A 72,089-nucleotide genomic window follows, 5' to 3' on the forward strand; every position below is an offset into this window, starting at 1 on the left:
AACATCAAGGCTGAAAAGGTTGTAAGTTTCTTCTACTTCAAAGTTAGTACAAATAAGTTTGTTTTTCTCAATAAACTGTGTTTTATGGTTTATTTTATAGATTCCTTAATCACCATAATGAACATGATTTATGATATTAGCTATGCAGGTGTTATTTTATGTTTGCTTGTTTGTGGTTGCAAGTTCTCAAAAGGAAACTCTTTCGGATGGTTGAAGGATGGCTACTACAAAATAGCGTTGGACTTAAGGTAGGGTCTAAACACCTCTATAGTTTTAATTTATGAATCACATATGTTTAGAGAAAGATAGATTTATTTGTCTACTTGTTGCTAGATATATTTTGATACTAGGGAGATTGACCTTATCCGCAAGATCAATTTATCCCGCCAACACTGTCCACGACCGTGATGTCAAATTCCTGCAGCAACAATAGCCACCTAGTAATCCTGCCATTAGTAACAGGTTTGTTCATAAAATAATGAATGGACGAATAATCTATATGCACAAAGACTTTATAACCAATGATGTAGTGTCTAAATTTATTAATAGCGTAAGCTACAGCAAGAAATTCTTTCTTAGTTACCGTGTAATTCAGTTCTGCCGGAGTTAAGTTTTTTACTGATAAAATAAATAGCATGGGTTACAGGATCCTCTTTTTAACCCAAAACTGCTCCTATGGCTGAATTAGAGGCATCAGTGGAAATGTGGAAAGGAAATTTCCAATCTGGGCCTCTCAAGACAAATGATGAAGAAAGATTTTCTTTGAGCTTATCGAATGCGACTTGACACTCATCATTCCAATGAAATTTAGATTCTTTTGTTAGAAATTTAAATAATGGAGAGGATACTTTTGTAAAATTTTCAACAAACCTTCTGTAGTAGCTTGCATGCCCAAGAAAACTACGGACCCCTTTTTGATTTGTTGGTGGGGGTAGTTTCACAATAACCTCTATTTTTTATGGATCAACCTTGATTCCTACAGCAGAAACATGATGGCCTAAAACAATACCTTCAGTCATAATCGTAAAGCATTTCTCATTGCTCAATGAGAGGTTAGTCTCTCTACATCTCTGTAAAACTTTCTCAAGATGTGTAAAGCTTCTTCAAACGTATCACCCATAACTGTAAAATCGCCCATATACACTTCTACGCAATCATGCAAAAGCTCAGAAAAATACCTAGGACAGCCCTTTGAAATGTGGCTAGTGCATTACATAGACCAAATGGTAAAACTTTATATGCATAGGTGCCCCAGGGACATGCGAACATAGTCTTATCTTGGTCTTCTGGAGCTATCCTAATCTGATTATACTCACTGAACCCATCCAGGAAGGAAAAATACTTTTTCCTTGCTAAAGTGTCCAGTACATGGTCTATAAAAGGTAAAGGGAAATGGTCTTTTAATGTAGCTTTGTTTAGTTTCCTATAATCTACACATACTTGCCATTTTCCATTCTTCTTAGGGACAATAACTAGTGGGGACACCCACTAACTATCAGAATTAGGATAGATAAACTCTACATTCAACAATTTCTGCAATTCTTCTTTTACAAGTTCTCTTAATGTGGGGTTCATTCTTCTTTGTGGTTGTCTTACTGGCCTAGAATTTTGTTCTACGTAAATGTGATGAATGCATGTGTTAGGGTGAATGCCTCTCATATCAATGTATTCCCATGCAAATGTGTCTGTAAAATTTCTTAATGTCCAAATTAGCTATTTTTCCTGTTCAGGAGTTAAGGCAGAATTGATGTTCAGGGATTTTGCAGGAAAAATTTCTACCACCTTACTCCCCCATTCAGTCATTGAATATGCAGGAAATGCGTATAAGAGGGATGAATGTAATTCTGAAGCTGAACTATGTTCATAGCAATTTTGCATATCATTAATGACATCTAAATTATGATTAGGCTGATTGTCTAACTGCTGCAGGAAATCAGGATTAGAGATACAACAATTTATCAAATTTTCTTCTGAATTTTCTTTGAGGCTCATAGATTGGGCTATTGTTAAAACTAGTAAAGAGCCTTCTGAATCATGTTCTTCCTCTTCAACCCATTGTGTATTTTCTATTTTCGAGAGACGTTTAGCAGGGGGATATAAGTTAATATGTTTTGTCTCAACCCCATGGGTGATAGTCATGTTTCCAGACCTACACCCTATGTAGGCATTGGCTGTGGCTAACCAAGGCCTCCCCAAAATCAATGGACGCCCTCCCAAGCTGACTTTTTGTTGAAGAACGTAAAAGTTTACAGGATATTCCCAGGAATCCAAGGAAATGACATTGTCTTGTAAGACACCCTTTGGTTTTACCTTAGACCTATCTATTAATTCTAACATGGTAAGGGTAGGTAGTAAATCAAAGGATCCTATATGGGAAAAGGTCTCCATGGTTATAACATTGATGGATGCACCTAAATCAATTAAAGTGTTTTTGATAGGATAACAGTTAATAAAGGTGGTCACTACAAGGATTCTTGGATCTACATACTTTTCTGTAGCAAATCCGGCAAACATTAAGCTTAACAATTTTCCTCCCACTTGAATAGTTGAAGGTCCTTTTCTGGGTCTTCCTAGTTTCTTGGTGCATAAACCCCTTACTGTTTTGGAATAAATTGGGATGTCTTTGATTGCCTAAAGCAGTGGAATTTTAATGCATACATTTCTTAATTCAGCTGCTAGATCAAATTCTGGCTATTTTATTTTAATTTCTGTTTCCATCCTTTCTGGAAAAGGGGGTTGGACTATATGAGATGAGGAGGTTTCTTTTAGTTGGATTGGTTCAGGTGTATTTTCCTCTTTTGATCTATCTAGGGTATCTTCCCCTACAATTTCCTCAATTCTGTTAGGCTGATTCACCATTCTTCCTGACCTGAGATTAATTTCCTGCAGCTGCGCAGGTAGTTCCTATAACTATACAAGTTGCTCCTGTAACACAGGAACAGAAATTTCCTGCAGAGATGTAGGAAATCCCTGTAGAACAGGAACAGAAACTTCCTGCAGTGGCTGGGGTGTAATACAATAGGTAGGGAAGATGGGATAATTGACCAGTCCGATGTTGTGAGTGGATCGAACGGTTTTATTGTTGGGGTTAGACACTAGCTAGGCAGGAATTTGTGTAGGGCAAGGTTGGTTTGGTGGGGCAGGTAATTGGAGTGGTTGTTGTGGTTGTACAACTTGTTGATGTGTGGGTTGTGAATAAAAGTTTTGGTTTGGGAAATTTTGTGTTACAGGATAAGAAAAATTTCCTTGCCAAGGCTGTTGAGGGGGCCAAGTCTGCCAAGGCATTGGAATATTCCACGTCTGATTTTGAGCATAAGGAAATTGAAAATTGGATTGTGACATACCTGGAGGACGTGGCTGCCAAGGTCTTTGAGGGCTCATTGCGTAAAGTGCATTGAAAGCTCCTTGATCTACCATGTATGCTACTTTGAGTTGAGGTAAGGATGGACATTGATCAGTGGAATGCTCAGCTTCGCAAAGTTGACAGATTTCAATGCTATCAGCAGGGCATTCTTGCAGCGCATGTTTCTTCCTACATTTGGGGTAGAATACTGCCATGGATTTCTGTACTGCCTCATGCTTTTCCTGTTTACTATTAGTTTCAAAAACATCTAAACGTGAAGACAAAGTACTAAGAATATCAGTTTTAATATTTTCAAATAAGTTACTCATTTCAGACCTGGTCAAACTCGTTCCTACAACCAGTTTAACAAGTTTAGAAGGAATGTCTCTTGGTCCTCCTCCCACCTTGGAAGTTCTTCTCGAATATCTCTTGCAAATTTCACACACATCATCGTAACTCAACTTTGATATGTCTCCTGTACCCATCAAGTTTAAAACCTCCAGGTATTCATTTCTAATTTCCTTGAGCAAGATGGTCCTCTTGGTTTCTTTATCCAGCTGATTCATATTATTTCTTTGCAGATTATATTGAAACCTTTCTACCAAGTCCTCAAGACTCTTCCCTTCCTTCTGAGTCATCCCAAAGATTTCTTCCCTAAGATCTCTAGTCTTGTAGTAGTCTTGATATTTTCTCAAGAACACCTTCTTCATTTCATCCCAGGTCGTGATAGAATTTGACCTTAGTCCCATGAACCATCTAAGAGCTGCATCCTTCAATGTAGCAGGGAAAAACTTCAGTTTTTGGGCATTTGAGGAGTAGTCATAGCTTCTACACAACACATTGAACTTGAATAAAAAGGTGTCTGGATCTTCACTTGAAGCACCTTGAAAATTAAGCAAGGCTGAAGGAGGGATGTTTTTCATCTAGGTTACTCCACTTGTCTCTATGATGGGGAACTCAAATGTGACCAGCTTCTCCTCCTTCTCATCAAAGCCTCCATTGGTATTACCAGTTCCTTCTTCGTGAGCCATCTTAGTCCAAGAAAAGGTGGGACCGTTGAAGACTACAGATCCTGCAGAGTCGAGGTTATGGAGTTCTGGTTCTTTGACAGGGTTCTTAAGGAATTCCTCTTCTGGCTGACCGCTGAGCAAAGATGTGGTTTTCCTTGAAAGGGGGAAGTCTAGATGGGCAGCAACAGAAGATTCTCCAACCAAAGGTTCTGTTGTAGATGTATCAGCTTGCTCAGGATTGCAGACCTCTGGTTCAGATTCTTCCTCCTTTACTGCCTTGTTTCTTACAGACTTATTTTTCCTTGCCAGTGTATTAGTAAGTGGAGTGGTGCTCACACCACCACAAAAAAATATGAAAGATGTTGGGCCCTATTCATCTATTATTCAAACAAAACAAAACTAAAAAAAAGCTTACCAACAATCAGGACACAGCTTTGGCGAGTGGTTGACCTCTTGGGTGCGTAGGCTTTGCCTTGTGTCTTTGCACTTCGACTCCCCCAGTCCTGAAAAACCAAACTGTCAAAAAAAAAATGACTTAAATCACTTTCAGTATTATCCCTTAGCACCTCCCCGGCAACAACGCCAAAATGTTGAGTCAAATTATACTTGTAAAATTTGTCAATATGAATTGTCAACCCAAGGAGGTAAACTGGTGAGGTGCCATGCAAAGTATATGCACATTGACTACCTTGAGTGTAGTATCACTACAGGAAAACAGCTAATGTCCCTTTCTGAATCAACAACATTGTAGCAAAGCCATTGAGCAGTATATAACACTCCTCTTTATAGCACTCTTGACTTGTTGGTTATTGATCAGAAAGAAGGTGAAGGATCACTCAACAACTAATCATGCATGCTTTTGTTCTTGCAAAAGTGTTGTTACAGAAATGGTCATGAAGGGTATATAACAGCCCTTGACAACTTATTTTGCTGACAATCATGCAAGAAAGAGATAAATAAAAACAATCATATAGTAATCGTGAAATCAGAACAGTGTTGGCCAACAAATGAAATCATCAATCTACATTATCATGATCCAACACAGAGTAATGGCTGCACGAAATACATAAAGGTTACATTATGTTTTGTAGCAAATCTACTACACATTGAAATCGGAAATCATTAACTATATTACAAGAAATGGTTTGTTATATAAACAAAAAAAAAATTGTGTCATTCACACACTGTTATTACAAAGAAAAGTAAACGCAGATAGAAATGATACATACATTTAATATACACCAGAGCTATGAGTGGAGGGGTCCCTCCTTCACTCACAACCCTTTCAAACATGAAAGAGTTGCTTACAGCAGAATGCCAAACATCAACGATATACGTTATTATAAAATAAAATTCGATACATAAAGAGACTGAGTGATGGGACAGTCACACTTCGTCTCCTCATAGAGTCTGATACTGTCTAACCTTTCAAATGCAAATGAGACTGTGTTTATACAATTTCCCACGGCCATATTAGGCTGGAAATAACAAATGTAATCTCAGCCTCTAACTGATTAATCTCGCAGAGCGAATCTACAGCAAAACAAAATAGTAATTTTTAGGCATACAACCATCATCATAACAGAATGTTCTTTGTTTAGTCTAATTCATGACTGCAAGCATGAATTTAGACTATTTGGTTATATGGTTGTAGCTATAGTCTGAAATTAGCGGAGGCTCTGTGGGAATTAGAGTATCTGCTGGATCTCGGAATTCCTGCAGGATTCTTGGAGGTAGACACCGTTTGCAGGATTTGCAGACATCGTCTGTAGGATTTGCGGCTATTGAAATCTGCAAGAAATTCCGAGTCATGTTAGAACAAAAAGAAAAAATATAAAAGCACAAACAATTAGGAGGAGACTCGAATGCAGATAAAAATGACATTTAAAGATGTTTCATCATACCTTTAAGCATCGATACCTTGTTTAGCCAAAAAATGGAAAATATGAAGGGCTATGTATAATAAGATGGCAAAAAGGTGTCAAAATGGGGAAATAGAGTAGGATATTATCAGCAAAAAGATGGTAATCTCTAAACTCAACAGCAACTTTACACCTTAAGGTGATGCTTTTGAAACAACAATAGTTAATTTAGAAAAAGTGTTGGAACGTTGTATATAGACTAATATTTCTTTGAGCACTGAAAAATTTCACATGATGATGAATGAAGGGATCGTGGTCAGACACTTCATTTTTGTTGACGGGATCAAGGTAGACCCTGCTAAAATAAAGGTAATCCTAAATATTCCAACTCCCAAGACACAAAAAGAGTTATGTAGTTTCTCGGGGCATGCAGGGTATTAAAAAAGATTTATAGAGAATTTTTCAAAAAATCCATCAGCTCTATTCTCCTTACTTATGAAAGATGTGGAATTTGTGTGGACATGAAACTGTGAGCATGCCTTTTTGAAGCTGAAATGTTGTGTATCAGTAGCTCCTATTTTACATGGACCCAATTGGGAACTGTCGTTTCACATAGCTACAGATGCATCTGACATTGTCGTAGGTGTTGTTTTGGGCCAGCTAGAGGATAGGAAACCCTATACTATTTATTACATAAGCAAGAATTTGACTCTAACTAAGCTCAACTACACAGTGACCGAGAAAGAATTCCTAGCAGTAGTGCATGCCATCAACAAGTTTCGACATTATATTACCGGGTATCAAGTATTTGTACACACTGACCACTCTGCCATTCGTTTTTTAATGAATAAGCCAATTACCAATGGTAGAATTACACGCTGGTTATTGCTGTTACAAGAATTTGATATCACAATCTTAGATAAACTTAGAAAAGATAATGTAGTAGTTGACTTTCTTTCTAGGTTAACTATTGATGACAATTGCATTCCTACTGAGGATTATTTTCCTGATGAGTATCACTTTGCTATTTCTACTCACTCGCCTTGTTATGTAGACATCACCAATTATGTTGCTGCAAGAAAGTTTCCACAATACTTATCCTCCAAGGAAAAGAGAAAAATCATACAGAAGAGTGCTACTTATTCTTGGATAGAGGGGAATCTCTATCACACTAGACCATACTTTTAGATCAGACGTTGTGTTAGGGAAGATGAGATCTTTGACATCCTTAATGCTTGTCATGATGAACCTTGCACAAGGCATTTTGCAGACAAGCGAATAGGATACAAAGTATTCTCGGCATGATATTATTGGCAAACAATATTTCAGGATACTGAGAAGTTTGTGAAAGGGTGCGATAGCTACCAAAGGATGGACCAACCGTTTCAATCATATGAGATGTTGTTACAACCTCAAATAGTCTTAGAACCATTTGAGAAATGGACCTTGGATTTTGTGGGACCAAAAAATACTTTATCAAGATAGAAGTCCTACATCTTGGTGTACATCGAATATGTCACAAAATGGGTCGAGGAAAAAGCACTAACCAGAGCCACAGAGCGGGTTGTTTTAGACTTCTTGTTTGAAGACATCTTTGTCCGTTTTGGGATACCCAGGGAGATAGTGATGGATGGAGGGCCCAAATTTACATCTCACTTGATCCAAAAGTTGGCTGAAAAATATAAAATCCATCTTAGAATCACGTCACCTTATCACCCACAAGAAAATGGCCAAGTGGAAAGCACCAACAATGTCATTGGGTGGATTCTTACTAAGACTGTGGTTAGTCACTGAAGGAATTGGGTTGATAAACTTCCCAAAGTGTTGTGGGCATATAGAACTACATGGAGGAATACTACGGTATTCTCACCATACCAACTTGTGTATGGTAAAAATCCATTATTCCCTATAGAATTCGAAATCAAGACATTGAGAACAGCATTGCAGGTAAATCTGGATCTGGCTACAGCACAAAAGCAAAGGTTGAGCCAACTCAATGAATTGGAGGAGAAATGGTTGGCTTCTATCCAACAAACATAGATTATCCAACAGCAGAGAGCTAAGTGGCATGACAGGTTTATCAAAAAGAAGAAATTTCAGAAAGGAGATTGGGCTCTCTTATATGATTCGAGATTCAAGACTTTAAGGGTAAGATTTGCACCAGATGGCTAGGTCCCCATGAGGTAGATGCAGTCTTTGACAATGGGGCTGTGAATTTGGTTATCATTGATAGTGCGAGGACACCATTGCTTGCTAATGGGCATCGTCTTCGATTATATCATAAACCTGATTCAAGGGATTCATTTGTTAACATTGTCATGAATTCAGACCTTCAAATTACATGAGCAGGGGAAAACCCCCCCTATGCTACAAAAATTATATTTTTTCAATAAGTGTAACAACTGAAAATCAACCTCTATTGGCGGTTGTTACACCTGCTAAAAAAATACAAAAAAAAAAAAGTAAATAAATAATGAAAATAACTTGTCTGTGAAACCCTCTTTTTCGGGGCACATATAGACAATTTTTGTGACAGTTGAAAACTACTCTGTGGCGGCTGTTACACTCTTTCATTGGAAGAACATTTTTCATTTTAGTCATATCTTACAATAATGTTGTTACATATGTTTTTTGTTCTTTGTTTTTATCTCTTGTGGAAAATAATAATACATTTCTGAAAAGAAATATGTGAGTCGACTTGGCTATTACATCTGTAACAGCGGGCGACTTCTAAAAAATGATCCAAGTGAATTATCGATCGCAATATACAACATGCATCACTATGATTTAGGAGCAATTACCATGACCATAGGAATTAATTTTGAGCACCTTGTCACCAATGTATTCTCTCCATGTCATACTAGGTATGTCATGAAACAGTAATATCATTGTCCTCTTTTATTTAGCAATTATGGCAATTTAATGTGATATCCCTTTTACGGCCGAGGACGACCGTCACACTTAAGTGGGGCAAAGGACGAATTACATCATGACATGACTTTTGCATGACCTGTGAGCATTAAATCCAGAATTAAAGTATGATGATCCCGTAATAATTATCATTTATAACCACCTTTTGTAATTTTTTTATGATTAATCATGCTAAAAAGGGAATTGTACCTCATACCAAACCTTCCATAACTTAGCATTAATGAGGAAGTGATATTGCGCAGTATGAACCCTTATTTGAAATCCTTGCCTTTAACCTCACCGCGTCACCCTACCATTACCCACTGCTGAAGCATTGTATCCTCATTCATAACTCTCAGATAGAAGTGAAGGAAAACAATTTACAGAGCCAGAACAACTGAGCATTGTGTCGTTACCTCGAAATTTCGCAAAGAAGAGAATAGCGTGTTGTAACAACATAGCAATGGGTGGGGCGGAAATTCGACATGAACTAGAATCAACCGAGCCATTGGAAAATTGTCCTGAAGCATGCCGAATTTTCAAGGAGGTGGGTTGGTTTGGGTTTTTCCAAAGGCTAGAGGGATCAAACGGAGCAATTGCTATGGAATTCACTAAGAATTTGAAGGAGTATCAAACGGAGGTTAGGGGATGACAACTGGAAGTTACGGAGGAGGTAATTGCTCATGTGATGACATTGCCAACAGAGGGAAAGAGGTGGTTCAAGAAAAAAATCAATGACCCCTCCAAGGGGAAGAAGGACTAGAAAAGAAAGGTAGAGGAATTAACAGGTTGTCGCTTCCTCAGCCATGGGCAGATGTCACCCTTTACGTCATTAAGTATATCACCTGTGAGGGAAGGGAAACAATTTCATTTAATTATCACTTCCCATTGTTAAATCACCTCCGACATCAACAGATGATAAACCTCCCATATTTTTTTCTGGAGAATGTCAGGCATATGGCTTTGGCAATGAAGACAACTACACACCCAAAGAACTGCATCACAAACCATGGTCTCATCAAGCTAATTGTGTTAGACACCCTAAGTCACCAGGGCAAGAGCTAGGATGAATTCATGAGGAAGAAGGTTAGGAATTCCTGAAGGAAGTGAGCTAGGACTTCTAGGAAGCTTCGGCGGAAACCAGGGAGCAGCCCCAACCCTCGAAAGTAAGGGCTGGAAAGAGACCAGTTGACAAGCTGATAGGTGATAAGTGGTCGAAGCAGAGAGTAAGGGTTAATGGGAACCCAAATTCCCCATCCACATCTGAGAAGAAAAAGGAGGCAGAAAGGAAGGAAGAATAAGAGTAGGCTTGGTCGAAGGGACCCCCCTCACAAGGTAAGAACGTGACCCAATCCTTGCTGCTTAAAATTGAAAATTTAGAAAGAGAAAATGAAACGTTAAGACAACAGTTAGTAGAGGACAAGGTAGAAGCAAGGATCACGAGGTTATATACCTTGGCTGAGGTTGTAAATAGGGTCAGGGAGCACAATGTTCCGAGTTCTATGTGAATAGCATGTGCTAAAGAACTAGCAATAACAAGGTATAGAGTCTGTGTGGTGAGCACCTTTTCGAGGGAAACACAAATTGAGTCCTAGGAAGCTAATGCATAAGAACCCGTTGAAGACGTTGCTAATACACAAGAACCAATAGTTGAAACAGAGCATCCCACAGAGAGTAACTTGGAAGCTGATACACAGGAACCTTTGGATGACACTACTATTACACAAGAACCAGCAGTGGAAGCAGAAGCTAACCAAGGGGAAAAAGAAGAAGATGATACACAAGAACCTTTGGATGACACTGTTGTTACACAAGAACCAATAGTGGAAGTAGAAGCTAACCAAGGGGAAAATGAAGAAGTTGATACACAAGAACCTGTGGATGACACTATTGTTACACAAGAACCAACAGTGGAAGCAGAAGCTAACCAAGGAGAAAAAGAAGTTGTTACACAAGAACCCATTGATGACGTTGTTGTTACACAAGAACCAGTAGCCGAAATGGAGTAGCTCCACCCTCAGGAGGCTGTTACACCTTTATTTGTTAGTGCATGTGAGAGAACACAAAGTCCTGATGAAGGATGGTGTTCGAAAAGAATTTTGTTGATACAAGAATTACAAAAATAGAAACAATAGGCACTCTCTCTGTAAGAGGGAGCGATCTCACTCAAGGCACATCAGAAAATGATGGATTCACTCCGAGAGAAGTATTTAAAGAAAAAGTTGGCGAAAGAATGGGAAGAGCATAGGAGTAAAGAATCTATGAAGAAGAAAGATGAACAACTGCAGTTGTTACAACGGCAAGTTATGGACCTAACAAACGATAGGAAAAAACTTTATGAGCTTGCCTTGAACCTGTTAGGCTGCAGGAGGTTTTCCGCATCATATTCAGTTTTCCTAGGGGAACGATATTATTTGTTTCAATTAAAAGTAGTTTTTGAAAACAGACCATATCTGGGTACTTCTACCCACACTTTCCTAGAAGTTTTCTGTGCTTGTGACTTTGATGAACAAGGCTTACTTTGTGAGTTGTTTTTACATAATATGATATGTGAATATGTTAGTGTGGTGCAAGTAAATTCTCAGTGCAGATACAAACAATTCCTCTAGCTCGAGAGAGCAGGTCTAGCCACAAACAAACAAATTATGGAAAATCTCCTTAATCTAGAATCAATTAAGAGGGCCTACCTCTTAGAACTCTATTCCACTTGGTGATGATCCTGCTTCCTCACTCCAACTATATTTCGTTTCCTTCCTTCGAATACTTGAAACAAGAAAACAATAACAACAACAAACGTGATAGCATACAATATTTTATTTAGACTACTTAATAGGTCAAGGAAAATTAAGCCATAAGGATGTAAAATGACACTTCATGTAGGAAATCAATCAATAGTTGCATTTATATAAATCAGAAATAGATTACAACCGGTGCCTTGACGTTGTTGGTCTCCTCCAGCGTATCTGGGTTTCCACACTTCTGCTACGACTTCATGGATAGCACCAACAATGGAAGTTTTAAGGCCTCTTCCCCTCTAGTCTCAAACCAACCCAAAATCACACTAGTCTCCCTCAAACCTACACTAGAAAGCTACAAGCTATATATGACTTGCTGGTTATTCAAACTTGCTCCAAAACTCCAACTAGCTTTTGCTTGGGAAAAAGAGAGGTTTATATAGCTTAGATAGATGGGAGATGGTTCCTCTCATCATGGGATAAGGTCTTATCTCTTGAGGTTGTTCCATCCTAATAGGGGAAAGGATCCCAAACTGATTTCCTCGGCTCTATCCGGCCCAACCATATACCATACTTTCGTTATGAATTTTTTAGACATGGAAGCTTCGGCTCCTTATTTAAAAAACCTTCCAAAAGAGGATTAGTGCGATTGGAAAAGGTCTCAGTCGATACGAATGGTGTGAGGGTTAGTTTTAACCTCTAGTTTTAACCTCTATAAATCAGCACAATGAGAAAACTGGTCAGTAGCGTCGGTCTTGTAAACTGAGATAAAAGGAAGATTCTTGGGAAATGATGCAAAGGGGAATTATTCTACTCATGAAGAGGGACGTACTAGGAGTTTCTTCATGATGGGAAAGCATGTCAGGTCCACTGTAGAGGTCCTCCGGGATCGTAGACGGGGAGTACAGGGACAGTGACAAAATGTTGTGTAACAAATGGCCCCTAAAGCGTGAAAGTCGAACTAGAGTGAAGGGTGAAATGATTTACAAGTGGAAGCGGGGAACTTGAGTCTGTCATCAAAAGACCTGCAAGCAAGCATAGATACATATAAATCACTAAAAACTATGAATAATGATACATGAATCGTGGTATGGATGCAGCCATCCAGAGAATGATCATATAAATGGATCCAAGGCATGGGCACAGCCATCCAGTAGAAAGGATCATAACGAAACCAAGGTATGGTCGCAACCATCCAATAATGAGAAGGATCACATATAACAACTCATGGTATGGTCGAATCCATCCATCTAAAAGAGACATGTATATCAACATGACCATGTCACATCACCTCGCAACCTGGACTTGTGTAATCTTAGCCCAAGGTCTTGTGCTCCAAATTACCCGATCAAAGTACAAATCCTAACATGTGAATGAATGCATTGAAGTCGAACATTTTAGGAAGTCACTTGATTACTGGTCAATGATGTGAACCATTAACAAGCACGAGAGAAACCACCAATAATGACAATGGCTCTCAAGGTATTGGCAGCACAGTTCATGGAATGTGAATAAAGGAACTGATGTCGAACACCCGTGAAATCACCCGATCGAAATCCAATGATGTGAACTTGTCGTCGAGTGCGAAGAACTTTCCATTAGGGCATGCAAGCTCCAAGGTATTGGAAGGGAGTCTCTCGGCCAGCGTCCTAGATAATGAGCTGAAGTCAACAGGAAGCGACCATGTCGAAGGAGGGCCATGATGTATCCCACATCATCGACACGAGACAAAGGGATGCGAATGATTTTAGATGATATAGAGAATCAGGAGTAAGTGTAACTGCAGAGGGACTGACTCTTGAACATATCAGTGACATGATTCCGGAGTTTGGAAACTATTGGATCCATAGGATCGGTGGTCATGATGACGTGGCAAAGATCAAATGGAAGGAAAAAATGAGTGGCCCAACCCAGGAAGGTCAAATGAAAATGAGGATATCCCAACCCGACACGAAGCAGAAAGTGTCATGTTCAAGAGTGAGCTGCTGACACGACTAATAGAATTTCCAAATTTCCCCCACCATTTCTGGCAGGTACCCCAATTATTTTTTATCGCAAGCTTGAAGGGGATAGCATATGCTTGCACTGTAAGTTCATCCTTTGGATGAATCCAACCTAGTAAGTTTAATGAGCCCTAGGAAGGAGAAGCTCACGTTCGTCATGATGATGAATCCAATGTCATTTAATTTTTTAACGAGTCCGACAAAGGGGTAACTCGGTATCTTTTTCATGTTTAGAGAGTTTGAAAAAGAAATGGAAAAGAAAACTCCACATGGTCCCTTTTCATACATTTGTGTCTCTCGAGCCCAAAAAGGTAGAAAATGATACTTGAGATAACTGCTTGACCATTTTAGTCAAGGAGTACATTTTTCATAAATAGTACATCCCGGTGTGGAAAAGGGGTAAATGTATAATGGGTGCACGACATTTTGTAGCCTTTAACGAGTTCAAAACAACAAGAGATCGACAATATTTTCGTGTTTAAAGAGATAGAAAAGAGATTGAAAGCAATCTCTTTTACGAGTCAAAAAGGGAAAAATATTCGGCGATCTTTTCATTTGAGTTTTACAAGTCGAGAAAATAGTTGAAACGCAACTCTAATACCATCATCGACAATCTATCACCTATCATTGCACAAGAAAAGTAAATGCATTATCCAGTTCTGAGGAAAAATAGGTCAAAAAATACTCAAAACCTTAATATTTCATGAAAAAATGAATAAAATGGGGCAAAAGTAATTTTTTTTACCATTTATCATTTTACCTTTTTGTGAAGAGCTTTTTACCCACTTGTGCCCTAATTTTTTCAGAGCAGATTGCAGGAGATTCAGGAGGTCATTCGCCAATTCGTTAGTTGCAGGTAAGAACCAAGACCTTAAGCTCCATTTTCATACCGATTTTACTTGTTTTTATCCATTTTTTGGATTTCATGGGGAGATTTTGGCAAAAAAAAATTGCCCTTGGTCAATGTGATTTCTGGGCACGAAATTGCGTTGATCGGGGGTTGCTAAGACTACCAACCATGCTTTCGCCGCCACTATTTTTTAAACAGTTGAGCTGATGTCGTGAACAAAAAAATTTCATGTTTTTTTCTCAATTTGACCATTTGAATCCAATTTTTTCCGGCCGAAGATGATCATTGACTTGATTATATGTTTTTGCAGGGAAAAAATCATGAAAAATGGTGGATTGGAAAGAATGCGAGCATGAGGATATTGACACTCAAGCAATAGCTGACCCAAATTGCTTGGAGGCTTTGAGGAACTGTGGGCTCCTCAAATTATTTCTTACACTAGGTCTACAGGCTCAACCCAAGTTGCTACGGTACCTAATCAGTCTCTGGGACGTGAATCGGGAAATTTTCATCATTGGTGACCAAGAGCTGGAGTTGGAAACTTTAGACATTTATTTCATCACAGGACTGTCCCGGAGAGGGGAACCAGTCAATCTATATGGGTCGAGGCCGATTGGGGCAAGTGTGACCATGCTACTTGTCGAACATTGACTAGAAGCCCTCAAATCCAAAAGGCAAGATCAAGATTATGATTTTTTGGGATCTTGTGTTGAGAGTGTTACTATTGACCATCAATAGAGTGGCTGGGTCCCAAGTGTCGCATGAGACCAACAAGTCAAAGTTTCAGTATGCTATCGACTACATGGTGCCCACTATTTTTAACTGGGCGGAAGCTATGAAAATCAACATGAAGCGTCAGCTATCAAAAGCTAAGGTGGGAAACCTGAAGTATTTTTGCTTCGGATCTGTGCTAGTGACCTTCTTCTTGGAGTGGGTTCCGTTGTTCCAATACTAGCTGACTGAGGTGGATCTGTCGATGCCACAAGACCCACGGATGGTCCGTTGGAGTGAGTTGATGCCCAGGGTTACCGGGGGCCAACATATGTCCTATAAGCTTGCCTTTTTCTCGTGGCTACAATGACATCTGATCATAGTGGAGGATTGGCCTTACAATGGTACCGACTTCCGTGAAGATCCAGATATGTCGCTCCCAAAGGGGGAGGATTTTGATGATGGAGGTAAAAAAAAACAATTTTTAATTTTTTGATGTTTTTTATTGTTTTTGAGATATGTGTATTCATGACACTTGTATTTTATGAATTCAGATGTTTGACCAGAATGCCCTGCCGGGAAGTGCTCGATCGCCAGGCACGTCGCTTGGCAGTTTGATGTCGCTCCTTATCATGAGGGAAGCGACAACGAAGAGAAGATTGCGCAGAATCTCGAGGGTTTGACCCATGGGATCCCAAAGTATGCCTGGATAGGTGATGTCCCACACCAATACTAAAGGCATATGGTGGTGGTGTCAGATTAGATCCGCTAAGTGCTGACTCACATAGTTTGAGCAGTTACATAGTATCATGAGCATCATGTTGTTTAGTGCATAGGTATATCATTCCACATTTTTTAGGCCTGCGAGCCACCAATGTATTTTGAACACACATATTATTTTTTGAGGTTTTGATGTATGACAAACATTACTGGCACACACACACATATATATATGTTTTACTTCCTTGCTTACTATGGTACAATTTTTTTTTTTTGAGTTTTTACATGTTTCGCAAATGTCTATCCAACACATAATTAGCTAATGCATTTGTTAATGTATTCATGTGTCTAGGAATATGATGATATGTAATGTAATCAAAATTTGTCTCTAGTAGATGAATACATAGATACATTCTCAATATCTAAGGGTTTATGACAAAATATTTCCCGTTAAGTTGAAGAACAACAAGCTGTGAATCAAGGTTGACAACCAATTCCTGGATGCCAAGAGCGATAGCTTCTGACAACAATTTGATAACCGCACTATACTCAACGATGTTATTAGTTGTTCAACCTAGACATATACCTTGAAGATCAATCAACTCACCATGGGGGTCATAAATGGCCCATGCCACAAATGATAGATTCTGGGTACTACGGCAAGCACCATCAATGAAACAGATGTGAGGAGACACCGACATCTATAGAGCAGGAAAAAACATAATAAGCAGGAAAGTTGCTTTCAAAATAACACACCAAACCACTCTGTACAAAAATGAATAACACACTATTATACGAAAGTAACCATGCAAGATGACCTAAGCATAGTACTTTTTGAGATAAAGCCCATTACGGGGCTTGTCTAAGGGATTTCCCTTGTAGTCAATGAGCTCATAGGCCCCTTTCTGTAACACACGTTTAACAGTGTAGGGCCCATGCCACATGAGTTCGAACTTGCCTACCCCTAGCTTATCATTAGATTGATCATACAGAAGAACCAAATCGCCTTCAGAAAAATCTCAAGGAGAGACAAACTGATCAAAATGGGATTTGACTCGCTTTTTCTATGCTTCAATGACCAAAGCAACAAGACGGCGAGTCTCATCAAGTTGTTCTAGGTACAAGAGACGCTCTTCCCGGGGTGAGGTCTCTGGGAGAAGTTCGAAAGCCAACTTGAGGGATAGAATTTTGTACTCAATCGATAAAGTTGCTTCTAGACCATAGACTAGCTGGAATAGTGTGAATCCAGTTGCGTCCTTGGTCAAGGTTCGGTAAGCCAAAAGAGCTTAAAAGAGCATGAGATGCCAATTTGACTTGTGCATTCCAATGGTGTGTTAAAGCATCATGACCAAAACTTTGTTCACAGCTTTAACTTGGCAATTGGCCTGAGAGTAGTACGAGGTTGAGCCATCGTGGCACAAGCCCAACGTAGAAGTCAGCTCAGCCATCATGTAATCTCGAAAATGGGATCCATGGTCAGTGATAACGGCTTGAGGCTCTCCAAACCTGGAAATAACATGATTGAATAGAAATTGAGCCGTCGTTTTATTGTCTGCAGAGTATGTAGGCATCACTTCGGCCCATTTGGTGAAATAGTCCACAGCAACGATAATATACCCATGTCCCCCGGTCGAGCGAGGGTTACAGGTCATATAGTCAATGCCCCATTTCGAAAAAGGACCAACAGTAATAATGGGGTGTAGGTGAGCGGGTGGGGCATGCATCTTACGCTAATAAATTTGGCACTCATGGCACTTGTGAACGACACAGATGCAATCATTGAAGATAGAGGGCCAAAATAAACCAGCGTGAAAGATTTTTTGAGCAGTAGCATATCCAGACAGGTGACAATCTATGGAAAATCTCCTTAAGCTAGAATCAATTAAGAGGGCCTACCTCTTAGAACGTTATTCCGCTTGGTGATGATCCTGCTTCCTCACTCCAGCTATCTTCCATTTCCTTCCTTCGAATACCTGAAACAAGCAAACAACAACAACAACAAACGTGATAGCATACAATATTGTATTCAACCTACTTAATAGGTCAAGGAACATTAAGCCATAAATATGTAAAATGACACTTCATGTAGGAAATCAATCAATAGTTGCATTTATATAAATCAGAAAGAGATTACAACCGGTGCCTTGACGTTGCTGGTCTCCTCCGACGTATCTGAGTTCCCACACTTCTGCTAGCACTTCATGGATAGCCCCAAAAATGGAAGTTTTAAGGCCTCCTCCCTCTAGTCTCAAACCAAACCAAAAGCACACTATTCTCCCTCAAACATACACTAGAAAGCTACAAGATATAGATGACTTGCTGGTTATTCAAACTTGCTCCAAAACTCCAACTAGCTTTTGCTTAGGAAAAAGAGAGGTTTATATAGCTTGTATGGATGGGAGATGGTTCCTCTCATCATGGGAGAAGGTCTTATCTCTTGAGGTTGTTCCATCCTAATAGGGGAAAGGAGCCCTCTCAGCTCTATCTGGCCCAACCATCTATTAGACTTCTGTTATGAAGCTTCTAGATATGGAAGCTTCGGCTCCTTATTTAAAAATCCTTCCAAAAGAGGATCAGTGAAACTAGAAAAGGGCTCAGTCAATCCGAACGACGTGAGGGTTAACTTTAACCTCTGTAAATAGCTGCGAGGAGAAAACTAGTCAATAGATTCGGTCTTGTAAATGTCGAAAAATTGTGATAGGTTAACCCAATAATGCAATATAAATCAAAGCAGAATACTATAACCTACTTCTACTATCAATTTTTGGAAGCTTAAAGATCGAGCTAAACAATATAACCAAAAGAAGAAGAATCAATGGTACAATACACATGAAAATACTTTGGGGAAAGTCTTAGATAAAAACCCCACACTATTGTATTATCATACATGGTGGAAATACATAGGAATTATACAAAGCCTTAGCTCTCACAGCTAGCCAACTCTCAGTACAATCCTCATAGATGCACATAGGAAATATTGGCTTCTCTCCAGCCTTCCTCTCTACCCTCCAATCTCCTATTTCCTTGCGTTGTTCCTTGTGGATGATTAGCCTATTACCAAGTGGAAAATCAAACCTTCAAAACTGCACAATCCTCAAGGATGAATCCTTGACTGCATGCATGAGTTTTCTCCATGAGAAAAAAATGCAACTGATAGTACACTGTCCTTGAACATTAATCTCAACTGGGTCTTTCTCAGAATAGACATGCATGAGTTTCTAATGAGGCAATCTTCAGTTAATTGGAGTAGCACTAGTTGAGTGCATTAATCATCAATTGACTGTTAACTCACTATTAGTTCCTCAAATAGTTTGGAACTAATTTAACTAGACTTAACTCAGTAAACTGAGTTAACTAATTAAAACTAAAATATAACTCAATCTTATCTCCTTAATTTAAGGGATTACTCTTGCATGACTTCAGAAAGACTTCTAACTTGAATTTCTCCAACCAATTAATTTAAAATAAATTAATTTATTATTTCCAAGTAGTTGTTAAGACTAAATTCGATTTTAATTCACAATTTAATTCAAGGAAAAATTAAATTGGAATATTCTTGTTTCCATATTTCAACACTCCCTCTCAACAAGAAAGGGATTATCTGCCACCCCGATCTTGTCTCTATGGAACTCGAGTTTACACTTTGACAATGCCTTTATCAAAATGTAGCATCTTGCTCCTTTGTCGAAATATATTACAACAACATGATCCTCCTTGCTACACAATCTTTGAGATGATGATACCAGATGTCGATCCCCTCGACCTATGAAAAGCCACAGGCAACAAATCTTTCCTTATGCTTCTCCACACTACCATCAGCAGCTTGCTTTACCTTGCAAAGCCAACGGGAACTCACAACTGACTTTTTCTTCGGTCTCGAAACCACGTCCCAAACACTGTTACAAACTATGGAGTCATACTCCTCCACCATAGCATCAACCCAAATTGGTTGCTGCACTTCTTCCTCAAAGGAAGATGGCTCGGTCTCGACACATTCCCTTGCAAGGGCCATGTATCCAGTGTACCTCTCAGGTGACCTCCTCAGTCTGCGCTGAGAAGATGGTGCTCCCACATTCTCTCTCGCATCCTCCAAAAATCTGTCAGCTTCTCTTGTGCACTTTCGTCCATCTATAGAAGACTCTGCTTGAGTGGATGTCTCCACTCCTGGAACCTCTACATGCGTGTACTCTGCATCAGTCTGACACTCCTCCTCCTTAGGAACCAACAGTTCCTCCATAGCCTATAGTTGGAGCTCCCTCTCAAGGGAAACTCGCATGGCCTTCTGCTCATCAAACTTGAGATCTCTGCGAACCACTGTCCTCTGACTGGTAGGCAAGTACACCCGATAGTTGTGAGGTGTATCAGTGTACCCCACAAATATCCCCAACTCTGTTGTCGGCTCAAGCTTCTTCCATGCATCCTTTGTCACATGGAAATATACCGATGAGCCAAAGATCCTGAAGTGACCCACATCTGGTCTCTTACGGGAGAAAGCTTCCTCTGGTGTCTTCATCCCAAGTATGCGATGCAGGCTTCTATTCTGCAAATAGACTGTTGTGTTTCATGCCTCAGCCCACAAGTGAAGTGGTAGGCCTTGGTCATGCAACATTGCCCATGCTGCCCCTACAATAGTTCTGTTCTTCCTCTCAGCCACCCCATTCTGTTGTGGGTTATGAGGTTCCGTCAACTCTCGTTTAATTCCTTCCACTGCATAGAAGTCCTTAAACTCTTGAGAGACATATTCTCCACCATTGTCACTTCTCAAGGCCTTGATCTTCTTCCCTAACTCTTTCTCGACCAAAGCTTTGAACTCACAAAACTTTGTGAAGGTTTGGTCCTTCTTCTGCATGAAATAAATCTAGCATTTATGAGAATAGTCATCAATGAAAATCACATAATACCTTTGCTTCATTGTGGATGCCGTCGAGAATGGTCCATAGAAATTAGTATGAACTCGCTTTAAGATAGCCTCTTCTCGACTATCTCGATCATGAAAGGAATACTTGGTGTACTTTCCCAAGGTACAACCTTTACATGTGTCAACTTGCTCAAGTTTACCTTTGGGAAGTCTTGTAGATATTTGTTGCATTATCTTCAAATCCCCATGATGCAAATGGCCCAACCGTCTGTGCCACAACTCATCAATGTCTTGGCTTTGCACCAATTCTGCTTTCGTACTCAATGCTGGACAATCATCTACCTCTAGTTTATAGAGATTCTTCGCCTGAATCCCTATCCTCTTGGTCTGACCTATGGCTATGTGTCTTAGGAATGCCTTTCCTTTCCTGAAGACAACATCGTAGCCTTTGTCCTCCAACATCACGACTGATACCAAGTTCTTCTTCAGTCCAGGCACATACATCACATTTGTCAAGGTGAGAGGATCTCCATGCTCCCTTTGAAAAGAAACTGTGCCCAACCCTGAAACACTATACCTTCCATCGTCACCCATCTCTATGCGCATCTTGAGGTCTTTCTCCTCCAAGGCACTGAATAAATTTTTATCACTGGTCATGTGGAATGAGGCTCCACTGTCAAGATACCAGACACAACCCATCATTGATGACACCATGCATGCGATGAGGGTAAAGTCCATTTTGAACTAAGAGGCTAATGCCTCACATTCCGATCCTTCCGAGGATCTCTTCTTGGACTTCTTCAATGGGAAATTAGTCGCATAATGTTCCATCTTGTGACAATTAAAGCATCTTACTTTAGACATGTCACCCTTCTTCCCTCCATGAGAAGAATTTGATTTGAAATGGGAAGTCTTCCCCTTCCCTTTCCTTGCCTTACTTACTAAGGCCAGATTTTCTTCATCATAATTCTTGGATGAAAAACCATCTCGTGTGCTCCTCCTGATCTCCTCTTGCATAAAATCTAACCACAATCGTTCGCAATCTGACAGTTTGTCCCTTCCATTCACAAATTCCTGGTAGCTATTCTAACTCTTTGGAAGGCCAAGGAGAGAGAGGCTCACCATATCATCATCGGTAGTAGTTATTCCCACACTTCCAAGCTCATCTCTGTAGGTGGTGAGCTTGTTCAGATATGTGGAAATAGTATCGCCCTTCTCCATCTTGATTCTTCAAAGCTTATCCTTGAGTGCCAATTTCCTCTGGTCGCTACTATTCTAGTAGAGGTCCTTCAATGTCTTCCACATTGAAAATGGAGTATCCTTCCCATGGAGACTCGAGACAATATGGTCTCGAACTCCCTCAAGGATGATCCATCTCACCTTCGCCACACACTTCTTCCACTTAGCCAAGTCTTGTGCATTAGTTGAGGTTGGTTTTGGGATTTCTTGATCAATGAATTCCTTCAAGCCATTGTCTTCTAATACAACCTCCATTCTATCTTTCCATGCTATATAATTTGAGCTACCTTCCAAGGCATACTCGAGTCTCAAGCCATAGAATGCCATTGGCCAACCTTGAAGGATGATATGAATTCGATTTTCGATTGCAACCTCAAACTTCAAACTTTGAATTCTCTTCTCAGTATATTTTTCACAGCTCTGATACCATGTAGAAAATCTGTGATAGGTTAACCTGATAATGCAATATAAATCAAAGCAGAATACTATAACCTACTTCTACTATCAATTTGTGGAAGCTTAAAGATCGAGATGAACAATATAACCAGAAGAAGAAGAATCAATGGCACAATACACATGAAAATACTTTGGGGAAAGTCTCAGATAAAAACCCCACACTATTGTATTATCATACATGGTGGAAATACATAGGAATTATACAAAGCCTTAGCTCTCACAGCTAGCCAGCTCTTAGTACAATCCTCACAGATGCTCACAGGAAATCTTGGCTTCTCTCTAGCCTTCCTCTCTGCCCTCCAAGCTCCTATTTCCTTGCGTTGTTCCTTGTGGATGATTAACCTATTACTAAGTGGAAAACCAAACCTTCAAAACTGCGCAATCCTCAAGGATGAATCCTTGACTGCATGCATGAGTTTTCTCCATGAGAAAACACATGCAACTGACAGTCCATTGTCCTTGAACATTAATCTCAATTGGGTCTTTCTTAGAATAGACATGCATGAGTTTCTGATGAGGGAATCTTCAGTTAACTGGAGTAGCAGTAGTTGAGTGCATTAATGCATCAACTGACTGTTAACTGACTATTAGTTCCTCGAAAAATTTGGAACTAATTTAACTGGACTTAACTCATTAAACTGAGTTAACAAATTACAACTCAAATATAACTCAATCTTATCTCCTTAATTTAAGGGATAACTCTTGCATGACTTCAAAATGACTTCTAACTTGAATTTCTCTAGCTAATTAATTTAAAATAAATTAATTAACTATTTCCAAGTAGCTATTAAGACTAAATTCGATTTTAATTCACAATTTAATTCAAGGACAAATTAAATTGGAATATTCTTGTTGCCATATTTCAACAGTAAACTGGGATAGAAGGAATATTCTTGGGAAATGATGCAAAGGGGAATTATTCTGCTCATGAAGAGGGACATACTTGGAGTTTCTTCATGATGGGAAAGCATGTTAGGTACACTATAGAGGTCCTCCATGATCGTAGACGGCGAGTACAGGGACAATGACAAAATGTTGTGTAACAATTAGTACAAAGATCATGACAACTATTTTCTCTTATATGGCGGATTTGCAGTTGCGAGCCTTCATTTATTTTATGAGGAATCAAATCGAATGGCACTTGGCCATGAAGTCGGTTGAAACTAATGAGGAAAAAACAACATTGTGGATTAGGGAAGAACCGGGAATGGTTGCTGAATTGAGACGTGAGTTCAAATTGTTCTTAAGTACCCCGGAAGTTAGGGAACAGTTAGCCACTTACAAAAAGAGGATTGTGGGATTTTTCCTTAATCTTTATGCACAAATGAAAATTCGAGCACTAACAGGGTGCCTCAAGTGCATAGAAGCCAGTAGTGTTGGATTACAAGAAGGGGATCCTTTCGAGTTCCAAAATTTTGTGACTGTTGTTACACAAGTACCAAAATATGCTCGGGTGGTGAAAACACTGGGAGCCTTCTAGATTGGGCTTAGGTTCAGATATCCTCTGATTTGGTTACCAGTGGAGGAGTACCAGTCACATTACCACTTGTGTGATTATGAAGAAGATTCCTAGCCACGACAGCTGATGGCTACTCAGGGATACATGTCTACTGATGAAGACACTGTTGGTGCTTATAATTTTACGAAATTGCATCGGAGATATAGAAGTGACAACCGAGGTTTTGCATGAGGACATGCAATTTATTCAGTTGGGGGGAGATGTTGGGTGTAGTTTTTGTACCTATATTCTATACTTTCTTTCCCCATTTTTGACCATTTTCCCTCTGGACCAACAAAACTTTACATGTTAACCGCCTTTTTCCTTATTATGAACATCATATTTTGCCATCATGTTATTTTTCCATTTTTGCTAGATATAATGATGCAATATTCCTTTTTATGGCTAACTGGGGTAAGCGTTGGAGAAGTCTTTTGGATCCTTTCCTCTTTTTCAGGTGTTGCCTGCAAGAATGAGGTTATGGAATGAACAGCTGCGCTAATCGATCTAAGATCAAGATGAAACAAATTGTTGTTACACTCTGTGTGTTGTTACAAACCTTGCTATTACACCACGATGTTGTTACAGACCTTGTTGTTACACCACGTTGTTGTTACAGATTACTGTTGTTACACCCCAGGTGCAATTACAAGGTTGTTGTTATCCATTGTTGCTTTTACATCCCAAACTGTTACTTTATCACAGGGTGTAGTTACATTGTAGCTATTAAAGCAGTGGGTAGTATTCCACGCAACACCTATTGGAAGTTACGAATTGTCTATTTAGAAAGTGATAGATCCAAGAGGTTATGATTTTAACTGATGTATTTGAATAGAACTTGTATTTAGGAACTGGTTATAAAAATTTCTATTTTATGATCAGCATGAGAATCGTGAGATTCTCATGACTGATTTGTTCCTAATTTTTGGGTATGTAATTTCTATAAGAGAAACTTAATCCCTGAGGCACAGGGGAAGACATAAAGAGTATTGTTATTTTGATCTTGTAACTTTTAATTATTCTTAATATCAAAGACACTGTGGTGATGTTGTTGTTGTTTCCAAGTTGAATTCTTAACTAATCTCGTGTTCATTCTTGTGCCCCTACTAGGGAGGAAGGGCCCTCCTCTTTAGCAGGGATTGCAGTGGTAGAGTAGTTGTATATTATTGTTCCTTTCTTTTAGTATTTGTATGGTTTTCTGTTGTCGCTGTATAATTTGTAGAATATATCTGCTTCAATTCCAAATTTATGATATGTTGTTACACAGATTTGGTTAGCAGTATGGTAGTTGACCAGCTGGTGTAGTTATCAGTATAGTGTGTGGCATGCCTTTGTTTTGGTAAATGTGAAGTATGATTCCATTCCTGTAGAGTGTTTTTTATTTCTACATGAATGTTAGTTTCTGCAATTGATTCAATGACATTCTTTACTATTTTCTATTTTCACTCTTGGTTGTCGTGTATCGGCACAGATAGTGCAGACTCCATTGAAATAACAAACCTACTATGTGTTGACAATTAAATGGTTGCAGTCTTGGTCAATTAGGATTGATTAATACAACACTACAATATGAATGCTTAAACTTGTTGCTCACTTTATTTATGAATGAATTCTTTCATAAGTAACAATCAATAGAGAAAAAAAAAACATATTCACTAAAAAGTATTAAGAATCTCACTATTACTAATTCAAACCTCTCTCAGTAATTCATTATTCCAACAATTGGCATTAGAGCTACATTCCTTTAGGAACTGTCTAACCACTGGAAGGTAGATCTATAAGGAATTATGTTTAGGAAAGAGAGTCAAGAGGCTTAATCAAGAAAAATACCAATCTTTGATGGGACAAACTATGTCTTTTGGAAAGTAAGGATGGAAGCGTATCTTATGTCCCTGGGAGTAGATGTTTGGACTTCAATGCTAGTAGACTACAATGTCCCTGATATTCCTCCCACTGATGCAGATGGTAAAATTGTATGGAAATAATGCTAAAGCCAAGAATGTCATTCTCTTTGGTCTTAGTCAATAAGAACTTGTAAAGGTTATGCACTATAAGTTTGTTAAGGATGTGTGGGTAAATCTTAATCAGAGTCATGAAGGAGATGAAAAATTCAAGCAGGCGAAACTTCAAACCTTTAGAATGAGGTTTGAGAGCTTGAGAATGAGTGAAGATGAAAGCATAGCAGAATACTTCCTTAGAGTTGATGAAGTAACCAATATGATTAGAGGACTTGGTGAAGAGGTCAAGGAAGAGATGATTGTTCATAAAAACTTAAGATCTCTGCCCATGAGATTTAATGCCAAAGTCTTAGTTATTGAAGAAATGGCTAATTTAAAGGATCTCAAGATGGACCAGTTGCTTGGTACTCTCACAACCTATGAGATGAGAGTAGGAAGAGAAAAGTATGAACCTAAGGAAGCAACATTCAAAGTATCCAAAAAGGCCAAGGAGTACAAAGATCATCAAGACTACTCTAGCTATGAATCTAATTAGGATTTGGCTCAATTAGCCAGGAAACTGAAGCATGGCTCAGGAAAATATAAAGGGAAGTTTCCCTTTAAATGTTTTGACTGTAGAAGAGTTGTAATTTTTTCATCCAAATGCCCTTACAAAGAAAAGGCTAAAAAAGAAGATGATCACAATTTGGAAAAAAATCTCAAAAGCATCAAAAGAAAAATTTCTATAAGGAAAAGGGGTTCTACTCCAAAGAGGATAGCTCAACACCAGAGTCAGACAGTGAAAAATCTTCAAAGGATGATTCAAATAAGTATTTACTTATGGATTTTGGAACATACCCCAATAAACAAAGTATTATTGACTCTGAAAAGGAAGAAGAAGAAGGAGTAGTGGACCTTGAAGGGCAACTCACCAGTGCTCTTGATGAGTTAAATAAAGCAAGGAAAAATAATAAGAAGTTGAAGGAACAACTATAACGTGCTAAAGAAGGTATGCATAATTCTGATAATGAGGATTTTGTTTATAAAAAATAAAAACTTGAAGAAGCTATTAAGAGAAAATATAGTTTAGTTCTTCTACTAGAAGAAAAACAAGGAACATGTGAGAAACTAGAAGAAGATAACAAACAATTAAAATGTGAACTGCTCAAGATAAGGAAGGAAATGATCTCAGAATCATGCAAAGATGAAAATTTGTCCTTGAATGGTAAACAAGAAGAAGCTAAACAAAAGGAAGAGGTTCTTCAAGATTTGATCCATGAATGGGAAGAGAATTGTCAGAGTCTTGAGGTAGAGATTGTCTCTCTAAGAACGTATTTTGAGGGAAGGAAGATAAAGAAAGGTTTAAATGAAAAATTTGCAGAAGGCACAAGGAAACTAGATCAAATTCTAAATAGCCAAAGGCCCTCAGGAATCAAAACAGGTCTAGGATACTCAAAGACACAGGAATCCTCTATGGAGAAGATAAAATTCAGGTCCACGGGATTTGAAGAACCACAAAGCTATGCAAAGAAGCATCAAGAAAGAATCAATGAAGACAAAAGAGTAGCAGGGAAAAGAGGAGATCATCAATGGAGAATGAATCAACTATCCAAACAACCAAGGTACCTTCATGCACAAACTCATAAGATTTCCAAAAATAGGTATGCCTATTTATTTTATGGTAATTGTTATAAGTGTCATATATTTGGACATAAAGTTGTTGATTGTAGAAGGATCAAAGTTGAAAGAGATGAAAATCCTAGATATAATAAGTATCAGAATTTTAGATCTCAAAAATCTTCTCTCAGAGATTGAAATGTCTTCTCTCCCCTGTTAAGCGAAGTAGAATGCTTCAAATGTAATAATTTTGGGCACAAAGAAAGTGAGTGTAGAAGCAGGTTTGAATACCTATCTAAGTTCCAAAATATTAGATAGTTAGTTATCCAAAAGGATAAGGGGATTTGGAAACAAAAGACTAAAAAGAGAATGCAGTGTGGACTCACTCTATCAACCCACAATCAAGAGAACAAATGGTATGTGGATAGTGGTTGTTCCAAGCATATGACTGGGGATAAATGAAAATTTCTGTTGCTAAAAGAAAAGGACAGAGGAAACAATGCTCCAACAAGAATTAAGGGTAAAGGCATAGTCAGTCTTGATCAAAACACAAAGGCAAAAAATGTGTTGCATGTGGAAGTTCTCAAGTACAACTTGCGTAGTGTGAGCCAGATGTGTCATAATGGCTATGATGTGACCTTTCAATCCAAGGTCTATGAGATCTGAAATATGAAGGATGGAAAGCTAGTAGGAAAAGCAATCAAAACTCATAGTAATGTATATGTATTTGATAATTCCAGAGTAAGACGTTATTTAAGAAAGACAAATGAAGCACGATTACGGAACATGAGGCTTGTCCATATGCATTTTGATAGTTTGGTAAACGCTAGCAAGCTAGGAGCTGTGAGAGGACTACCAAGACTGTTAAGGCATGATAACTCAATCTACAAGTCATTCCAATTTGGAAAGAAGACTAGGACTCATTTCAAGTCAAAAGGGTTTTCATCTAGATCACTAGAGCTCATTCACACAGATATTTGTGGCCCAACTAGAGAAAAAACCCCAAAAGGAGAAAGGTATTTCATGTTTCTCATTGATGATTTTACCAGGGCCACTTGGATTGTGCTCTTAAAAGAAAAGTCGAAAGCATTTAAGCATTTTAAAAAATTTAAAGCTCAAGTAGAAAATGAGAAAGACTTAAAGATAAAATGCTTAAGATCAGACAAAGGAGGAGAGTACACTTCAAGAGAGTTCAAAGAATTTTCTAAAAAACATGGCTTTAGAAGGCAATATTCAATGGTTATAACTCCACAAAAAAATGGTGTAGTGGAGGGAAATAACATAACAGTCTAGGAAATGACCTGAGAAATGTTGGATGAAGCAGATGTGTCTCACATCTTCTAGGGAGAAGCAACATAGGCAATAGTGTATCTGTCGAATAGAACTCAACTCAGGCCTAATAGTAATAAAACTCCCTATGAGTTGTGGAAGGGAAGACCTGCATCAGTTAAACAACTTAAGATTTTTGGGAGAAAGTGATTTATCAAAAGGAATGATAGGAATCTTGGAAATTTTGACTCTCACGGTGACGAAAGATTATTATTCGGGTACTCTAATCGAAGTAAAGGATATAAGTGTTACAACAAGTGAATAAAGAAAAATGAGGATTGCATTGATGTGATAGTGGATGAAATGGATTCACAACCTGAGTCCTCTAAAAGAAACATGAACTCAGATGGTGAAGTAAATCTAGATATGAGTTCCTCATGTCAAGAAGAAATAAATTCAAATAGTGAAGGTGAGGAAACAATCACAACTCCAAGGCCAAAAACACCTTCCAGGAATTTACAGAAAGAACATCCTAAGATTTAGATACTTGGAGATCAAAGACATGGCCTTCAGACCAGGATAAAACTTGTTGGAAGTTCAAGTTATGAAAATATGGCTTTGCTGATGTAGATTGAACCCAAGAATCTCAGCCAAGGAAGTGAGGAGAAGTTATAGGTGAAAGCTATGAACGAAGCACTTGACCAAATTGAAAATAATGACACTTGGGAGCTGGTTCCAAGACCTAAAGAGAAAAATGTCATTGGAACCAAATGGGTTTTCAAAAAAAAATTGAATGAGCAAGGTCAAGTAATAAAAAACAAGGCTCGATTGGTCTGCAAAGGGTATGCCCAAATAGAAGGGGTAGATTTCGAGGAAACCTTTGCACCAGTAGCAAGACTAGAAGCTATCAGAATTTTTCTTGCCCTTTCCAGTCATAAAAACATCAAGGTATATCATATGGATGTGAAGTATGCATTTATCAATGAATATCTAGAAGAAGAAGTTTACATTGAGGAACCAGAAGGATTTATGCTCACCACAGATGAAGGGTTTGTATGCAAACTTAAAAAGGCCCTATATGGACTCAAACAAGCTCATAGAGCTTGGTACGAAAGGCTAGATAAATACCTTCAACAACAAGGCTTTAAGAAAGGTACTATTAACAATGATTTATACATAAAATATGAACTATCTACTAATTGTAGTAGTATATGTGAATGACATAATCTTTGGCAGTGACATGGAACAACTAGGACATAAATTTGCAAAATGTATGTAGTAAGAGTTAAAATTCCCATGATCGATGAGCTTTCCTTCTTCCTGGGATTGCAAATCTCTCAGTCTCCACAAGGAGTATTTATCTCCCAATCCAAACATTTCAAAGAAACCATGAAGAAGTTAGGGCTCGAAAATTTCATGCCAGTGAGCACACCTATGATTACAGGCTGAAATTGGGTAAAGAATATGAGATATCACTAGTAAATTAGACTGAATACAGATCCATGATAGGAATCTTGTTGTATCTTACAACTTTGAGGCCAAAAATCATGCAAGATGTGGGTCTTTTGGCCAGATTTTAGGCCTTCCCTTGTGAAAGTCATGTTGTTTCTGTCAAAAGGATTTTCAAATATCTTCAAGGAATAGCAAAATATGGATTGTGGTATGCTAAGAGAAAATAATTTAAGTTGAAGGCCTACAATGATGTGAATTGGGCTAGCAGTCTTGATGATAGGAAGATCAACTGAGGTGCAACCTTCTTCTTGGGAAATGATTGGTGTCATGGGTCAACAAGAAACAAGCCTCCATTTCTTTATCGATTGTTGAAGCAGAGTATATTGCTACTACTACCTGTTTCACACAAATTATATGGATGAAGCATACTTTAAAAGATATCCAAGTAGAGTTGACTGATCCTATTCCAATTATGTGTGATAATACAAGTGTCATCAACATCATTAAAAATCTAGTCATGCATTCAAAGACTAAACATATTCTTATCAAGTTCCATTTCTTAAGAGAATAAGTTGCAGCCAATGTTGTTAGACTTGAATAAGTGGCCACTAAAGACCATCTTGTAGATATATTTACTAAGCCACTGGAAAGAGAACCCTTTGAATATCTCAAGCAACAGATAGGAGTTATGGCTCCTCCTTCCAAATGACTTCATTTTGGTAGGTGTCAGCAACTACTCAACATGTGGGATCAATGGAAGAGTAGGTTGCAGTGGTGTAGGGGGAGTATTCAAGAAGTATTCATTGTCATTGATGCCAAAGGAGGAAAAGGTTACTGGGGAATTAGAGAGGACCATGCCTAGCTTCAGGGGGAGCTTATGGTGTTTCCATCAATGCCAAAGGGGGAGATTGTTAGATAGTTGGAATTGTCTGGATGGCTAGTGGTTGTGAGTGTGTTGGAATTGATGTCAATCAAATTAGCATGATCATTGGGAATCCAGGAGGAATATTATGGTAGCTGCAGGCTTCTGGTAGAGAATCATCATAGTAGCAGGCTTATTGGAAAATCCATAAAATGATGACTATGGTGATTGGGAGTCCAGGAGGAATCCCATGGTTGTTGCAGTGCTTTATAGAGAATCATCATAGTAACAGGCTTACTAGAGAAGCCATAAAATGATGGCTATGGTGATTGGGAGTCCAAGAGGAATCCCATGGTTGCTGCAGTACTAGATAGAGAATCATCATAGTAGCAGGATTATAGGAGAAGCCATAAAATTATGACTATAGTGGTTGGGAATTCAGGATTCTAGGCATAAGAAGAAGAGTTAAGGAGCAAAGAATGACATAGCTTTTTCAGCCATTTTATAGGTATAATATGGGATCAAAGCCTACATCAGACCCTCTCCATTGGAAAGTGCTCTGAAAGAGCTTTCCAATGGTGCATGGAAGTCTGAAAATGGCCTCTTGGATCAAAAGTTATGGTTTTCTGAAGTTAGGGTCTTGAAGTTCTAAGCAGGACGAAATATCAGAGGGCAGCAGAGTGGAAGAATGAATATTGGAGGTCATAAAATATCGTAACCTTGGAGAAGGATACATCAGAGATCAGAATATCGAAACCCCGGAGCATAAGGCCATAAGAACACCGAAATGCTAATATCGGAGCAGGTCATATCAGGATATCAGACACTGGAAGCCATCAATACCTCAGAGTAGGCAGATATCAGAATATCAGAAGATCGAAGCCATCGAAACCTCGAAACTCCTTAACATTTGAATTTTTAGAAGTTACGATAGATGTAGTTTCTAATATTGTTTAAAGCTCCAAGGGATGCAAAGCAAGATTAACAAAGGTTTTCGTTGCAAAATCATGGCTTGATAGGACTCCTTCTCTCTCCTATGGAAGGACACATGGTGACATGTGATTGACCCTAAAGAGTTGAAGTGGCAATTGACGTCATAATGATGTGGCAGTACAGTGGACTCGTGGTAGCTTGTTTTGGCATTTTCAATAACCCAATGGGGCAAATTAAGGTGGCACATGTCACCACTAAGGAGGAGCCACGTGGAGAAATGACGAGAGTATGATGTCATGTCAAAGGTCAGCATATCGGAGGTTGAGGACCTCGTAACCCCTATGCAAATGGCACTTGAAAAGGTTACAATAAAAGGGGCTCTAATATTATTTGGCACATTGTCATGTGGAGACTAAAGGAACTAAGGGCTAAGCAGAGGGAGCTAAAATGCAAATAGGACTTTGCAAAAGTTATGATATGCATGGGCTCCGATATAACGCTATAGTGGTATGCTAAGTTGACAGTCACAGGCCTGATCATATGAGAAAGAAAATGAACAGGGAGCTAAGCGCCAAGGGGCTAAAGGTATCAGAACTGTGTGATATCATAACATTCCTTTTTATATATGAGTTAAGATATGTTGTGGCTCCGATGTAACAATACAATGAATTAAAAGCATGAATGGTCGGCAACTAGAGATTAAATGCAAATCAATGGAGTTGGTTTATGGAGTCAGTGGGACCAGTAGTAAGCGTTGCGACAAGACAACGAGGACAACAGTCATGGGGGATTCACTGAAAAAGCAATACCATATCACATGCGTTCATATTGGGGGATAAAAAATGAGGAAAAAATGAAATAATATATTGAGCATATAATAAGGGGGTAAAGGGCTTTTATATGTTGTATAGCAATATGTGTATTATAAGGTATTGTTTATACAATACATTTGCCACACAGAGGTAAAAAACAAGTGGGCTGGAGAAATAGAGGTTCAAGAGTATTGCAGGAGGGAGAAAGAAAAAACTATGGTAATATTAGGTCTACAATAGCCTAATATTCAAACCTATGGCACTAGTATTGACATGCAATTCATGGTAATTTTAAATTCTTAAAGTAAAAGTGACATTCTCCTTTATCTTTAATTTTCATCCTTTTACTTAAATTTTTAACATTACCATGAAATGACTCAGGATGTTTGAGAGTGGTTCTGACCTCATTAGATTTCATATGGAGAAAGTAGAATTTTAGATCTCACTTAAAATCCAGCAGACTTATTAGTTTTTCAGGATTTCAAGATTGGGGGGATCACAATGTTTCCATTGGATTTTTTCATGTACTACGGTATGGAACTCGTATTTAATCAAGAGAACCAAGCCCTCTATGTGCCTTGATGATAGTGACATTGGTTGTCAAACTCCTCTATCATGACCCTACTAAAAATGTACCTGTCACTCAAACGAAATCTTGACTTAACATGCTACATTTTTTCTATCTTATGTTAATGCTTAGAGAGTGATATTAATGACAAAGATCCCAAGATAGGCAATGATTTTGATGATATGTAAGTATTTATTGTAGCATGAGTTTTTTGGATGCTAGAGGTCATCCAAAGCCTATTTGTTGATGTATTTTTGGTTAAGAGATGGATTGCACTTGATGTTATTTTGGTTATGTGCACCCTTACATGCTATATAAATGAGAGCTTGTAATTTGTGGACCTATGGTTGATGAAGGTTATATATACTAGATGAATGATGTTATATGGTTTAATCCATGCTTTTATGTTTTTATCACAAATTCATCATTCTACAAGCTTTTGTTGACATATATATATCAAAAAATATAAAAATATATATTATATAAAATTCACTCCCAAAATCGCTCCCAACCTGGGAGATTTTGAAAATGTCACTCCTCGCTCTTGCTTCCACTCCCACTTCCTGCTTCTACTCTCGCTTCCTGCTTCTTCCCCTGCTCCCAAGCAGCCTTGCTCTAGAACATACATGCATCACATTACTAATACCTCTATAATCTATTTCTAATGTGTGCACAAATAGTTTTTTACCTATTGCTATGCTAGTGATCCTCCCAATGATGGGGCAGTAGAGAAGACAACAGATATGGAACCTTCACCCTTTCCTTACATTAGTGATGAATAGGTTGAATGAAAGTGAAGGAGACAGTGATACAAACTATTGATTGGTAAAGGGAACATGCATGCCATAGGAGATAGTGAAATATAATATTGTTTGGAAAAGAGTGCATGCATGCTAAGGGCATGCATGTCACACCTTCAATTAATTCTAGTTTAGATGTTGTTTCAAATTTAGCAATTTCAATTTTGGATAGAGTTTTTCTATTATTAGAGCTTTTATCTTGTTATTTTTAGTATGCATGATATATTCTTACTAAGAGGTTGTAGATTCTTAGTCAATTAGAATACTTATGCATGATAAATTCCCATATTAGGTAGAGGACACAGATCTCAAGGAAGGGATGCATGATTGCATGCTCCGGTTCATTTTTGATGGAGACACACTTACTTGGTACTCCTAGCATGAAACTATGGTGCACTAGGTGATCAGATTAGGGCTATGATTTGATAAAGTCCAACCAAATAAGATGTCTCATGTGTCCATACTCATTGTACTTTCTCTCCTCTTCCTATTCTATAAGCAAGATGAAAGGCACGCCTTTGTTTTGGTTATCAAGGTTCTATTTTGAATTGTTGTAGTGTATATTTTTTAGTATTCAATAGAAGATAGATGCAATTGAGAGTTCAAATCTATGTATTTTCCATTCAAATTTTCCACAATATGTATTTGTAAATAAACCAACTTATATCTCCCTCCTTTTTATTAAAACTTTCAAGTTTTCAGCTACTTAGTATTTAGGTTATTCTTTCTAGGTGCAGAAACTACTTACCACTATTAATGAAAATAAAGGGATATAAATATAAAGGGGTATAAAAATTTTTTATGAAAAAATGAATACCTACAATATCTAGTGAAAGTAAGGGCTTTTCAAATTGGGAAGGTGTATTGGGTTAGTATTTGTAGGGGGTTAAATAAAGTGATTTTTAGAGGTATTTTATAATATGTAGTCAAATTAAGGGTATTGTTTAGTATGCCACAAACGCACGTGCTATGTTAGAGGTTCATTGATTGAAGCCCCCGTGACAACAGTCCACATAGAAGAACTGATGAGATGAAGAAAGCCATCTTCTACTTCCCCTGCACGTCTTGTAGATTTAAATAAGAATTATAGTGGTCATTCTTGAGTACTTTCAAGATGTCTGGAGCAATGAATAAGCATGGGAAGTTATGGTAGAGTGTGCGGACTGATTGAGATTAAATTCTCAATATGGAGAATTACATAGGGAGTTAATGAAAAACTCGGAAGCCCATTCTCATGTTTAATGTAATGATAGAGTTCAAGTAGCAGAAGTAACAACATCAAGAGGAGCCATACTAAGCTACACTCAGGCAATGTGGAAGCAAGCAACAGAGAGAAAATCGTGTAGTTTGCATCAGAGGATCAAAACCATCGATTTCCATCGAGCAAAGTAGAGGGGACGAGTGTATGGTTGTAGAGCTGAGCAGCGAGGGCAGAGAGTGTGTTGTGAAATGAGTGCAAGAGCAGAACTGAAAGGTGTGTAGCAGAGAGTCTATGTGAGAGAAGGCATAGGGTTGAGGATATGTTGTTTTGAGCAGAGGATAGAGTGTTGTTGTATGAGACCAAGGGAGTCTGTGGAATAGTAGAGAATCGAGAGTAGAAGTTGTTTCTGCAACCAACCAGATTAGTATTTTTCCATAATTATATATGCCTTTGTTTGAAAATTGTATGAAATAGTAGAACATTGGCAAGAGCATGTTGTAGCTTGCATTTAGGATAGGTTGGTGCCTCTTGGCAAGTCGGTGCTTGCTAACCTAAGGGGGTTGGTGCCTTCTGTGACTGGGTGCTCACAAACAAACTGATGTAATTAAGTAGGTGCTTAATTTATATCATAAACAACAACAAATTGATGGTTTTTTCCCTTTGGATTTCCACGTGAAAACACCGATGTCAATATGTGTGTGTTTCTCATGTGATAGATTGTATGAACATATGAATGCTTAATTTTTCTGCTCACTTTCTTTATGAATGAATGCTCTCATAAGTAACAGTCAATAGAAAAAAAAACATATTTAGTAAAAAGTATTAAGAATCTCACTATTACTAATTCACCCTCTTCTCAGTAATTCCTTATTCCAAGACATGTGTTATTGTGCATGATTTAATTTCTAGTTTTAAAGTTTCCATTGTGTAAAAGTTAGACACGTTAGTGTGTTTCAATTTATTAGCTAAGTAAAGTTAAGTGGAAACTTTTATCAAATCTAGTGTGTGTGTGTACGTGCACACATTGAGTCTAGTGTCCAAAATCCAACATGTTAATGTAAACTAGTGCACCTAAGTTAGGGGGACTTGAACCAAGTCCAAGTCCCCACCAACATAAAACTAGTTAAATGCCCAACACTTTGATGACCATTGGTTGAGTTAGCCCCTTTGTTTACTCACAAACACAAATATTTTCAAGGAATGTTGCATAAGGAAACCCAAATGATGCTTACCCACATTCATGGATGATATCTCTAATAAACCTATTGGCATCGACTATTGCACCTACTTAGGGGCAATCAATCCAAGCACCTGTTAGCATAGAAATATCCAAATGTCCAATAACAACAGTGACAACCAAATAAGCTAAAACCTTAAATTATACATAATAAATTTATCTAAATATGAAAATTTTTAAATACCAAAAAAATGTATCCCTTTTAATAGTTAATAAATCTAAAATTAGAATGAATCTACTATAACTTAGATAAGAATAAACACATTAATCTTATTAGTATTTACATAAGAACATAACTTTTCGATAATTTAGAATTTGAAATCTACTCAAAGCATATAAATGCTACAATGTATTACTCACTTTTTCTTGGTCTCTAATATTAGGAGGAGCTACACTTTCTCTAATATAAAGAAATACATGTTTCACATCTTTTCTCATAGGCTTATGATTGAGGTTAATTTTATGTCTCTTGTTTGGTCATTTTTCACTAGTTATTTTTAGAACCAAGTATAAAAATACTCTCTTTTTTTCTATTTCAAAATGTTGTGGTCTAAACATTTTACTAATTAGTACATTTTTTTGTTATTCAGAATAATAAAAAGTAAAGATAAAGTGATATTTTACTAAATTACAGTTTACAAATTCTTGATTCCTTAAATTATAACAATAGCTCCAACTATATTCAAAGCTTTTTTACTTCTCCAAGTGTATTATCACTAACAAAAAAAATACAATTAGTATAAATTGTGAGAACAACAAATACACAACATGCTATAAAACATTAAATTTAAATAATAAACCTATACAACCCCACTCATTTAATGTTATAATATCTTATAACATAAATGAGTATTGTAAGGGTCTTTCGCTTAATTATGTACCAAGCTCAAAGTTTTGATTGTTTTAAAAAAACCACGGAATGCGAAAGACAACTATGCTCAAAATAAGTGATTTTGAACGGAAGTTTGGGTATAAATATTTTTCCTTGAGAAATTGTTCATATGAATTTAATTTTTTAAATATTATTTGCATTATGATGACGATAATATTAGGTGAGAAATTGTTCATATGAATTTAATTTTGTAAATATTATTTGCATTATGATGACGATAATATTAGGTAATCTATTTTTTTAATAAGTAGAAATAATTTTTATTTTATTTTTAATTTCGGAATTTAACCATTTAAATCTATAATATTTTAAATAAATTTCATCAAAAAAGTCAAACCGTATCTTTCTTTAAACTGTAAGATTTTTTTGTTGTAACAATACCCAATTTTGATGATGAATATTGAAAAAAATTAATATTTAATTAAAATTTGGAAAAAATTAAATTATTTTTAATAAATTATTAAATTAATAAATATAACATTATTGGTGTGAAAAACACATTTTGGATTTAGATTTATAAACATATTAATTTAACAAAGTACAATTATTTTTATAACTAAGAATATCTTTTTTATACTATTATTCATAATTATTGAAAAGATTAATATTTATTATATTATTATTCATAATTAATAAAATATTAATTTTTTTATTAGATTAATAAAAAACTATTTTTCTAATTTTATTAATAATTTATACATTACTTTTTTCAAATTTTTTAATTAATTAATTAAACGTTTTTTTAATTCCCATAATTAACATATATTCAAAATAATAATAATAATAATAATTATTATTATTATTATCATTATCATTATTATTATTTTAATATTGTTTGATTTTGAAATAAAGATTTTGCTACTTTCAAATTTCTTAATACCATTAGAAATTATCTTAGATGTGTTAAAGATTCTGTAAATCCTAAAGACATGAAAGGGGTCTATTCCATTCTATACATTGGGGACACTGGTCACTCCATTAACCAAAGAATCCAAGAACATGAAACATCTATTAAGCGATTGTTCCCATTACTCAACTTTCACTAAACATGTGATGAAATCCAAACATCATGTCTGCATTGAGGATTATCGAGCCATCGCTAGAGTTGATCACTTCCATCATATGAAGCTTAGAAAGGTCATTGAAATTGAAAAGCAGGGTATTAATCTTAACAAGGACCATGGTGCATTGAGGATTCTGAGTCATCCCTAGGGTTGATCACTTTCATCACAGGAAGCTTAGATAGACCATTGAAATTGAAAAGAACACTATTAATGACAATGGTTGGAAGTTAAGTAGAAGCTAGATCTCTCTCTATATATTTTTTAATTTCCTATTAAAATATTCTCTAATATTTTAATATAATAACATTTAAAATAAATTGTTGAATATTATTAATCTTATTTAAAAATTGTTTGATAAAAATACATTAAACTTATTTTTAATTATAAATATTCATTTAAAAATATACATTCCTTATTCTATTATTATCAATTTAATTTAATTGATTTGAATTCAATATTATTTTAATTAAAAATAAAAATAAAACAAAACAAAATAACAATAACTATATAAATTTATTAATTCAATAACTAATTTTTAACTACTAATTCTTAACAGCTAATTCATAATTATTAACTTGGAACCATATGTATCTATGCTATTTAAACATTTTTTCAGCTTTGTCTTAAGGATGAACCACATTAGATGATTCTAAAAATCGAGCAACAACTTATTATACGATTCAACAACTTATTATACGATTAAACCGAAAAACATTATCAAAATTAACAATATTTTTTAATTATTATTTATTAATTTAAATTCATATTTTCATAGTAAAAGTTACAAAACTTTTTAAAATAATTAATTTTTTTTCTCATTTTAATAAATTGCAAATATCTAAATCAATTATTTTAATACATATTAATTAAATATTTATTTGTAAATTTAAATATTTTAATTTCTAATATTATTAAAATTATTTATATTAAATATAATATTATTTTATCTTAAAAGGATTGTCATCAAATTGGTAACAAGAGCTATGTGGTGCTAATGTGTCTGTTTTTGTGTTTTTTTTGTATAGATGTATTTTGTGCATGTAAACTACATGCAAAAAATACAAAGAGAGTACACTGACATCAAAAAAAATAAGTGACATTACAATAAATTGTTATAAAGTCTGGTCCAATTTAACAAACAATCTTTATCATTTGAAATAGGATAACCATAACCTTAAAATCAAAGCCAAGGTTACCTTTTTTTTTTTTTTTTTAAGAATAGTTCATTAAAAGCTATTAAGATTGTATACTAAATAAATCAATATGAATTTGATGGTATTGAAACCAAATTAAGGTTCAGAAGATAGCTTAAATCGTTAGTGAAAATATAAATTGTCAAACTTTGTCATATAAATATGAATACAATTGTGCTTTGTAAAACAATTTCATAGAATAACCATTTATTTGTAAAATATTTTCATAAAATAACCATTTTCATGAAAAATATATATTAATCTTCTCCATGCTATATTAATACCAATTTAAATATTTCATAGTATGCTTTAGATGTGTCATGCTAGGAGCTTTTATATGTAAAATTCGTAGCAACATAATCATTAATTTCAATGGTAGGGACTACACTACCTTGCAACACTTGTTTAAAGTGATATTATCTTTCTCAATAATTCATTCAAAAATAGTATTTCATCATTTATGAAGTCGTTTTTTTAACCTTCTTATTCAATGATAACCTATAGAGAATGTTAAGGAGAAGAACTGAATTTTAAAGAATTAAAAAATAGAGATTTAGTTTGTAAAGAAGAGAAAATTATTTTATTGTACGTAATGATTTTCATATTTAAAGCAATGGTTTGAGAGTTCATCTAAATTCTATAAAATTTAATTACTATGGTTAGAAGGTCATTTATATCTTTAATTTGATTGCCATTTTTATTAGATAGATAGTGGTTTATAAATTTGTTAGGACTTTAGTAAGTTTAATTTTAGTTAGATAATCATAAGTATTTTATAGACTTATTTCAAGTTTAAGGGTAGTTTCATTTTGATTTTTTTCTTGGAATTCTCTACTTTTTTTTAACTAGTTCATTGTTACTACATTCTAGATTTGGATCACTTGTTGATTCCATCTAACCAAGTTCATTATGGTAAATATCAACAAGACATTTAATCCTTATTGTAACTGATGTCAAGGTCTTCAAAAGCTGATGAAGTTTTTGAATTTGAATAATTTCTTTTTCAATGTACGTAAAATCATACAATATTTAGGGCTATTATCCTAGTATTTATTGATGTAATCTCAAGACCCCAACATATAGCTATATCATTAAGTGTAGAGATAATATGGTCACCTAAAATAACCTACTGATGGCCTATAGTGGGGTAGGCTTCAACCCCTATTAGATGCCCTTGAGGATTAAGCCATTAACTTGTTTCTTTATGTTAAAATAATACTAGCTTATAGCCAATTAAAAGTAGTTTTAGGTCATACTTTAGTAATAAAAAAGTGGTTGCAATGCATTAACAATGTCCTTGACATATTCGTGTCCCTATTTGGTCATTGTTGGGCTACCAAAAGACGGGTAATGTGGTATTTACAATAGCTAGATATCAACCCATAGATGAAATCCATATTATCACACACCAGTTGTGATCAACCTCTTACCCATACAAGATTGTATTAATTGGATATTGATAAAATCATATACATATTCTTGAAGGTAGTAAAACTTGTCATAACTCAATTGCCAATATATAGTGAGGGTAGCTATAATTGGCTACTATCTACAAATGTGTATTGACTCATCTTTATTATTTAAAAAAAATATTACACCTAAAATAATTTAATAATGTATTGTAAAATAATGATAAAATCTTCTAAATTTTAGATTGTTGAATTATTTCCTTATACTCAACAAAGATCAACTCTTAACCAATTAAAATAAATTTTCAATTTCAAAAATTAAAAAATAATTTCGCTATACAAATCCTTATCCCTTAGTATCATCACTAAAATTATATACTTTCATCACTAAAATATTATACACATCTAATTAATATTTATAATTTTTTATTATTAATTTAAACTCTTATAATAATCTTTTTACAATTACCACTTCACAATCCTGCCGGTTAAAATATTATAATAAACTCAGTACAAGTGAAACTAATGCACGCCCAAACCTATAAACTCATATTCTAGCATGATGAATTTTAAATCTTATAATCAACCGGTACGGGTTTTGAATAATGGATATGATAAGCATGAAAAATTAAAATTCTATTAAAGTCCCTTAAAAGTGAGCCTTAACTTTTAAGTCATCGAAATATTTTAAGAAACAAATACTTATCATTCAAGCGATAAAATTTCATAATAATAAAGTTTAGAATTTCGAAATCAGTGGGCGGCGCCGGCCCTAAGGATAGCGACACTTCGGAATCCGGATATGCTCGACTTATCGACTTTCCTTCCGCGTCACATGAAAGCGACGGCTGACAGAGACAGCTGAAAGTTGGAGGGAAAAGATGGGGTCGCGGCCCGTGAGTGAGCGGGGTCCACCGACAAACTTAAATTTAGGTACGAAACCAACCAGGCCGCCAAGTTTTGTTTGTTTCCGGATGGCGACAGATAAGTGCGCCGCCACGTCAGATAATACCGCCGCCGATTGCCGTCATGATATTTTAATATGCACGTGCGGATTTTCAAGATACAGCTGCCGCCTGCGTATATGATCAATGGAAAAATTGTTTTGGGGCAAGCGACTTTGGTTCAACAATGGGTTGTGGTTGGCCACCATTGTTGTCGGACATGGGATGTTGTGATACCTCCAGAGATTTTCATATCATTTTCTTAGGAGTCGGAAGAGTGAGATTACATGAATCCGACAATGGCATAGTGATTAGGGAAAGGTCGATAATAATGAGTGTTATGTTTCAGGGTTAGAAAAGAGGGAGGGGGATAATATCAATGTGTGGGATTATGGGATGTTTTGGAAAGTTTTGAAATTTGGCCATGGCGTTTTTGTTTGGTTAGAATATAGTTTTGATAATGAATTGTTTTAAGTGTGATTTTTAGTAAATTTTCCAGTGGGTTTTTCAGTCTAATTTCTCTAAAATTGGGCACGAATTGATTGAAATCACAAGCTTGCTGGGTAACCTCTGTACAATTGAAGTGTCCTAGGGTTTTTTCAGGGTGTTGAATCGAAAGTTTTGAAATTATAGAATATTAATGGCCATGGCGTTTTTGTTTGGTTAGAATATAGTTTTGATAACAAATTGTTTTAAGTGTGATTTTTTTTGGAAATTTTTCTGGTGGGTTTTTCAGTGTAATTTCTCTAAAATTGGGCACGAATTGATTGAAATCACAAGCTTGATGGGTAACCTCTGCACAATTGAAGTGTCCTAGGGTTTTTCAGGGTGTTGAATCCATATATATAGTCAAAAAACCAGTTTAAATAACACAAATCAAGATTTCACCTCAAATTTTTCCACTGAATTTAGGCACCGGAAAGTCCAAAAAATCGCACTAAAGACAACTTTGTTTTGATAATGATATTTTTTTAAAGATGTCGATAGAGATTGTATATATTTTTTAAGATGTTGATAGAGATTGTATGGTGATCAATGTTTGCATTGAAGTAAGCTTTTGTATTGTGAAAGTATTAGTAACATAAGTGTCACGCCCCCAAGCCTACGGTAACTTTTTTTCCGTGCCCGGCAGGGTGCGGCACCACCGTGTATGTTCTTTTCGTTAATACTAGTACATATGGACTACGCCTTAACCGATATAAACATGCCTTACCCGTTATCTTATAACCATGTGAAAGCATTAAACTTCATAATTCGTCATAAACCATTCATAACATTTCCATGTGCAATTAAACCAAACAATAATTGCAAACAATCATGTAGAATGGGAGGGGCAACTCCCGGTAAAGTCTGCCTGAATATATTATGATCTTTTTCAATAATACAAATGTACAAGTGTGCCGGGCAAAGTCCACGGCCAACACTTAGAATCAATACAACAAGGCATAAGAAGCCTTAACCATACACCATTATGTACCTTTGTCCAGGAGCGGGTCCCCACACGGGTCACCAAGACACTCCTCCAAATCCTACACAAGACCGTGTACAAATCTACTCACGAAACAGTCCTCTGGCAAACACTTAATTAATTTGTCAAAACCCGACAGCCCACTGTTCACATATAAATCTCTGCGCATTTACCCAGGAGCGGGTACCCACGCAGGTCACCCAACACTCGTATATATATCTGCGCAATTATCTGTTCGACCTGCTGTCCGAATTCTGATTTCCAACCGACCTTTCGACCTCAACCTGCGCAACCCTTTGCTCTCTTGAGCGTCTGAAAGGCAGCTGTCATTCTGCAATACGCTGTCACCAATTATCTCTCCAAACCGCCGTTAATTCAACCGAGTTCCAAGAATTAATTTCTGCGCATTCATCCCCTTATGCGCATGAGCTATGCGCATTAGAACTGCGCAGCTAACCTCTTGGAATGCGAGCAAGAGACTTCGTGGTTGATCGATGGTTCGAATGGCATCTCACCATGCCATATATATACATGCGTATCATCCTCTTTCCAAAGGACGCGTGCCTCCATAAGGCCGACTCTCCCAATAATAATAATACGCCTCCAATGTATATGTCGGCCCGATTTAATAACCATTCTTCACCACGTGTACAGATTTTTACATGTCGGCTTTATCATATACGTCCTTCCTTTTAATGGCCGTCCCATTATATAAGTCCCGTATATTGTTCTATTATTCCCGCACATTATATTTTAATTATCCACGCACATATTCATATGTGCGTCCAATCCATCGTATAATATGTGTCCTCATATCCTTGTTCAGCACTTAGCCATATCCGGCCTACGTGCCTTCTGTCATACGTGCATCCATATAACGCCGAACCGGCTCGCTGTTCTGTCACCTCGTGCCAACCTTTCGTTGTACTGTAACTGCAGTCCGCCGTGACTCGTTCCTTGTCGCACGCAGTTCGCCCGGTTGCTGAACCGTGCCTCGCCTTCGTCGAACCATACTGCGTCCACCACATAACGTCATCACCATGTCTGTCGTTCGGTCGTCCGCCCGTCGGGCACGGGTCGCCCATGGGTCGTCCGCCCATCGGGACGCCCGCCCAAGTGTCGGAGGTTCGCCCATCCGCTCGTCGTTGTGTCAAAACGCACCCGCCGTCGTGCACGAGGGCGCCCGCCCATCGTGCACGCCTGCCCGAGACTCGAGGGCGTCACACTCTCCTCCACCTGAAGTCGTTGTCGTCCTCGACAACATATCATCTTGGTAGCTCTCCACCAAGACCATCAACGGGAAGTCATCTCGATCATCATATGTCGTCCTCATGTGAACTGCTGCCATGATACTCCAACAAATGCCAACACATCTCTGCACATACCGGTCCCCATGTCTGAACTAGTTGGGTAGCTAATCCAACCGTCACGCCCAAACCATGAGAATGCACATCCTCATGTCACCATCGGTTGTTCCTCAAAGCACCCTGTCACATCCCCGACTCATCAAGAATCAGCTCCCATAATCCATGCTCAGGTCCATGAAAACTCCCTGCAACATGCTGTCCACGGTGTGTTGGTGTCAATGTGCTACAAGTGATCAGCCACATCTATCCCAACATCATCATGTGTGAAAAGTAGTTGAGTCTCGGCTCAACTCATGCCCAAGTGCGGCCACCAAGGCATCATCATCATCATCGTAACCCCATCACCTCAAAGTGTCCCATATCGGTCCTCCACATCAAGTCACCCTTCCAAGCCATGCCCATACATGTACTTTGGAAGTATGCATCCCATACTGCATCAAAGTCATCTGACCTCGGCTCCTCAATGCATCAGACCTCTAAGTCCACCATGTATGATGTCCCGAAAGTCACAATGATCTCATGTCATCATGAGCTCCTCCACCAAAGGTCCACCAAGACTATCTCTTGGTCTCAGCCATGAGAAGTCCATCTAAGCATCATCCAAGTAATCAATCTTCGGTTTAGTGAACTCGGTCACCAACCATATCACCATGTCATCACGAGTCCCTTCTCCATAGCTCCTTCACCAAAGGTTCGGCCATGAGAAGTCCACCCAAGGGTGTGCCCTTCAATTAGTCCATGAGTCATGCCGGGCACTTAGCCATGTGGCTAAAGCATGACCCAAATCATCCACAACGGTCATCAAGTTCCACCCTTGTCACGGGCCCTTGCACCTTCCATCTCAAGGTAGCAAGCAACCTCAACAAGTCCTTCAGCAGGTAACAACCCTTGCTTCTCCATACAAGGTTCCATCATAATCATCCATGGTAAGATGTCTTCTTGCTTAGGCAAGCTGATCTTGCCCTCTCCTATACATGATCCATCTACCAAATGCCCAAACGAAACACAAGTATCCATACTTACTCTATCAATATGAGGCTCCTCCATATGAGTGACCTCACCCATCCATGTCGATAAGCTGCACGATCCTGGTTCAACTTGATCACCTTCAAGTTCTGCCTCCATCGAGTCCTCATCATCATGTGGTTCTTCCATGTGAGTGTCCATCCATGTTGTCCACCTGTATGACCTTGGTTCAACTTGATTAAACTCAAGTTCGGCCTCCATCATATCCTCATCATCACATGGTCCTTCCATATGAGTATCTTCGTCGGTCCATGTCCATGAGCTGCATGATTCGGGCTTAGCTTGATCATCTTCAAGTCTAACCTCCATCATAGTTAAGTCTTCAACATCTTCGGTCACCATGACTTCCTCTTCCTGGTCTGCAACCTCATCTATTGCCTGACTGATTTGAAGAAGTCCATCTCGTCCAAGCATCACATCAATGCCATCTGTATTTATCACCACGAAGTCCAGCTGACCCCTACATCTTTCCAACTGTACAGGTACATCTCGTATCATGCCTACTGCCAAGTTCCACGAGGTTATCTCCCAGTTCTCCATAGTAGATATCAGCCCCACTTCTTCTATTAACCGTGCCGATATAAGGTTATATGAGCCACCTGAGTTTGCCAACGCTTGAACATCTTTGCCACAAATCTTCAAGGTTACAAGACCTTGGTTGTTCTCCATACCTTATCTTCACCTGTTAACCGTCACGAGCAACCTTGCTCACCAGCTCTGACCGAGCTCTGATACCACCTGTCACGCCCCCAAGCCTACGGTAACTTTTTTTCCGTGCCCGGCAGGGTGCGGCACCACCGTGTATGTTCTTTTCGTTAATACTAGTACATATGGACTACGCCTTAACCGATATAAACATGCCTTACCCGTTATCTTATAACCATGTGAAAGCATTAAACTTCATAATTCGTCATAAACCATTCATAACATTTCCATGTGCAATTAAACCGAACAATAATTGCAAACAATCATGTAGAATGGGAGGGGCAACTCCTGGTAAAGTCTGCCCGAATATATTATGATCTTTTTCAATAATACAAATGTACAAGTGTGCCGGGAAAAGTCCACGGCCAACACTTAGAATCAATACAACAAGGCATAAGAAGCCTTAACCATACACCCTTATGTACCTTTGTCCAGGAGCGGGTCCCCACACGGGTCACCAAGACACTCCTCCAAATCCTACACAAGACCGTGTACAAATCTGCTCATGAAACAGTCCTCTGGCAAACACTTAATTAATTTGTCAAAACCCGACAGCCCGCTGTTCACATATAAATCTCTGCGCATTACCCAGGAGCGGGTACCCACGCGGGTCACCCAACGCTCGTATATATATCTGTGCAATTATCTGTTCGACCTGCTGTCCGAATTCTGATTTCCAACCGACCTTTCGACCTCAACCTGCGCAACCCTTTGCTCTCTTGAGCGTCTGAAAGGCAGCTGTCGTTCTGCAATACGCTGTCACCAATTATCTCTCCAAACCGCCGTTAATTCAACCGAGTTCCAAGAATTAATTTCTGCGCATTCATCCCCTTATGCGCATGAGCTATGCGCATTAGAACTGCGCAGCTAACCTCTTGGAATGTGAGCAAGAGACTTCGTGGTTGATCGATGGTTCGAATGGCATCTCACCATGCCATATATATACATGCGTATCATCCTCTTTCCAAAGGACGCGTGCCTCCATAAGGCCGACTCTCCCAATAATAATAATACGCTTCCAATGTATATGTCGGCTCGATTTAATAACCATTCTTCACCATATAAGCCCACGTGTACAGATTTTTACATGTCGGCTTTATCATATACGTCCTTCCTTTTAATGGCCGTCCCATTATATAAGTCCCGTATATTGTTATATTATTCCCGCACATTATATTTTAATTAGCCCACGCACATATTTATATGTGCGTATAATTCCATCATATAATATGCGTCCTCATATCTTCGTTCAGCACTTAACCATATCTGGCCTACGTGCCTTCTGTCATACGTGCGCCCACACAACGTCGAACCGGCGCGCTGTTCCGTCACATCGTGCCAACCTTTCGTCGCACCGTAACTGCAGTCCGTCGTGACTCGTTCCTTGTCGCACGCAGTTCGCCCGGTTGCTGAACCGTGCCTCGCCTTCGTCGAACCATACTGCGTCCACCACATAACGTCATCGCCATGTCTGTCGTTCGGTCGCCCGCCTGTCGGGCACGGGTCGCCCATGGGTCGTCCGCCCATCGGGTCGCCCGCCCAAGTGTCGGAGGTTCGCCCATCCGCTCGTCGTTGTGTCAAAACGCACCCGCCGTCGTGCACGAGGGCGCCTGCCCATCGTGCACGCCTGCCCGAGACTCGAGGGCGTCACAATAAGGGTGGTTTAGTGCATGACCAATTGTGGTTCTTTGATATGGTTTGTGGGCAGTGATCTTTGAGCTTAGGGTTATAGAGATAAAGTGTAATTTAAATATGTGATGATTTTGTTTGGAAAATAATAGTTTTTTTGATATAAGACATAATTTTTTGGAAATCCAAGTTATATTGGTCAAATTTTTCAAACACTTCGAATTAAAAAAATAAAAATAAAAAAATTGCAAAATTCTGATTAAAACACCGTATCCTACTTAAACAATTCCATATAAAGAATAATCTAAATTGATACAAAAGATATTTTGTTATTTTAACCAAATTTTTGATTATTTTATGAAATACAGTTATTAAGAATATCACATCTAAATAAGTCTATTCGTGTATACATAAAGCATGGATATTCCTATAGAAAATTAGTCATTAAAAAAATAATAAATCATATTAATTAACAGTAGATTTATGATATATTCGAAGACAAACCAAAATCGGATGGGGATCAAAATGGAATGGGACAATTAAGATATGACAAAAACATACGTGATAAAGAAACCATTATTGCTGACATGAAATTTCGTTGTATCTGAATTTGGACATTTGTCATATAGTGTTTTCCTTCATAAAATTTAGTTTAGTTTTAAAATTTAATGTTGATTGGATTAAACAAGCACGTACTCATAAAGTTATAAGGCATTATTTGAGAAATTATGTGTTTAAAGATGTTATTCAATAAGTAATATAAATAATACTTAATATTTAGAATTATTAAATATTGATTTTAATAGAAATAAAATAATTTTATTAAATAACACAAATATATGTCGGTATATATATGAAATATATATTATAAATTAGTTGTTAAATTAATAGTAGAACAATTATTATTAGTTGTTATTAGCTAATGTAGGTTAACTAATCACTACTTTTAAGGAAAAATATGTCACTTATAATTTTATGGTTTGTAAAAGGTTAGATTTTCACTCTTGCCAAATATCGCTAGGTCTTAGCTTATTAATCTATTTCCTTATTTTGAAAAAAAAAAAAATAGTTAAAAAAACAATTTCCAAATTTAATATAACAAAAATATATTAAATTTAAATATAAATAAAATATTACAAATATGATACTTACATAAAACTATGGTTATAACCTACATACAACTATTTTAACAATACTTAGTTTAAGTATGTGACCATAAATACAAATATCTTAACCATACTTAAGTTTTAAGTATGTGACCAAGTTTTTTTTTATAGGGATGTTATATGTTAAATGGAAAAGAATGTAATTGTTATATGTCAAATTGAAAAGAATGAAAGAAATGATTGCATTATAATAAAACTGGTTTATAATTTTAAATATATTTTATTATTTATAAAATTTTGATTATATTTAAATTTTATTATTAAAAATAATAATAATAATAATGATAATATAATTTTATTAAATTTAATATTTATATATTAAAAAAATTATTTAAAAATAAATATATTAATTTAATTATATAGATTAAATAATTTGTAAATTTAAATAAGTATTAAAACATTGATTTAATGGTATAGTATTATTAAAAAAATCATAAAAATTAATTAAATTTCAATTTTATTTTTAATAATAATAATAATTATTATAAAAATAATTATTATATTAGTTAAATATATAGACATTAAAAAAAAATCATGTAATACAATTTTCAACCTTATGTTTATTTTGTTATGGAGATCTTTAACATATAAATAGACTTTGTTACAATATTATGGGCCAATACTATGGCTTATTAATACCACATGCTCCAAAAATCACAACTCATGTTCATATAGTTTTTTTAATTAATCAATTTAATTAAAAAAGAAAAAATACCATAATTTTTTTTAAGATAAATCTCAACCTTTGATTTATGACGATTACTAAGACTAGCATATCTATATTAAGTAAATAGATAATATACATCAATCCATGATAAGCATCCAAAGACTTAGTTCATTATACATCTCGCATTGCCAAAATATATATATAATTTATTTTAAGTTGCTATTGATATTATAATTAATTATAAAAAAATTTATATATGTCTCGGGATAGCTCAATTGGTAATCTAAAATATGTGAAATTGTTGAAACTTGAGGTTATGCTCCTAGAGGTTTACTAGTAGTTATATGTATCAAGTGGGCTGAAAAAACTTAAATTACCGGAAGATATATTGAAATCTGATCTCAACCAAATATTTTTAATGTTTTTTTGCTTTGCTATTGTCAAAAAAGCCCAAGTTGCTATCAATTTTACTTTCGTATTCGTCCCGGTCAAATACAAATTCTGAGATAGATAGATCTATTCTCTAACATTTTAATTAGTCCTTCACCTCAGTAAATACTCCCTTGTGCAGCGCCATCAAAAAATCCTAAAAAAATCCAAAGATATGATATGAAGATTAAGTCATCTAGAGACTTTGTCAAAGATATTCTCGGAAAAGAAATATTTTCTGAAAAGAAAGATGTCTTCAATTATTGAGCAAAGATACAGACACTGTTATTTCTAAAGATGATCTTGTTTCTAACTAGCCATATGCCCCCACCCACGTAGATAGAAAGAGCAAGAGATGATTGAGTTTCTTGGCCACCAAAAAAGAATTCCTCAAGGAGGACCACATTAATGTGGCGCGGCTCTGATTATTCGAACAAACATAAGCTGTGGATTTTCAAGATACAGCGTACGTGATCAAAGGAAAAATTGTCTTACAGAAGCGACTTTGGTTCAATAATGCCATGTGGTTGGCCACCATTATTGTCGGACTTGGGATGTTGTGGACACTTCCCGACATTTTGAAATAATTTTCTTTGGAGTTGGAAGAGTGACATTACATGAATCCGACAATGGCATGGTGATCAGGGAAACGTCAATAATATTGAGTGTTATGTTTCAAGGTAGAAAAATGGAAGAAGGATAACATTGGGTAGATGTTTTGGAAAGTCTTAATATTAATTGCCTTGGCGTTTTTGTTTTTATTGGAATATTAATTGCCTTGACGTTTTTGTTTTTGTTGGAATAGAGTTTGATAATGATATTTTTTAAAGATATTGATAGAGATTGTATGGTGATTAATGTTTGTCTTGAAGTAAGATTTTGCATTGTAAAAGTATGGCGAATGCTATTTCCAACCCTATAGTATTATAAATGCGGCTGACAAGCGAGGGAAATAGCATTCGCCCTCTCTCTCCACGCTCCATCCATTTGTTCACGTGCTGTGGAGAGAGAGGGCGAGCGCTATTTCCCTCGCTTGTCAGCACGCATTTATAATGCTATGGGGTTGGAAATAGGAATCGCCGTAAAAGTATTAGTTCAATAACATAAAGGTGTTTTAGTGCATGATTAGTTGTGTTTATTTGATATAGTTTGTGGGTGGTTATTTTTGAATCTAGGATTATAGATATAAAGTGTAGTTTAAATAAGTGATGATTTTGCTAGGAAAATAATGATTTTTTTGGGTGTTAGTTTATAATTGTTAAGTTTCATAATTTTAGGTGCTTCGGGGTTCTTGAGGGTGCTGAATGTATTTTCACTATTAAAAAAAATTATTCAAACACTCTTAATTTTAAATTAAAAGAAAGATTAATCAAATTCCAACAAAAAAATCACACTCTAGACTAAATTGTTGCCTACTTAAACAAGTCCCTAAAAATACTACAATAATCTAAATTAATACAAAAGACGTTTTTGTTATTTTAACCCCATCTTTTATTATTAAAAAACAATTAAAAAGTAAATACTCCTTGTTTTCATTAATACTTTATATAATTTATTTTATCAATTTCAAATAATAATATTTAAAATTTATTATAAAAATCGCAAAATAAAATAAAATAAAATAAAATAAAAAAATTATCATTTTCTTTTAATAAAACCATATATCCAATTTGTTTATTATTAATTTTAATAACCATATTTATATCAAATACTTTATCCAATGAGGACTAAACTCTTTCCTAAGAATATCATTTTGAGAGAATATTTTAATAATTCATATAATAAGTTATAAAGAATATCACATCTAAATAAGTTTATTCGTTTATAAATAAAGCACGGACATTTCTATAGAAAAATAGTCATTATAAAAATAATAAATCATATTTATGTCATATTCTAAGGACAAACCAAAATTTCTATAGAAAAATAATCATTATAAAAATAATAAATCTTATCTATGTTATATTCTAAGGACAAACCAAAATCAGATGGGGATAAATATGGAAGGGGACAATTAAGCTCTGACAACATGTGATAAAGAAATCATTATTGGTGACATGAAATTGGGATATATCTGAATTTGGACATATTGGATAATAGTTTTTCCTTTGATATTTAGATTTAATTATTTGTTGCTGAGATATAGTGTTTTCCTTCATAAAATTTAGATTTAATTATATGTTCCTGCTTTACAGTCATTTGAATTAGTTTTACAAGTTAATGCTCATTTGATTAAACAACTATGTACTCATAAGGTTATAAGGTTTTATATGAGAAAGTTTTAGATTATTATTATAAGGTATTGTTATAAGATATTATTATTTTAGTGATTGATGTTTTGAATTTATATCAAGACTCATTGTTAGGATCTTTTGTGGAGTAAAGAGTTGCAAGGAAGAGTCAATATATATGAAATATATAAGTTCATATATAAGTTAAGAGTTGCAAGGAAGAGTCAATATATATGAAATATATAAGTTAGGAAGAAGGGAACTTACAAATGTTAGTTTAGAATCTTAAGAAAGAATCTATAATACTAAATCTAAAATGTTAGAAACTTAAAATAAAAACTTGTTCTACTAAATAATAGGAGAATTAAATAAAATATTAATTTGAGTAAGATAATATAGTAAAATAATAATTATAATATATTAAAATAATATTAATATAATGTAAATATAAATATAAATATTTAAAAAATAAAAATAAAACTAAAAAATAATAATAAAAAAATTGAAAAAGAAGAGGGGTTAACCAATTTTCTACATAATTGTGGATTATAAAGAAATAGTACTACACATTTATTCATTTATTGCAATTAAATTATTTTTAAATTTTATTATTAAAAAAATAATAATAAAAATAGTAGATATAATAATAAAAATAAAAAGATATATAAAATATTATTTTATTTTTTTTAGCTGGTTAGTTTTATTGATAAGGCTTGAGGAATTGAATTTTTGATCTATTGTTCATAAGTTTTTATTTTCATGGCAATTGTCAATTAAACTATAACCAAAGGATTTATTAAGTTTAATATTTATCTATTAAATATTTCAATTAAAAATATATTAATCTAACTATATAATTTAAATAGCTAGTCAACTTAGATATGAAAACACTTATTTTATGATACATTTTACATTATAAAAAATCATAACAATTAATTTTATAATTTATAATTTTATTTTAAATTATTATTATTATTATTAATTATAAAAAGAATATATATATATATATATATATATATATATATATATATATATATATATATATATATAAACACGTAATGAAATTCTCAACTATGGAGATCCATGCCTATTTTGCTATAGAATATATATATATATATATATATATATATATATATATATATATATATATATATATAAAAACACGTAATGAAATTCTCAACTATGGAGATCCATGCCTATTTTGCTATAGAGATCCTTAACAAATAGGCTTTGTTGTAATACCATATGCTGAAAAAACCACAACTCATGTTCATACTACACATTTATACGTTGTTGTTGTTGTTGTTTTTTCTTTACTTAGTCAATTTAATTAAAAAGGTACAAAAAATATAACTACTTTTAAGATAAATCTCAACCTTTGATTTATGACTACTACTAATATTAACACATTTATCGCATTGCTAAAATAAAATAAAAAATCATAAAAAATAATAAAATTATAACTTTATTTTAAATTATATATATATATATATATATATATATATATATATATATATATATATATATATATATATATATATATATATATATATATATACACACACACACACGAGTTAAAAAACATATACATTTTTTAAAATATGTAACAAGGATTTTAATTATGTTGATTCACTCTCACTTTATAATGGAGATTCTTAACATAGGATTTGTTACAATATCATGGCCAATACTTTGGCTTATCAATACCACATATAAAAAATACCATAATTCATTTCATATGGCACTAGTTCATATGACAAATTTTTTAATTTATCAAATTAATTAAAAAACAAAAAGAGTGTAATCACTTTGGAGATATGTCTCGACCTTTCATATGTGACCACTACTAAGAATATTCAAGAATATTCCATCGAGGTTAAATCCCTACCATCCACTTAATAATTATGGATAATTAAATTTAAATTTTGGAAGCCCTTTTCCAAAATATACACACCTATTGGCATAATTAAAAAAAAAAAATTCATGGTACCATTCATCTAATAATTATTGATAATTAAATTAGGATTCTTGAAATCCTATTCCAAAATAAACACAACTATCAATGTAATGGCAACTAGAGACACTCCATAGCCTAATATGGAGATGTTTTAGTGTCTGTAAATGCAGTAAATATTTTAATGTCAACTAATAAATACAAATTTAGGATAAGGGAGATGTTTATGGTGTTAAACATTCAAATGTCCATGCAATAAAAAATTATTTCAAAGATTATGTACATCCATATTAAGTTTAGAATTCATATGACAATTCTTATATCACATAGATTAATATAAGCAAATGAATATATGTTCCTGTAAATAAATATATTGTCCTAGAGTTTTTGCCTATCATAGTTTAAGTATTTCCAATAAAATAGGTGGGATTCATATCCAATTATGTATATGTACCGGGAGCTACTACCTACAATTTATGCATTTCTTAGCACAAAAATAAATAGAAGTAAAAATTTGATGGTTGCTTCACTTAACATCTATTTTAAACAAAAAAAAAATCACATATAAAATAAAATAATAATTATTGATTGAAAATGGGAAACACTTTTTGGAATTAGTGTTTTATGGTTTATAAGCATTGGGAGAACTAATAATAATAGAAAAAAATACGAAAAAATAATATGAATTGTGTGTAATACTATACTTTTCAATCTATTTTCTTTTTTAGAGAAAAATGATTGTTAATTATGAAAATGTTGACAGATACCTAAAAAAATGAAAACGACAAAATAAGGAAAATGTTACCCAAATTCACATTTTAATTTTTATACATATAGAATAAAATAATAATTATTGATTATTTAGTAATTTATATAATTAAAATACAAAGAAAAAAATCACCATTCACACTTATCAATATATATTAATGATTACATTATATAATGATTATTTTACAACTATTATCATCTTATAATTATTTATAATATTGACATAATAGATTTATGTAAGATATTAACTTAAATATTTTACATCTTATTAAAGTATTTAAGTGAGATAAAATTAGTGAGATAAAATTGTTGTACGTCTTTGAGATGAAGGTGATATTTCCATCATCAAATTCATTGATTAAATTTCAAAATGATATAAAAAGAGGTTAATATTAAACCAATATTAATATTAAATGATTTATGTTAACATTTTGTTATATTAATATTATTAGTTTTAATATCTATGGATTACGCTAGAGAACATTAATATACTATAATATTATAATACAAAATATTAATATTAATATTATGATATTATATTGTAATAGACATATTATTATAATACTATAATGTTAAACATAATATAATAATGTCCAAAAATAAAATATTATATAATATTTAACATCAAACTATATAATATTATGTACCATAGAGAATCATGAAGTAATAGCTTTACAAAAGGTAGAAGAATTTGGATTTAGAAATCCAATGGATTCTCAAAATCAAATAAAACACAAGATAATAAAAATTATTGAAATATCACTTAAAGGGGTAAAATCTTATATAAGGTCCTAACTAGAGTTTAGATTATTTTGATATTGATATTTTGTAAAATTTTTTAACTAAAATAGATGCATTGATTTCAATGTAGATGTTGATTTCTAATATTATTTGATTGATTGCACTTAATGCATTGATTCCAATATAGATATTGATTTCTAATCCTATTTGATTAATTGCACTTGATGCGTTGGTTTAGGATTTATAATCCTATTAGATTGTTTGCACTAGATACATTGATTTTAGTGTAGATGTTAATTGTTGATATGATGTAACTAGATGAACTATGTGTATTACCTTCAAAGTAATTAGATTAATAGTGTGCATTGATTTTAGAGTATTCACAAAGTAATTATTAACAACATGCATTGATTTTTGCGTTATAGTATTGAATCATCCTAGATCCATATTAAATATAAATGAATAACAAAGAACCTAGATCAATCTTAATCATTAGTCTAGATCTATCTTAATAGAAATGAACAATAAAGAGAAAGTCAACAGAGAAAGGAACAAAAAATGGCAACTAAGGCTGCATTGATTTCAATAACGTAAATTGGTGGATAATGTGTGTTATTTTCAATGTAATTAAATTAATAGTGTGCATTGATTTTAGTGTATGCGCAAAGTAATTATTGATATTGGACATTGATTTCTATGTTACAATAATGATCAACCTAAATTGATATTAAATAGAAATAAATGACAACGAACAACAAGGAGCCTAGATCCATCTTTAGTAGAAATGAACAACAAAGATCAAGTCAACAGAAAAAGGCATAAGAAATGTCAGTTACTAAGGAGTGTCAACATCAAAGACAAAATCAAAGGGGAGACCAACAAAGATAGTCACAGAAAACGATAACTAAACAACGACAAGAATAGATGAAGGGAAAAGTTGATTGACAAGAAGCACATGAAAGACAGTATCAAAGAGTATATTGAAAAAGAAGTGCACACCAAATGAGAACTAAATAGTTTCAAGAGTAAAGAATACAAGGAAATGCACAATGAAGAGGAAATCGACAAAAAAAGGTAGAGGGAATGACAATTGATGAGCATAAAGAATAGAGGAAACAAAAATATGAATAACGAAGGACATATCGACAAAGAAAATAATATTCAACCAACTTACGTGTAATACAAGATGAAAAAGAAAATCCTATGAAAAAAATATGTTTAAAAGATATATATGCCCAAGCTTAACCTATACCTCTCGCTAATATAAATATTGCAAATAAAAAAATTCGTGACAAGATTTATTGATTACCTCAAGTTCAAATATGTCATTTTTGTGAGGATTCATATGTTGGAACTGAAGTTTTTAACATAACTACAAGCCTAAAGTGCATGATATGTAGAAGAGAAGGAACTCACTAGATTAATCTTAAACATATTTAACATATACAAAATGATTAGATTAATCATATATTAGAAAAAAAAATTGTGGTTGCACATGGTTGAAACCAGCTAAGATCCATCTTAAATTTGGATCTATCAAGCACCGAGAAAGATCAAATCTTTCAAGGCGCAAACCTTTCCTCAGATTTTGCACTCAAAAAGAGGTTTTCACCTCAAGAGATTTCATCCCTCTCAACGCTTGATAGATCCAAAATTAAGATGGATCTAGGATGTTTATTAATATGTTTCATCTCTTTATAAAATATTAAATTTTATTATTCAAAATAATACAAATTAAAAATATATCAACAAATTTTAATGATTCTTTTTAATTTAATATTTACGTATCAAAGATCTTCTATATATATATAAACCATGGTGAATCAATAAATCCTTGGAGTAAGCCAAAGATTCCCCTAATGAGATTTGAAACTAGGTGGAGGGGATAACATCCACTGTACCAACCACTCGGTTGTCCCATGAGGGAAGTCAAAAATAAATATAAATATACTATTAATAGTTTCCATCTCTTTAGAGATTATCCCAATTATTGAAGACAATGAAAGTTAAATTGGAAAAAATGTCTAGTCTGATTAAATTTTAAAATATCATTTTTTTATGCACCAGTAGGCACCAATGCTCAAGATCTAGCTCAAGTCACTTCATTAGATACTTGACATCATATTTATCCTTTTGACTTATGTATTATTTTTTTCTCCGGAGAAAAAGCACAACTTTCTAATTAGAAAAATAAAAAGTTACATAAGAAGATTCACAAGTGCATTCATATATTTTCCCCGAGGACCAAGAGGAAAGTGCCTTAAGCACTCATAGTGGCTAGGATACATAAATAGAAATAAGAAAATAAAAAAACATTTAGCCAAATATTTTGGTGTTCTCTTTTTTGCCTTTTTTCTTTTAAACTTTTGGCCATACCCCAAGAGATGGAGTAGCCATAAAAAATGCCAACTCATCTCTTTTTTCTAATGATGACATTTCTTTATCTAAGTCTGAGCTCTCAAAAACATTAGATCTCTTTGTTCCACCTGAACCTTGATTGTTTTTCTTTTCCTCGCTTGGAGTTCCATGAATCTGGGTCTCCCTAAGGTCATTAGGATTCTCTGTCTGTTTTTACTAATCCTTCAGTTTCTCTTCTTCCTCCTTTTGGGAGCCGTGTTGATCCCGTGACTCTAGAGTTTGTTGGCTCTCGTCCATTTCTTCATCTTCTTCATCAGAAGGATGCAGATCTGGGAATTGCCACCCTTTTTTCTTCCGTGTCCTTTTCTTTGTTCTCTTTTTTACTTATGGGCATGTATTATGCAAGTGCCTAGTATGATGGCAGATCTGACACCTGAAAGGAAGTGTTTTTAAAATCTAACTATTGTTTCCACTTGAAGTCTTGGTGTATCAGGTGAACATGATCTAATAGTCCTCTACTTAAGTCCATCTCCACACATATGCATGCAAAAGTGAAGATACCTTTGTCCATTCTTTCTTGATCTATCTTTAGAAATCTCCCCAAAGAATTCCCAATGCCTTTTAGGACTTGGTGGTGCCAAAACAAGAGTGAAAGATTATGTAACCTTACCCATACTGGAATTTTTGATACCACCATTATGTTGGCAGCAAATCTGGGGAACCATGGGGTTACAAAAATACACATTGTTCCCCAAAACCATGGTCCTTCATTTATGACATATTCCAAATCTTTCTGATTATCGAACTAAACCTCAAAAAAACCTTTCACACACAAATAAATATCAAACTCTTTGGTCCAATTGAGGTAGATCTTCAGATTTGAGCCAGAAACCATTAAATCAACATATGATAGCTTTGGCTTGAAAAACAATGAAAATACCACTTACTTCTAGTAATCCTATTGTCAGATTTGGAGCTTTCTCCATCTTTTCTACGATGTACAAACAAGGAATTGTCAGAGTTGAGGTTTGTTTGTTTGGTATAGTTACATTCTGATCCGGATTTAAACAGGAACACAATAAAATACAGAGATAACCATAAAGATAAATATGCAGCGGAAATAATACTTCATTTCATTACTGTAAAATACTGAAATATTCTTACAAATAGAAATGGAAATAACCTAGCTAGGGCGATGGTAGCTTATCTCTGAGAAGAGATGTGTTGGCTACATGCCTCTGAATTGTTCTCCAAAAACTGTGTTACAATGAGGCTCGAGGGCCTATTTATTGTTGAGAAACAATGGAAAACCCTTCACATTCCAAAACCTAACCCTAGAAGATGAAACGCCAAATTGTGGGCCCCATTTTTGGGTAAGTTGGTACATCAACTTCCCGGGGTCGCAAATTGGTCGTACTATCTCCGTTTGACGCACATGATAGCCCGTTGGAAAGATCTCTCTGAGGACTACGATGGAAAAGACGATTTTTAGATAAAAAATCGTTAGTGGTAGATTTCCCAAAAAACGTCGTTTAGGGCCTCAAAACGGCTCCGGAAGTTTAGGACCCGAAAAACTGCTAAAAATAGTAAACTGTGCTATAATTAAGGAAACTGAAAAACCTGAAAGAGACAGTTGTGGGGGTCCAAATGGGATAGGTGGGTGGCCACCAACATCCACCTGGATCATTCCTCCCCCCTTAGGAAGCAATGGTCCCCATTGCATTGAGTTTCTCCCTGAGATGGAGGAAGATTCTGCTGAGCTGGGTCTCTGGTGAGCTATTCTGCAATCTCTGATGTGTCCAGAAATGGTGGGGAGCATGGTCGGCGACGCTCCACATTGAACACTCGGTGCAAGCAAAGGAATGGAGGAATGTTGTGCTTCAAAGCATTGTTTCCCGTAGCCTTGTTACTGGTGTAAGGACCATGTCGAAGTGGTCTGAGTTTCTGATGGGTTCTGGTAAGGCGCTCCCTCTGCAAATGTAACTAAACTTTGTCGCCCACCTGAAACTTGTGTGGTACCCCTCCGGGTAAGGAGAAGTTGTTCCTGTGTTCTGTCACGACTGTATCCCTATGTTGCTGCTGCTGTGTGGAGGAACCCTTCGTGGGGGTCATGGATGTAGCAACGATCTTCCCCTTAATTTGGGAGCAAACCAGACAGAAAACAAATTTCCTAGTCTGTGAGATGAGTTTGCTGCCTTTCTTAGCAGTGATCAAAGAGGTGGCGGTAGGTGGGGCTACCTCCGGTATCCTATATAATGAATTATCCAAAGAAATGTTGACAGCGCAAGGCCTTGACTCATACACAGCATGTCGCCTCCACAAGTATGGCTGGCCTAATAGTACATCACAAACATCTAGAGGTGTAACATCACACAATACCTTGTTTGTGAAGGGCTTGATGCTGTAGGGAAGGCGACACTGCTGGTGAACTTTGAGATCTTGTCCTTCGTGAAGCCAACTGATACTATACGGCTGTGGGTGTGGTGTAGTTGGTAGGCCCAACTGCTTCACGACCTCTGCTGGAATGAGGTTCTTTTGGCTGCCACTGTCGACAATGAATTGCAGCGACGAACCCTTCACCCACATCTGTGAGTGGAAAAGACGTTCCCCCTCCTCTGGATCTTCGGGTTCATTTTTTTGGATCTTGGCAGTAGCAACAATGGCGCTGGGATCCGCATCAATGATCTGCTTCCCTTTGTCACTCCCCTTGTCGGGTTCTGACTCAGAGTCGGAACATGCATCTGATTCGGAAGCCTTCAACTAGGCCACCAGCGACTGCTTGGTCTGACACTCACTTGTGTTATGAGTGGGACTCTTGTGGAACTCACACCACTTTCCTGTGTCCTTCTTCGGCTTCGTGGTGTTGTTCTTTTCTAGCGGCTTCGACGGGTTGTCTTGGGTCACCCTGCCTTGACTTTGTCCTTTGGGCTTTGGATTTGCAGATCCAAAGTCTTGCTTCTTTTGTTTGAACTTTTCTCGATTTTGACCGCGTATCGGTATGTTGTGCCGAGTGAGGAGATGTTCAAGAACTCCATCTCTTCCTGGATGTATCTGTGTAGGCAGCCGTGGTATTTGAGTACCCGATGCAGCTTATAATCTTTGATACCCAATTGTGTGTGAAGGGTATGAAAAATGTTTGTGAACTCCAACACATCTTCGTCTCGTCCCTGCTGCAGTGTGGTCCATTTGATGTATTTGTCCTCATATCTTTTGACAGGGTAGTACTGCTCCTTGATGGCATCCCGGAAGTCATTCCAAGTGGTGCGGCTGAAAACAGTGAGCCTGTACTTTCATCCTTCTATTCGCAGTAGGTTTCCCACCAGTCCTTGACGTGGGGGGCTGCTTTGAGAAGAGCGAAAACAATCTTTTCCCGACTTGAAAATTCATGAATAGAAAAATACCCATCGAGCAGATTTAACCATTTATCTACGGCATCTGCATCTATTTGACCCTCAATGATGGGGATTTCAAAATTAACTTGTACCTTAAACGGTGTGGCATTTCCAGAGTAGCTGTTGGAAGCCGATGCGTCGCCTCTAGGTAGCCGCTGAAGGATTTGGGAAAAGTTGTCCATCATCGCATTCCTTTGTCGCTCGAGGGCTTCTTCGAGCAAGATTTTGATAGGATCTCCTGCCCCCTCATTTTTCTTCTCATCCGCCATGGGAGGTCGTCGAGATTTACGAGGCTGGTCTTGCAAAGGTTCGACCAGTTCCAGACCTAACTCCTTATATCCTGACCTCGTTGGGGACATGCAAAGAAAAACAGAGAAAAAGCAGACCGCTCTGATACCACTGATCCGGATTTAAACAGGAACGCAATAAAATACAGAGATAACCATAAAGACAAATATGCAGCGGAAATAATACTTCATTTCATTACTGTAAAATACTGAAATATGCTTACAAATAGAAATGGAAATAACCCAGCTAGGGCGATGGTAGCTTATCTCTGAGAAGAGATGTGTCGGCTACATGCCTCTAAACTGTTCTCCAAAAACTGTGTTACAATGAGGCTCGAGGGCCTATTTATTGTTGAGAAACAATGGAAAACCCTTCACATTCCAAAACCTAACCTTAGAATATGAAACGCCAAATTGTGGGCCCCGTTTTTGGGTAAGTTGGTACATCAACTTCCCGGGGTCGCGAATTGGTCGTACTATCTCCGTTTGACGTGCATGATAGCCTGTTGGAAAGATCTCTCCGAGGACTACGACAGAAAAGACAATTTTTAGTTAAAAAAATTGTTGGAGGTAGATTTCCCAAAAAACGTCGTTTAGGGCCTCAAAACGGCTCCGGAAGTTTAGGACCCGAAAAACTGCTAAAAATAGTAAACTGTGCTATAATTAAGGAAATTGAAAAAACTGAAAGAGACAGTTGTGGGGGTCCAAATGGGATAGGTGGGCGGCCACCAACATCCACCTGGATCACATTCCCTTTCAAAGCATCCTTAAAAGAAACTGGACCCCTACATGCAGAAGATGATCGAGGTGGCATGCTCACTCCTAGGACACCACCTCACAATATTAAATTTACGATAATGGTGGAGTTCCTTTGAAAGCCAATATTTGAGTTGAGACTTATTTTTCAACCCCTTTCCTACAAAAATCAAACCTTGTAAAGGTGTTGGTATACTTGAGCTATTTTTTACTCTTTGCTTCAAATCTTTCACTAGATCCATTCCCCGAACCCTTAGCAATATTGATTTTCCATTAAGATTTTTGAGAAAAATATGAAACAACTCCGCTAGATATAGATCTAAGAGTTGGAGTATCCTCTTTGTTTGTCTCTCCTTTAGATCTGAATAAAAATGATAGATCTAGTTTTTTTTATGAGAGGAGAGGGAAACCCGCCAATAAAAAAGACTTGGTTCCCTGTTGCATGTACGAATCCTGCAGGGAACCATTGAAAAATAGAGAAATAACTACATGTTCTTGCCTCGAAATCCCTCAATGTAAAAAACACTAGTGAGGAACTTTCTTGGAATCTCATTCTTGTGAGCTTTAAGCACGACAGTGAGGATCCTAGGAAAGCAATCAACCTCAATAACCTACACTTGAGGCAGCCAACTCTTGGGATTCTTGTAGCAGAGAAAGATGTGTCTCTTCTAGAACTAGACGAATCCCATAAGTGCGTTTGAGCACATCTCTAACCTAGCAAAGTCTTGCTTGACATCACCATTTTTTCCACTCGTATCACCAAGAAAGAAAACATCATTCTGCAAGCTGCCTGAGGTAGCCCTGATCTGCTATGCGGCTTCCAATAATGTTCCGTCAGTTTCAACCCCCACGAGACTTGAACCATTGTTGTTGTTGATGAAAGCACCCAAATCATCCCACCCACTCACCATCATTATTAAATCTCACCAAAACCTCTTGATTATGCCTTTTACTTTCAATAGTTCCATTTATTTTAGCTGCCATGAACTTAGCAATTATAGTTTCTTATATTTTGACAGACCTAGACTATTGTTCATTGTTTGGTTTCCCTTGTGATAGACTATGAGAATACTCTGCTCAAATAATGATATCTAGTTTTATATAAAGACATTTTGAGACAATATAATTTTAAATCGAAAAAAAAAATCCTGTTTGTAAATGTATTTATATAAAAATTTAATCTTAACACACTAAAAAACAATAAAAGAAACAAATCAACACTAAAATCATATATATTGTAACAATATGGGTGGGGAAAAGTTTGTCAAAGAAAGAATGGTTTATCAAGGAATTGTTAGGAAGAGACCATAGATGGACATGCTTTCTAAAAGTTTAAATAAATAAACAATAGTGACTAGAATATAATGGATATAAAAAATTATATAGAAATGGTGTAGGATTATGATATAAAGAGATTTTGTTTTATTGATATTAATAGTTTTGATATAAATTTTTATTTTATTTTTAGTTCTTTTGATTTCATACAAGTGTATATGTGCACACGAGATTCTATATTTTTAAAATTTTAAAAATGGTCTACATGCAAATGTATATGGATTTCACCCTCCTCCTCTCATTACTAACTTGTTGGATTCATAATTATACTTAGTGGGTGTGAATCATTATAATGCAATTTCTTACTTATTTAAACATTCAAGCACCATAAAGGATCAATATCATAAGAAAAACATGAAACCGAATATATATGTGGAAAACCTTTTGGGAGAAAATCATAAAACTTATTTATATGATATTTCTTTGTAGTAACCAACTTGTAGGAGACACCAATCCCATCAATTTCTCGAGTATGTAGGCACCAACTATAGGAGATTTCAATCCCCTTTGTAGGAACCAACCTATATGAGACACCATTCTTGTCTATTGCTTTGTAGGCACCAACTTACAAGAGACACCAAACCCATTTGTTACTTTGTAGGAACCAACCCAAAGGAGACTCCAATACCCTCTCCTAATTTCTAGGCACCAACCTACAAGAGACACCAATCCCTTCTATTTCTTTATAGGAAACAACCTACACGATACATCAATTCCATCTGCTATCTACTATCTGCTATGTGAGGGTGTGTTATGTTTCTCTATATTTGTGCATCCACCTTTTGTCGAGTTTCTTTGAACCAAACACTTCCTTCAATCCAAACTTCAACAACTACAATCTAATAGCATAGTACCTTCATAGTAGGTGCTTCCTTCAAACTAAAATACAAGCGCTATCCTCTAGCCGTGTAGTACCTTCATAACAGATGCTCCCTTCAACCCAAATTGCAAAACCAATTGCTTATTATAGAAGGTGATTATTATGATCAACAATGCAAAATTGATAAAACATTACAACCTTAACACATGTTAAAAATGTAAGCTTGCACTAAATTCCCCTTTTCTTATCATAATACTAGCCTATTGCAAAAATACCTAAAAACTTTAACAAAGGGAAACCCCACAAAAACACTTTTCTTTTGGTCCTTGAGATGGGAAAATTTTGTGAGATGTCCACAAATGCTCTGTTCGATAACAACATACTCCACTAGGATATTGAGTATAAGAGGATATGAAAAAGATTTTCTTTTTAAACTCCTAGTATGGTGGGTGCCCAGTGAGACAAACTTCAACTAACAACAAAATCCCTGCCAAAAAAAATACCGTGTAGTGCAAGGTAGACCCTAATTTTTTTTATGTTTATATTAGAATATTGGGAAACACTTGAAAGCGGCTAACACTGAAAATAATTGCAAAACAAATACCTTAAGTACATATTGGAAACCTTTCTATTAGTTGATAGAGCCCAAGTAATGGGATGTAGAGTTGTCAGAGGAGTTTGAAGAACGTGCTTTAAGACCCTAGGGATATAACCTACTACCTATGTACTTGACCGTTGAGAATGAGTTCCTAATGGGGCTTTGTGAAATCTATGCCTTTATCAAACTATCAATATGGAAATATTTTTTAGGGTTTTTATCCCTTAGGTTCTACACCTTAGCACCCATGAAACCAATGTTGTGACCATAGAGGCTTCATTGGGGAGAAATACCATACCACCTAGGCTCATATTGGGGGATATATATTGAGAAAAAATGACATAATATATTGGGGGGTATATAGAGGCTAACGGGTTTTTATATTGGCAAGTATAAAAAATGGAGTTCAAAGTTAATGAAAAAATATAAAGGAATATAAAAATGTTAATGAAAAATGAATACCTACAATATCTAGTGAGAGTATGGGTTTCTTAAATTGGGAAGGTGTATTGGGTTCGTATTGATAGGGGATTAAATAATGTGATTTTTAGAGGTATGTTCCAATATTTAGTCAAATTAGGGGTATTGTATAGTATGCCATGAACGCACATGATATGTCAAATGTTCACGTGGCTGTGACTAGGGGCTTTTGGATACTAGGATATCAAAAAATCAATGAAATTCTACCTTTTGTTAAAATGCCAATATGGAGACATTTTGGGGGCCTTTTGATCTGGATTTAAACAGGAACGCAACAAATTACAGAGATAACCATATACACAAAGATGCAGCGGAAATAATACTTCATTTCATTAATGGAAAATACTGAAATATGCTTACAACCAGAAATGGAAATAAACCAGCTAGGGCGATGGTAGCTTATCTCTGAGAAGAGATGTGATGGCTACATGCCTCTGAACTGTGTTATAATGAGGCTCGAAGGCCTATTTATTGTTGAGAAACAATGGAAAACCCTTAACATTCCAAAACCTAACCCTAGGAGATGAAACGCCAAACTGTGGGCCCTGTTTGGGGGTAAATTGGTACATCAACTTCCCGGGGTCGTAACTTTGGCATATGATCTCCGTTTGACGCATACAATAGCTCGTTAGAAAGATCTATCCGAGCACTACCCATGTTGCCCACGGATTCCCCAAAAAACATCGTTTAGGGCCTCAAAACGGCTCCGAAAGTTCAGGACCCGAAAAACTGCTAAAAATAGTAAGTTGTGCTACAATTAAGGAAACTGAAAATGCTGAGAAAAGCAATGGTGGGGGTCCAGGTGGACTTGGCAGGTGGCCACCAATATCCACCTGGATCATTCCTCCCCCCTTAGGAAGCAATGGTCCCCATTGCGTTGAGCTCCTCCATGAGATGAGGAAACTTTTGCTGAACTTGTTCCCTGGTGAGCCACTTGCCCTACTGAAGGAGTTGGCCTGCTTTGACAACTCGATACAGTTGGATATTCTGTTGGCGAGTGTTCTTGATCTGTGTGTCCATGATCCGATCAGTTGCATCTTGTTCCATGCAATCTGGATTTAATTTTGTGGGTTTGAGCTATTCTGCAATGTCGGATGTGTTTAGCAATGGTGGAAAGTATGGCCGAAGGCGGTCCACATTGAACACTGGGTGCAGGCCAAGGAATGGGGGAATGCTGAGCTCAAATGCATTGTCTCCCATAGCCTTAGTAATGGTGTAAGGACCATATCGGAGTTGTCTCAATTTCCGATAGGCTCCAGTAAGGCGTTCCTTTTGCAAATGCAACCAGACTTTGTCGCCCACCTGAAACTTGTGTGGCACCCGATGTTGATCATGTCGCTGCTTGTACTTGGCATTTGATTTCTCAAGAATGTCATGGACCTGCTGGCGAATATGTTGGATGCGCTCAATGAAGCTGGTGGCCTTATCTGTTTCGGACTGGACATGAGCTGAATTTATGTGAGTAGCTGCAAGTGGCATGGCCACATCAATGGGGCATAGTGGCTGGAATCCCAAACCCACCTGAAAAGGGCTATGGCCAGTGGAGCTGTGAAGAGCTCGGTTGTAGCTGTGCTGAACATAGGGGAGGCTCTTGTCCCATGTGCGTGGATGCTTTGAGTTATACATGCGCAGAATGTGCACAATCATCCTATTGACAACCTCTGTCTGGCCATCAGTTTGAGGATGGAAGACTGTGGACTTCGTGAGTTTGGTGTCCAGCATTGACCAGAGACTGGACCAAAATGTGTTGAGAAACCAACTGTCCTGATCTAAGATGATAGATTGTGGGATCCCAAAGTGCACCCACACTTGTTCAAAGAAGAGTTTAGCAGTGGCTTCTGCTGTGATATTCTTCTTGCAGGCCACCATAATGGCCATCTTCGAGAACCTGTCGACGACCACAAAAACACAGTCATTTCCATGCTTAGTGGAAGGAAGGCCTGACATGTAATCCATGGAGATGGGTTCCCAAGGTCGACTAGGGGTAGGCAACGGGGTATAGAGGCCGTGCTTCTTAATGGTCGGTTTGGCAATGGCACAGGCAGTACATGATCTGATGTACTTCCCAACATCCTGTCGAAGATTCGGCCAATAGAAATAATTTTGCAGTACTGCCACTGTTTTCTCGACCTCGAAATGCCCAGCAGCCCGACTGTAGTGTGCTTCCCAAATCACCTTGGCACGCTCGCTTGAAGGAACACAAAGGTGACCGAGGTGGCATAATAGGGCATCCTGGAGGTGAAAATCTGGAACATGCCGACCCTCCAAGAGTGTCTGGTATGTGTGGCCGAATTCTGGGTCGCTTTTGTAGAGAAGTGGCCAATCAGAAGTCTCGTGCCCACAAGAGTTGAGCATGGTGGTTAACGCCATGATCGGCGGTCGACTGAGGCAATCTGCAACATTATTGGTGCTGCCCTTCTTATACTTGATATTCAAGTGGAATTGTTGCAGGTATGTAGACCACTTCTGATGGTGATCATTCTACAATTTCCCTTGGGTCTGTATGAACTGCAGGGGTCGGTGGTCTGTGTGGATGACCGTTTCCTTCCCCAAAATGTAATGATTCCATTGTCGGCAGGCCTGTACAATGGAATACATCTCTTTATCATAAGTGGGGTACTTCCGGACTGTGTCTGAAAGTGTTTCACTGTGATATGCCACTGGATGTCCATGTTGAGTAAGGACTGCCCCAATAGCATAGTCAGAGGCATCTGTCTCGACCTCAAATGGTTGTTGTAAATCTGGTAACGCGAGTACTGGTGCCATGCAGGGGCGATCCTTCAACTCCATGAATGCCTTCTGTTGAGATTCAGACCAAAAGAATTTTGCTTTCACCCCTCCCTTGGTGACTTGACTCAAGGGCTAAGAAATATGAGAAAACCCCAACACAAACCTGCGGTAGAAGTTGGCAAGACCTAGAAAGCTACGGAGCTCTGTTAGAGTGGTTGGAGAGGGCCAATCCTGAATGACTTGGATCTTGGCTGGATCGACATGCACCCCCTGTTCATCAATGATGTATCCCAGATACTGAACCTGGGTCATGCCAAAAGTGCATTTCTCCAAATTGGCACATAGCTTGTGTTGCCGCAGTGTTTGGAGAACCTGTCGGATGTGGTGGAGGTGCTCTTCCCAACTCTGGCTGAAGATCAGAATGTCATCCAAGTATACTACTACAAAGGAGTTGGTGAATGGCCACAAGATGTCATCCATTAGCCTCATGAAGGTTGTAGGAGCATTCGTCAATCCGAAAGGCATAACCAACCATTCGAAGAGGCCCTCCTTGGATTTGAAGGCAGTCTTCCACACATCAGAGGGTTCGATTGGTACCTGGTGATATCCTGACTTCAGATCGATCTTGCTGAAATATTTCGCCCCCTTTAGTTGGTCTAGGAGGTCATCAATCCGCGGGATCGGGTACCTATTACAGATAGTGATCTTGTTCAGCGCCCGATAGTCAATACAGAGTCTCCACGTCCCATCCTTCTTCTGTACCAACACGATCGGGCTCCCACAGGGCGATGAACTTGGACGGATGTGACCTTTCTGCAGGAGCTCTTGAATCTGCCTCTTGATTTCATTGTTCTCCAGAACGGAGCGCCGATAAATTGGTCCATTGGGTAGCGGCGCACCTGGGGTCAGATCAATGGAGTGCTTGACTTGACAGTGTAGAGGAACCCCTGCCGGGGAGGTGAAGATGTCCTCGTACTCCTCCACAACCTTGTCCATCTGTAGTTGTCGTGCAGAGGGATCCCGTCTGGAGGCCGCGGCCACTGTCTTCTTCTTTCCTTGAGGGCGTATCATCAGGAAAACAAATTTCCTGGTTTTGGAAATGATCTTACTGCATTGTTTTGCAGTAATCAAAGAGATGGCGGTAGGTGGTGCTACCTCTGGTATCCTGTACAACTTATTTCGCAATGTAATAATAACAGCACGGGGCCTTGATTCATACACAGCATGTCGCTTCCACAAGTATGGTTGTCCTAGTAATACATCACAAACTTCAAGGGGAGCAATGTCACACAATACCTCATCCGTGAAGGGCTTGATGTTGTATGGAAGGCGACAAAGCTGGCTCACGCGAAGATCTCGTCCTTGGTGAAGCCACCCAATGGTGTATGGTTGTGGATGTGCTGTGGTCGGTAAGCCCAACCGCTTCACGACCTCTGCCGAAATGAGGTTCTTTTGACTCCCGCTATCAACAATGAACTGTATCGGGGAGCCCTTTACCCACATCTGGGAGTGGAAGAGACGCTCCTCCTCCTCTGGATCTTCGGGTTCATTTTTCTGGATCTTTGCGGTAGCAACAGTGGCGCTGGGATCCGCATCAATGATCTGCTTCCCTTTTTCATTCCCCTTATCGGGTTCTGACTCAGAGTTGGAACATGCATCTGATTCTGAAACCTTTAGCTCAGCCACCAGTGACTGCTTGGCCCGACACTCACTTGTGTTGTGAGTGGAGCTCTTATGGAACTCGCACCATTTTCCAGTGTCCTTTCTCGGCTTCGCGGCGCTGTTCTTTGCTTGCAGCTTCGGCTGGTTGTCTTGGGATGTCCCGCCTTGGCTTTGTCCTTTGTTCTATGGTCTAGGGGCACCTTTCCCCTGCTTTGGATTCGCAGATCCAAAGTCTCGCTTCTTTTGTTTAAACTTCTGCTCGACCTTGACGACATATCGATATGCTGCGCCGAGCGAGGAGATGTTTAGGAATTGTATTTCTTCCTGGATGTACTTGTGCAGGCAGCCACAATATTTGAGTATCAAATGTTGCTCCGAATCCTTGATACCCAACTTTGTGCGAAGGGTATGGAAAAGATTGTTGAACTCCGCCACGTCTTGGTCCCTTCCCTGCCGCAGCGTGGTCCACTTTATGTATTCATCCTCATAGCTTCCAACAGGGTAGTACTGCTCCTTGATGGCATCCTGGAACGAATCCTAGGTGGGTGCGGCTGAAAATAGTGAGCCAGTACTTTCATCCTTCTGCTCACAGTAGGTTTCCCACTAGTCCTTGACGTGGGGGGCTGCTTTGAGAAGAGCAAAAACAATCTTTTCCCGACTCGAAAATTCATGAACAGAAAAATAACCCTCTAGCAGATTTAACCATTTATCTACGGCATCTGCGTCTATCTGACCCTCGAATATGGGGATTTCAAAATTAACTTGTACCTTAAAGGGTGTGGCGTTTCCAGAGTAGCTGCTGGAAGCCAATGCGTCGCTTCTGGGTAGCCGTTGAAGGATCTGGGCAAAGCTGTCCATCATCGCGTTCCATTGTCGCTCGAGGGCTTCTTCGAGCAAGATTTTGATGGGATCTCCTGCCCCCTCGTCTTTCTTCTCATCCGCCATGGGAGGCCGTCGGGATTTGCGAGTCTGGTCTTGCAAAGGTTCAACCAGTTCAAGCCTTAACCCCTTATATCCCGACCTTGTTGGGGACATGCAAAGAAAAACAGAGAAAAAGCAGACCGCTCTGATACCACTGATCCGGATTTAAACAGGAACGCAACAAATTACAGAGATAACCATATACACAAAGATG

The sequence above is a fragment of the Pinus tabuliformis genome, chromosome 7, assembly GCF_031772625.1.
Source record: "Pinus tabuliformis cultivar Carrire ecotype Pingquan chromosome 7, CPIR1, whole genome shotgun sequence".
NCBI classification, from domain to species: domain Eukaryota; kingdom Viridiplantae; phylum Streptophyta; class Pinopsida; order Pinales; family Pinaceae; genus Pinus; species Pinus tabuliformis.